We start from the raw sequence: 69,461 nt of genomic DNA, 5'->3' as shown, positions 1-69,461 counted from the left end.
GGAGAGGTGACAACAGTGAGAGGCCCGCGTACCGCAAAAGAAAAAAAAAAAAAAAGAAGATGAAGCTGCCAGAGCATCAAAAATAAAAAATCTTCGAGATAAATCTGACAAGAGATGTACCAATACTTGTACACTGGAAACTACAAATCACTGCTGAGAGGAATTTAGAGGATCTTAATAAATGCAGAGGTATACTGTGTTCATGAGTTTGAAGACTCAATAATAAGACGTCAGTTGCCCTCATAATGGGTCTGTAGATTCAATGCAATCCTAGTCAAAATTCTAGCAGCCTTTTTAAAAGAAATTGACAAGCTGATTCTAAAATCCATGTGGAAGTGCAAATAGCCAAAAGATTTTGTAAAGTAGCCAGAACAATTTAGTAAAAAGATTATAAAGTTGGAGTACTCATGTATCCAATTCCAAGCCTGTAAAGCTACGGCAGTCAAGACAGTGTGATAATAGCAAAAGGATAGACATATAAATCAGTGGAATTGAGAGTCTTGAAATAGGCCCACATATTTACAGTCAACTGATTTTCCACAAAGGTGCAAAGGCAATTTACTAAAGAACACATAGTCTTCAACAAGTGATTCTGTAACAACTGAACACCCACATTAAAAAAAAAACAGCGTGCATGAGAGAACGTCAGTCCCTACCTCGCACCATGCACAAAAATTAACTCAAAATGGATCATAGATCTAAATGTAAAACCTAAAACTCCAAAACTTATAAAGGAAAACAAAGGAGAAATTTTTTATGACCTTAGGTTAGGCAAAAATTTCTTAGATACAACATCAAAAGCACAATCTGTAACAGCAAGAAATTGATAATTGGGCTTCATTGAAATTAAGAACTTCTTTTTTTTTTAGCTTATTTTTTATTGAAGTATAGTTGGTTTACAATGTTGTGTTAGTTTCTGGTGTACAGCAAAGTGATTCAGATATATATAACATCTTAATGGAAAACCCTGAACTTTTTGGCCAACTATATATATATATATATATATATATATATATATATATATATATATACACACACACACACACACACACACACACAGGGTATATACGCATATATACACATATGTATGTATTCTTTTTCATACTCTTTTCCATCTTATAAAGAACTTGTATCTGGACTTCCCTGGCGGTCCGGTGGTTAACACTCTGTGTTTCCAATGCAGGAGGCATGGGTTCGATCCTCCTCGGGGAAGATCCCACATGCTGCTTGGTGTAGCCAAAACAAACAACAACAACAAAAAAACCCTGCATCTAGAATATCTAAGGAATTCTCACAATTCAATAATAAGAAAACAACCTTATTTTTTAAAAGGGGTAAAAGATTTGAACAGATAGTTCATCAAAGAAGACATACGGATAGCAAATAAACACATGAGAAGAGGCTCAACATCATTAGCCTCTAGGGAAATGCAAAGTACAACCACAGTGAGATAATACTACATTCCTATTAGAATGTCTAAAAAAAAAACCTGACCATACCAAGAGCTGGTGAGGAAGTAGGGTACCAAAACTTTCATACATTGCTGATGGGAATATAAAATTATATGATCACTTTGTAAAACAATTTGACATTTTCTTAAAAAGTTAAACATAACTCCATATGTCCTAGTCTTTCTACTCCTAGGCATTTACACAAGAGAAATGAAAGTACACATTCACATAAAGACTTGTACACCAGTGTTCACAGCAGCTTTATTTGAAGTAGCTTAAAATGGGAAACAACTCAAATGGATAACCTAATTTTCTATCAACAAGTGAATGGAGGAATAAATTGTGGTATATTCATACAATGGAAGGGTACTCAACAATTAAAAGGAATGGATTACTGCTATGTGCAACAGCAAGCATGGAGGAAAGAGCCCCGATGGCTGCCAGGCCATGGTTGTCCCTTCCCGTTTGCCTCACTGAAGCATCTGTTCCTCCTCCATCTGTTCAACATTCCAGGTCCATCTACAGTGCAGCCAAGTCCTGCCTGTCCCAGCCTCCAATCCTAGCAGTGTGCTCCTCTGAAACAGGACAGCCTCATTGCTGACTCCATTTGCTCTGGGCCAGGTTCACTCTAGAGTGTCCCACACTGGGCATCCCAGGCTGTGGCTCTGAGCATCCTAGCCCTTCTGTCTTCTAAGGCCCCCTACAGGAAAGGGAGGTTTCCATTTCAGATGTCAGGTATTCACCTTCCTGAGAAAGGAATGGGACAGATGCCTCCCCATGCACATGGATGAGCAGAGGCTCTTTCCAGGGCCACTGTTCTAAAACCAAACAGAGTTTAAGTCTTCAGTAATGGGCACTGCTAGTCAATTTCTTGGTGGGATACCCTGCTATACTCTATACTAACATTGGTATCTGACTACAACTTACAGTGTCTAGCCTCAGAATGAGGCTTTGGCAATGCATGAAAATCTTTTTACATGTCCCTGATCAGCTTGATCTTTCATACATTCGTCCAAAATGCATTTCCTGGGCATCTGGTAAGTGACAGGCACCATGCAGCCCTGGGATACACAAGGTGATTAAGACATTGCTCCTGCCCTCAAAGAGCTCACTCTTAGTAAAGGCAGCATAAACAATACTTGTAAATACGGCATGAAAGGTACTATACTAAAGATTTAATAGAGAGTTCCAAGGTACTACAAAGGAAGAGGTGTTTAGCTTTACCTGGGATAGTCACAGAGATGAGTTTTGTACTAAGCCTTGAAATATCAGTAGATGCTTGTCCAGGGAAAGGGCATTTCAGGTGATGGGGAACAGTATGATCAAAGACTTGGGGGCATGCAACTGCATGCAGAATCTGGGGAAATGCAAATGTTTCAGCATGGTTGGCACAATAGTGTGTGTACCAAGGAAAAGACCAGGAAAGATGGGTGGGGGAGGCAATAATGAGGTTATGGAGGACCTTAGGCCAGGCAGAGAAGCTTAGATTCTATCCTGTAGAATAAGAAGCCACTAAAAGCTTTTAATCTAAACAGTGACAGAATCAGATTTATTTTTTTAAATTATCTATCGACAATGTGAAAGACCATTCAAGGAGGCTGAGAATGGTAGGAGAAGAAATATCAATTAGGAGGCTTTTGTAAACAGGGGCTGGGATAGTTAGGAAGTAGAGGAGGGAAGAAATATGGATTATGTTTAGGAAATAGAATCAAGTGACTGGGGATGTAAAGAGCAGGGAGGAATTAAGAATGACCACCGGGCTTCCCTGGTGGCGCAGTGGTTGAGGGTCCGCCTGCCGATGCAGGGGACGCGAGTTCATGCCCCGGTCCGGGAAGATCCCACATGACGCGGAGCGGCTGGGCCCGTGAGCCATGGCCGCTGAGCCTGTGCGTCCGGAGCCTGTGCTCCGCAACGGGAGAGGCCACAACAGTGAGAGGCCCGCGTACCGCAAAAAACAACAAAAAACAAACAAAACAAAAAAGAATGACCACCAGTGTATAAGCTTGGGGAATTAAGTATATGGCGAGTACATGAATGGATGGCTGGATCGATGTATAGCAGATGTATAGCATTGGCTTTAGAAAATACAGGAGGAAAAGGAGGTTGGAAAATTTGTGAACATTTGGGTATAGTGATCCAACATGCAGTTGACTACATGGTCTGGAAAGAGACCTGGTCTTGAAGATCTAGACTTCGAAGGTTTCAGTGGAAAGTTGTTATGGGAAAGCTAATAGAAGGAAAGGTCCAGTAGCTTTGTGACCATGTTGGTTGCTTTCATAGCATCCATGTCCCCCTCTTCCTTTCTAAAGAACCTAATTCTGTTCCAGTACCCCTAATTCTGTTTCAGTATCCATTCCTCAAGAGCCCAGATGACTTGGAGAAAGCTAACTCCATCTCCAGCTCTAGGAGTGGATCCTGATTAGTTTAAGCCCATCACAATATAACCATCCTCTTGACAATAATTGGTTCAAGAGTCAAGGATTAAGCCAATCAACACGTGACATTATCCTGGTAAGTGTTATTAGTCCACAGGTTGGTCCAATCAGACTGAGGTGGGGGAAGGATTTTTTTTTTTTTTTTTTTTTTGCGGTACGCAGGCCTCTCACTGTTGCGGCCTCTCCCGTTGCGGAGCACAGGCTCCGGACGCACAGGCTCAGCGGCCATGGCTCACGGGCCCAGCTGCTCCGCGGCATGTGGGATCTTCCCGGACCGGGGCACGAACCCGTGTCCCCGGCATCGGCAGGTGGACTCTCAACCACTGCGCCACCAGGGAAGCCCCGGGGGAAGGATTTTTATTCTAGAAGTGGCAGAGAGGATTCCTTTCTCTTGCTGGACCTAAACATAGAAACATGTGCCCCAGTTGGTGTTGGCCATCATCTTGTCAGCATGAAGGAAGCCAGTCTAAGGACAAAGCCTTCCCATGGAGGCAGGCAGAGCAGAGAAGCTGAGCGTACACCATCTATGGACTTGTAGCTATGAGACAGAATACATTTATTATTGTTCAAGACATTTTGAGTTAGGTTTTCTGTTATTTGTTATGAGAAGCACCCTGGTTCAAGCAGAAGGGAATGCAAGATAGATCAGTAAATCGTATTTTTTATGGCAGAAGGAACCAGAATGTTCACTAAATTTATTGCTTACTACAGTAAGAGAGAGACATGTTAGTCAGACATTATCTCTATGGGCAGAGCAGACTGTAAATCTTCTAGCTACAAGATTTGGGGAAGCTGGAGTTCAGGAACTGGTGGATTTTCAGAGGTATAACTAGATAGATATCATCCATAGCAGATGATTACTCTTATGAGACTGCTGTTGATTGAAGATTGTCTGACTTTGAGAAATGAGGGCCTGACACTGGACGGTGTTCACTAAGGTGAGTTGTTCATTGATTCAACAGATTTAAAATAGGTTCTGATGGCTACAGAATAATCAAATCAGTTTTTCTTTGAGCTTGTGAGAATTTTTTTAATTCCCAGGAAGAAGTATTCCTCTTCCTGTCCAAGAGCAATCTCTGTATCTGTGTTCTTAAATCCTTCTCTTTCCAGATCCTGCTCCATCAGTCATTCTCTTCCTCTTGGGTTTTCTACAGTTCCTCTTTTATTGCAAGGAACAGAAACCCCCTTGAGTTACTTCTACTGCTGAAACCTGTACTGAAGGACAGGTTGATGTTTATTATACCAGAGTTCTTCAAACATCCTCACCGCCTTGCCTACCTATCCCTGCCTTCTCTTTCCTATCTTCACTGCAACAGGTGGGCATATTGGCATGAACGAGCAGAGCCAAGAATGCATTTTTAGACTTTCAGTAGATCTGAGTGGATTCAGGTGAGATACTGGGAAGACAATACAGTACAGCCCTCAGGAAGCAAGTTTTATTCCTTTTGCTCTTCATTTGGTTCGTGTTTCTGCTTCTCTCAGCACACCTGCTCCAGTCTCCTGCTTCTCTTTGCAGACTAGCTCCATCTTACACCTTTTAGAAAATAAGCAGCCAGACATCTGATGTACATTACTCGAGGAAAACACAATTACAAAAAATTTCTTAATTAAAAGGGCGAAAATACAATGTATCCCCCAGCTTATCAGCACCATATATTGGTCAAATCCTCAGAGTTATTTTACATCCCTCAGCTCAGCACACCAGCGTTGTAGGGCAAGCATTCCATTGATACTGTAGGGGTACCCACGGGTGGGTGACAGTGTGTTTGAGGACATGAGTGAATTCCCAGCACCAGTTTGCTGACTCACATCCTTAGATGTGGAGGGAGTTCCTTAGTCAAAACATTTGATTACATCATTTTTGCTTATTGGGAAGTTTTCCTTTCACCTCTGATCTTTAGATCATCCCTGAGATTGTCACTGATAAAAAATTTCCCCCCAAGGAGCAGAGCTCCTAAAATATTTCTTTTCTGCTATTATCCTTTGTACTTGGGATTAAGAATCTCTGGAGAGGTTGAGATGCCTTGCCATGTTGATCCGAGTCAAACACAGGACCCAACAGTTCAGGCTTAGTGTTTTTCTGGCAATTCAGTTCTTACAGAACTTTAGTGGGTTGCCTCTCCTTTTTGCTTCTAAGGGTGCCATGTTGTTGTTCCTATTGTTTTACTGTTGTGATAACCTTCTTTTTCCTCCTTTTTTTTACTTTTGGTATTTTTTTCTTTTGACATAATTACAGATTTAGAGAAAGCTACAAGAATAGTACAAAGAATTTCTGTATCCCCTTTACTCAGATTCCCCAAATGTTAACATTTTTTTCACATTTGCTTTTTTTTAATAAGTTTTTGTTTTTAAATTTCATTTATTTATTTATTTATTTTTGGCTGTGTTGGGTCTTCGTTGCTACACGTGGGCTTTCTCTAGTTGCAGCGAGTGGGGGCTACTGTTCATTTCGGTGCGTGGGCTTCTCATTGCGGTGGCTTTTCTCATTGTGGAGCACAGGCTCTAGGTGTGTGGGCTCCAGAGCGCAGGCTCAGTAGTTGTGGCACGTGGGCTCTAGAGTGCAGGCTCAGTAGTTATGGCACACGGGCTTAGTTGCTCCGCGGCATGTGGGATCTTCCCGGACCAGGGCTCAAACCCGTGTCCCCTGCATTGACAGGCACATTCTTAACCACCGCGCCACCAGGGAAGTCCATATGGATTTTATTTGAACTCCAAGTTGTCACTGCCTTGGAGTTGGTAGATGGCCTAATACTACCTAAATGAGCACCAGGAAATGCACAGTCACTGGGATTCATATGTCAATTTTTTTTGGCCATGCACCAAACAGGAAGAAAAAATGACCTCAGCCTAACCTCTCTTACTTTAGAGAGACTTTTTTCAATTAGCAATATAAGGAAGTGCTATTGAATGGAGTTTACAAAATCAGACTTGGTTGAACCCTTAGAGAAATTTTGTTGGGGAAATTCTGGGAGAACTTGAAAATAAATGAACTAGGACTTCCCTGGTGGCGCAGTGGTTAGGAATCTGCCTGCCAATGCAGGAGACACGGGTTCGAGCCCTGGTCCAGGAAGATCCCACATGCCGCGGAGCGACTAAACCCGTGTGCCGCAACTACTGAGCCTGTGCTCTACAGCCCGCGAGCCACAACTACTGAGCCCATGTGCCATAACTACTGAAGCCCGTGTGCCTAGATCCTGTGCTCTGCAACAAGAGAAGTCACCGCAATAAGTCCGCACACTGCAACTAAGAATAGCCCCTGCTCACCACAACTAGAGAAAGCCGGCATGCAGCATCAAAGACCCAGCACAGCCAAATAAGTAAATAAATAAAATAAAATAAATGAACTAAGCATTTGACTTAAGAAACTAGGAAAAACATTAAACAAAATAATACCAAAAGGAGAAGGTAATTAATAAAAACAAAACTTTAATATACTATTGATGAATTGATGAACATGATGATTAAAACTAAATCATGGGTTCTTCAGAAAGGTGAACAGGGCTTCCCTGGTGGTGCAGTGGTTGAGAATTTGCCTGCCAATGCAGGGGACATGGGTTCGAGCCCTGGCCTGGGAGGATCCCGCGTGCCGCGGAGCAACTGGGCCCGTGAGCCACAACTACTGAGACTGCGTGTCTGGAGCTTCTGCTCCACAACAAGAGAGGCCGCGACAGTGAGAGGCCCGAGCACCGCGATGAAGAGTGGCCCCTGCTCGCTGCAACTGGAGAAAGCCCGCGCGCAGAAACAAAGACCCAACACAGCCAAAAATAAATAAATAAAAATAAAAATTAAAAAAAGGTGAACAAATAGACAAGACCCTGGCAAGGCTAAGGAAAATAAAGATAAAAGAAAAGGGCTTCCCTGGTGGCGCAGTGGTTAAGAGTCCGCCTGCCGATGCAGGGGACATGGGTTCGTGCCCCGGTCCGGGAAGATCCCACATGCCGCGGAGCAGCTAGGCCCGTGAGCCATGGCCACTGAGCCTGCGTGTCCGGAGCCTGTGCTCCGCAACGGGAGAGGCCACAGCAGTGAGAGGCCCGCGTACCGCAAAAGAAAAAAAAAAAAAAAAATAAAAGAAAAAAGAGAGAAGAGAAAGAAACAGCCATACAAATGAAATTAAAAGAATAAGAGACCTTTAGTCAAATTTCATGCAAAACATTTTAAACTCTAAGTAAAACGGATGACTTTTAAATGACTAAAACTAACTCAAGGGCTTCCCTAGTGGCCAGTGGTTAAGAATCCGCCTGCCAGTGCCGGGGACACGGGTTCGAGCCCTGGTCCGGGAAGATCCCACATGCTGCGGAGCAACTAAGCCCCTGCGCCACAACGACTGAGCCCGCACTCTAGAGCCCGAGAGCCACAACTACTGAAGCCCGCACGCCTAGAGCCCGTGCTCCACAACAAAGAGAAGCCACCGCGATGAGAAGCCCACGCACCGCAACAAAGAGTAGCCCCCGTTCACCACAACTAGAGAAAGCCCGTGCACAGCAACAAAGACCCAACGCAGCCAAAAATAAATAAATTTAAAAATAATAATAAAAAATAAAATTAACTCAAGAAAAGTAAGAATTCTGAACAGATGAATAACTACGTAAGAAATTTAAAAGATTTTCAAATATCTATCATTAAAAAGCTTCCAGATCCAGATGATTTTATAAGCAAGTTCAGTTCCATGTTCAAAAACAAAAAATCTAAGTTATTCAAAGTATTTTAGAACATAGGAAAAAAAATGAAAGGGCTGCCAACTAGTTTTTCAAAGCTGGAATAAATCTACAACTTGATTTTTTAAAGTACCAAGACGTCACCTATGAACACAGATGCAAAACTCATAAACAGAATAGCTGTTACGGGTTCGGGACACACTACCACAAAATTTGGCAACTTGGCGCACTGAATATTTTCAGCTGAAGGACTTTGAGAAACAACAGGTGTAGGAAGGGCTTTCTGAACTTCCCCTGAAGCAGGTCATCAGACCCTCATGCGAGAGGGGCCCTCCCTATATCCAGAGGAAAGGAGCATCCTTATTTCCAAAATGGAAGGACACTGACAAGAATCTGAACAAACAGGCCTTTCTAAGTTTCCCCCAAACTACCATTGTTAGCTCACATCCCTTTTTGTCCTTTCATATTCTTTCCATGACTTTCCACTCTAAATTAAACCTAGTATAAAAACTCTCAGGTTGGACTTCCCTGGTGGCACAGTGGTTAAGAATCCTCCTGCCAATGCAGGGCACACGGGTTCAATCCCTGGTCCGGGAAGATCACACATGCCACGGAGCAACTAAGCCCGTGAGCCACAACTACTGAGCCTGCCTTCTAGAACCCACAAGCCACAACTACTGAAGCCCGCATGCTTAGAGCCCGTGCTCCGCAACAAGAGAAGCCATGGCAATGAGAAGCCCGTGCATCGCAACAAAGAGTAGCCCCCGCTCGCCACAACTAGAGAAAGCCCACTCACAGCAATGAAGACCCAACGCAGCCAAAAATAACTAAATTAAAACAAAACAAAACTCTCAGGTTTAACCGTTTCTTTGGATCTTCATCTCCTTATGAAGCCTCCAGTGTTACATAAAACTGATACTGTGTTAAATAAATTTGTATTCTCTTCTCTTGTTAATCTGTGTTTTGTTACAGAGACTTAGCCAAGAACCAAAAAGGGCAGGAGGAAGAAATTACTCTTCCTCCCCTACATCAGCAAATGAAATTCAGCAGGTCAAGAAGGGTTTATTCCAAAATGGAGGGAGAGTTCAATCTTAGGAAACCTAGCATCAGAGCTTTACAATATGCATTAAAGAAAAAACTAACCTACCAAAAACAGATTTGCTAAATCTTAACACTCATTCTTCTTTTTTTTCATTGGGTCTTTGTTGCTGCGCGTGGGCTTTCTCTAGTTGTGGCGAGCTAGGGCTACTGTTCGTTGTGGTGTGCGGGCTTGTTGTGGTGGCTTCTCTTGTTGTGGAGCGCAGGCTCTAGGCATGCGGGCTTCAGTAGTTGTGGCATGTGGGATCTTCCTGGACCAGGGATCGAACCCGTGTCCCCTGCATTAGCAGGCAGATTCTTTATCCACTGTGCCACCAGGTAAGTCCTTAACACTCATTATTGATGAAAGTACTTAATAAAATTAAATAGAAGAAAATTTCCCAAACATTTACAAATAATACTTATCAGAAGGAAACATTATATTCAAAAGGGAAAGTGCATTTCTTCAAAGAAGATATACAAAAGGACAGCAAGTATATGAAAAGATCATTTGTCCTTAAGGAAATGCAAATGAAAACCGCAATGAGATACCACTTTGCATTCATTGGGATGGTGATATATATAAAAACAAACCAACAAAAACAGAAAATAATAAGTGTTGGAGAGGATGTGGAGGAATAGGAATGCTTATACATTTCTGGTAGGAATGTAAAATGTTGTAGCCCTTTGTTTTGGTGACTCCACAAAAGTTAAATCTAGAATTACTATATGACCCAGCAACTCTACTCCTAGATATAAAATCTAAAGAGTTAAAAACAGATACTTAAATATTTGTTAATGAATGTTCACAGTAGCACCATTCACAATAGCCAAGAGGTGGAAACCCCAAGTGCTCATCAACAGATGAATAAGCAAATTGTGGTATATACATCTGATAGAATATTATTCAGCCACAAAGAGGAATGAAGTACTGATACACGCTACAATTAGGATGAACCTTGAAAACATGCAAAGTGATAGAAGACAGACACAAAACACCTATACTGTATGATTACATGAAATATCCAAACTAGGTAAATACATAGAGATAGAAAGCCAACTGATGGTTACCAGAGGATGGGAGACAGGGAAGAATGAGAAGTGATTGCTTACTGAGTATGGGGTATTCTTCTGGGGTGATGAAAAAAGTTTTGAAACTAGACGGAGGTGGTGGTTGTGCAACATTGTGAATGCACTAAATGCCACTCAGTTGTACACTTTAAAATGGTTAATTGTATGTTATGTGAATTTCACCTCAATTAAAAAAACATACACAAACAACACTATACTGCATATTGTTTATGTATCTGTACAATGTTGTAACAATATAGAAACATGGACAGGGAGAACAAACAACAAATTCATGATACTGCTGCCTCTGGTACAGGTGATGGGGAGGACAACAGGACTAGAGGAAATAATTAGGGGACCTAAACAGTATTTGTTAAAGTAATCAACAGTATGCCTTTTAATAAAAATAAAGACAATCTGCAGTGAAAAGGAAGTGAAATTAATGTCAGAAACAAGAACATTCAATCACCACCAGTTTTCACTATTTACTTTCATAATAATAAAAAAGAGAAACCCTCAAAATAAGTGGTACAAACATTAGAAATTAAGTAAAGATTAACTTTATTGATACATTCTTTATAAATTGTATCTTATACCTAGAAAATAATTGGAAACACATACTTTTAGTATTCTAACTACTTTTATTATTAACTCACATAGCCCTCACAACAACTCTGTGAGATAAGCACTATTATTATTATATCTCCCTTTTATTTTATTTATTTTCTTTTTTGGCTGCACCACGCGGCTTGCAGGATCTTAGTTCCCCAACCAGGGATTGACCGGGGTCCTCAGCAGAGAAAGTGAGGAGTCCTAACCACTGGACCGCCAAGGAATTCCCTCATTAGCTCCCTTTTAAAGGTAAGGAAGGGACTTCCCTCGTAGCACAGTGGTTAAGAATCCACCTGCCAATGCAGGGGACATGGATTTGATCCCTGGTCCAGGAAGATATCACATGCAGCAGAGCAACTAAGCCCGTGTGCCACAGCTACTGAAGCCTGCATGCCTAGAGCCCATGCTCTGCAACAAGAGAACCACCGCAGTGAGAAGCGCACGCAGCACAATGAAGAGTATCCCCTGCTCACCACAACTAGACAAAGCCCGCAGGCAGCAACAAAGACCCAACGCAGCCAAAAATAAATAAAATTTTAAAAGTAAATAAATAAAATAAAGGTAAGGAAGCTGAGGCTCATAAGTGAAGTAGGTCACAGCTAATTCAATGGCAATTTTGGGAAATAAACATAGGCGGCATGTGCTCTTGTCCATTATACTATCTTATCAATCCAAGAGATTTGGCTATAAAATTATTAGAACTATTCAGAGTTTAGCAAGGTAGCTGGATAATATAAAAATCAATAATTTCTTTTACATCAACAATAAATTGTTTAAAAAGACAATTCAAACATCTTTCAAAATAGCAGTCAAAAATTTTAAATACCTATGAATATATTCAAAAAGAAAGGAACCAAAATCCAGAAGAAAAACACTGTAAGACTTACTGAAGGGCATAACAGAAGACTCCAAAAAATGGAGAATCATACCATATTCCTGGGTGGGAAGAATCTTGTGAACTTGTCAATACTTCCCAAGTTTAAAAATAAAGAAAATGCATAAACAACAAGGATTTACTGTATAGCACAGGGGACTATATTCAATATCTTGTATTAGCCTATAATGCTTCATCAAAATTTAAAAATGTTTATGCTTCAAAGGACACCATCAAGAAAGTGAACAGGGGGACTTCCCTGGAGGTCCAGTGGTTAAGACTCCATGCTGCCAATACAGGGGGTGAGGGTTCGATCTCTGGTCAGGGAACTAAGATCCCACATGCTGTGCGGCCAAAAAACAAAATTAAAAAAAAAAAAAGTGAAAAGACAATCCACAGAATGGGAGAAAATGTTTGCAAGTCATTTATCTGAAGGGGCTTGGATTCATAATAAATAATGAACTCTTACAATTTAAAAATTTATTTATTATTTTATTTAATTTATTTATTGTTTCTGGCTGCATTGGGTCTTTGCTGCTGCGCACAGGCTTTTCCCTCCTTGCGGCTAGTGGAGGCCACTCTTCATTGCGGTGCGCGGGCTTCTCATTGCGGTGGCCTCTCCCGTTGTGGACCACAGGCTCTAGGCGCGCAGGCTTCAGCAGTTGTGGCTCGCGGGCTCTAGAGCGCACGCTCAGCAGTTGTGGCGCATGGGCCTAGTTGCTCCGTGGCATGTGGGACCCTCCCGGACCAGGGCCCGAACCCGTGTCCCCTGCATTGGCAGGCAGATTCTGAACCACTGAGCCAACAAGGAAGCCCGAACTCTTACAATTTAACAATAAAAAGATAAATAACCCAATTTTTAAATGGGCAAAGGATTTGAGTAGGCATTTCTCCAAAGGAGATAAAGAAATGGCGAGTATCTATAAACAGGTGAGTGGATAAACAAATTGTGGTGTATCCATACAATAGATTATTATTCGACCATAAAAAGGAATGAAGTACTGATACTTGCTACAACATGGATGAACCTTGAGAACATTATGTTAAGTGAAAGAAGCCCGACACAAAAGGTGACATATTCTGTGATTCCATTTACATGAACTGTCCAGAATAGGCAAATCCACAGAAACAGAAAGTAGATTAGTGGTTCCTGGTGGCCGGCGGGAGGGGAAAATGGGAAGTGACTGCTAACAAGAGCAGAGTTGCTTTTGGGGTGATGAAAATGACCTGGAAGTAGATCATGGTGATACTTGTACAACTTTGTAAATACACTAAAAACCAATGAACTGTACCTGTAAGATACCCTTTTAAAAAGAGTAAATTTTTACGGTATGTGCATTATATAGCTCAATTTTTTTAAAAAAAGTAAACACAATGTAATTTTTGTCATAATCCCAACAACACTGTAGTTTGGGGAGACAACACAAAGGGAAAACAACGTTTTTTAATCTTAAGTTCATTTGGAAAAATACACCTGTCAGAATAAGCAAAGAAATGTAGGTGTATCCACTTGCCCTAACAGATATTAAAGTAGGTGTAAAATTATTGTTATAAAAGCATTACAGCGGGCTACCCTGGTGGCGCAGTGGTTGAGAGTCCGCCTGCCGATGCAGGGGACACGGGTTCGTGCCCCGGTCCGGGAAGATCCCACATGCCGCGGAGCGGCTGGGCCCGTGAGCCGTGGCCGCTGAGCCTGCGCGTCCGGAGCCTGTGCTCCACAACGGGAGAGGTCACAACAGTGAGAGGCCCGCGTACCGCAAAAAAAAAAAAAAAAAAAAAAAAAGCATTACAGCAAAGGAAAAAGTAGACTCATGCAATAGAAAAGAATGCAGAAATATTATATATATAATTTCATATACGATAAAGGTGGCGTTTGTATGGAAGGGACATTTATTTATAAAATGCTGAAGGGAAAACACTATAAACTTGGCTTTTAAATGAATTTGTATTCTGTTAATCCTATCAGAATGTACTTATTTGAAAAATAGCATTGTATTTTATTTACTCAGTCTAGAGATTCCTTGCTGCTCCAAGATACCCTGCATGTTGGAAATCTCTGGCTTTCAGAATCAACTCAGATTGCATCCAAGGGCATTCCGGATCCCGCCCCACTCTCGGACAGTTCAACCGTTAAGTAGGGAGAAAGCCGGAAAACGGTGTTTCATAATCTACGCTGAATCATTTCTCCAGCCCTCACCCGCACGTTTAACTTCCGTTTCTTTCAAATATCGGCGTATAAGCTCCAAGATGAGCACTATATCTTCTCCACCTCTGCTTATTTTACAACCCTATTCCATGTATTTACCCGCAGGGCTACCCCGCCACATGGTAACTGCCAGAAAGGCAAGACCGCGGCTTGCTCGTCTTTATATGCCCTGCTCTTAAGACAGCGCTAGGCGCATAGAAATGGGAAAAAAAAGAGAGAAATTCTTCGAATGACCTTTGGGACGAATCGTTTCCTTTTTCCTAAACAGGTAACTGAAACGTGAAGTTCGAAAAACTCGTGGGAAAGCCTTCTCCCAAGCAAGAGGCTGGGACCCCACACGAACAGGACTGAAAATTAAACAGGAAAACCTGTTTAATTCTCTGACTCATGCGTATTGTCTTCTAGGCTACCAACTTGCCCACAACAAAGATGGATTCTCCTTGTCCCAATTCCCCCTAAATACCAGATTTAGCAGCCATCTTTTTCAAGGGCAAGGCGCAAGCAGGAAGTCCACCCTGTCTCACAGAATGCCAGACGCTTCGAAATCAACGAGAGTCCAATCGGAATAGACGTTTACACCGGAACCGCTTTGCCTCACGACCGGAAGAGGTTTTGCGTAAGGGCGTTGGGGCGGAAGTGACGGGAAGGTGGTAGCGGAGTAGTTGGCGGGTGGTTGATCAGAGCCGGTCGCCATGTCCGCGGGGAGCGCGACACATCCTGGAGCCGGCGGGTAAAGCTCCGCGGGAGAGGGCATCGCAGCGAGCATGGGGCGTAGGAGAGGCGGAGGGATCATGGGAAGCAGCGTATAGGTGGAGGGGCGCTTAGTTGGGAAGTGTACATATTGGAGGGCCGGACTCTTGAGAAGGGTGGTGAGCAGGCCCGGGGCCCCTGAAAAAGGCCAGCGGGGATCAGAGAGAGGAGGAAAGCACGGACTTCGGAAAGGACTAGACAAGGGGAAGGCGAAAACGAGGGGGTATAGGACGGAGTGGAATCTTTTCATGGGGGCGACGGAATAGAAAGGAAGGAGACCCTGGGAAAATGTTGCAATAGTTTTCTATTTAAGGAGAGATGGTCATTTCAGCTCCTATAGGAGATTCGAAGTTGCAGAGGGAACATGATAGAGGGAAAATGGGATGCTAAGGCGTAGTAAGGGGAGAAAAATATAAATGAAAGCTTTGGTGGAGCCCAGTATTTTCCTTTTACTTCCGTAGGCGCCGCAGCAAATGGGACCAACCAGCTCCAGCTCCCCTTCTCTTTCTGCCACCAGCGGCCCCAGGTGGGGAGGTTACCAGCGGTGGGGGAAGCCCTGGGGGCTCCACCGCTGCTCCCTCTGGAGCTTTGGATGCTGCTGCTGCTGTGGCTGCCAAGATCAATGCCATGCTTATGGCCAAAGGAAAGCTGAAACCAACTCAGAATGCTGCTGAGAAGGTATTTGAAGTTGAGGGGATTCTGCTAATTGCAATTTTAATGGGGGTTATTTTGTAATCTTGTGATTCTGAATAATTTACATTTATGGAAGGAGAAAACAGCGATACAGTAATTTAAAGATTACTTAGTTTTGGAACATATTTGATGATATCTTGTCATTTGTTTTTAGGAGACAATTTTGATTGGGCTGATTACATTTATGGACCAAAAAGCTTGTTTTGTCTATGTTAACGTAGTTCAGCTTAAGTTCTATATAGTCATCTAAAGCAATGATATAATATGTTTTTTGATAACATGCACATTTTCTCTGAAGTCAAAAGAGAAATTCAGGTAAATCATGTGAGCTTTAAAATGTCACATCTAATTAGAAGCTGTAGATTCAGATTTCTAATGACTGCCTAACTGTCTAACTAAAGCGCAGTTAAACATAAACTAAAAATGAGTAATTTATATATGGGTTGTTTTGCTGTTTTCGTACAAATTGAGGAAATTATTTGGTCATTTTATAAAATTCCTGTTATAATTAGAATCTTACAACTACAGTGGATCTGAACTTTGAAGCCTTTAATATACCTTGCCATAGAATGCAAGAATCTTCCTACAGGATAAATAGTACAGTTCCATTTGTATTACTAGAATGCATGCTTTGCGCTTAAAAAATCCTTACAACAATTTTATGGAATGCAGTATTGTCACCACTTTATAGATAAGGAAAATTAGGTTCATGAATAGAAAGTAACTGTCCTAGATCTGTAAATGGTAGGCACAGATGTCTGACTTCAGAGTCACCTTGGACAATTGGGTGTTTAGCTTTTGTTTGAAAGCCTCTGGAGTTGGAGAATTAAGTGTGTTCCAAGACAGCCCATTCCACTGTAGTTATACTTCGAAAAAAATTATTTTGGCTTAAATTAAAATTGCCTTCCATGGGACCTGGGAAGAGATGAGTTCTGTGTTTGAAAATGCAATTCATGTGAAGTGATGGATATGTTAATTAGTATGTTTGTGGTGATTATTTCACATTGTATACATATATCAAGACATAAAGTTGTACACTTTAAACGTATATTTTTGTCAGTTGTACCTCAGTAAAGCTGGGGGGAAAAAAGAAAGAAAATGCAATTCGTCGGCCTTCCAGTTTATCAGTAGATAACATCAACATCGTTTATCTGTAGGCACCTGTCTGGATGCTTTAATGTTCAAGTTCTGTGGATTTGGTGAAAACTTTTAGTGAATTGGACGTTTGTTTTTCATTGTATTTTTATGGTTTGAAAACATCGTATGAGTCAGTTGTCTCTTTCTAAGGTCTAGAAGGAAATACTAAAAGCACACTGACAGAATGGATACTTGAATGTTAAAATTCTTAATACAGATGTTAATCATTTAGACTCATTTTTTCTCTAAAAAGTAATCTCTAAAATGGTAATTGAACTCAACAGGAGGCAGCATGGTGCATAAATATTGGATTTAGAATCAGAATTCCTAGGTTTGAAACCCAGAATCCCCAGTTACTGGTTGTAAATTTTAAGATTTAGTTCCTTGGTCACGTTAGCCACATTTTCAAGTGCTCGATAGACATGTGGGTAGTGGCACCCATATCAGACTGGCAAGTAGAAAACAGAAAGTTCTGTTGGACAACACTGATATGTACCTTTAAAGGTGGCCATAAGGATTCAGTGAGATAAGATGTGTAAATGCATTCTGAAAGGGGCTAAACAAATGAAAAGAGATATTGTTGAGTTTGTTTAGTTTGCCTCCACCTTTAGAAAATGTACCTAATGAACAAATAAATAACCTGTTTTTTACCTTCCTTGTGCTGTCCAGGGTAACTAAAGGTTGGGGAAGGCCATCTTGAGGTTAAAATTTTTTCAGATAACACTCAGATCCAGCTATCTGGAGTTGCCTGTAGTTTATTTTATTATTATTTTTTTGGTGTGCTGCACAGCTTTTGGGATCTTAGTTCCCCAACCAGGGATTGAACCCGGGCCCTCATCGGTGAGAGCACAGAGTCCTAATCACTGGACCACCAGGGGATTCCCTATAGTTTCTTTTTCTTTTTTTTTCTATTTTTTTAAAATTGAAGTATAGTTGATTTACAATGTTGTGCTAATTTCTGCTGTACAGCATTTTTTTTCCATTTTATTATTTTTTATTGAAGCATAGTTGATTTACAATATTGTGGATTTGTCTGTAGTTTAAAGTGAGAGAAAACGATCAGGTTTTAGGATCTTACTCGGCTTTTCATTCATTCTCTTTTGTTCTTCCTTAATAGAGAGTAAAGGGATGTGAATTAGATACAATTTGAGGTCACTGTAAGGATGGAATTAGTTGAATTTGTTGTGTTGTGACTCTACTGTTGGCACAAAGGCAACTTCCCATTATACAAATGAGATGTATGAGTTGTTGGACTCATGTTGTGCATGGACTCTACCCTACCCTATATTTTACTACACGTGTAGCTATCTAACTGAGCAGTAAAGCATCATAACTTGGCCCTTTAATTTTCCTTTTGGAGATTGCAGCTTCTATTCCATAACGTTTCTGTAATTACATGGTCATAAAAATGCACACACGGCCAAGGTTACAGAGAAATCTGATGATGGCCTTCAAGTAAATTGACTGTACTTGATGTCATTTTTGTGAGGTTTTGTTTGCTTTTTATTTCATTTATGAAGAATGACCAAGGAGTATTTCCAGGTGTGTTTGCAGGCAGGCAAGGGAATGGTAAGGAGGTGATGGCACTTGGGCAAGGGTAGTTTCAAATTGGACAACAAAGAGATATTTATTTCATCATATAAACTTTTTAATCTAATTTCTCTTTTTGTAGCTTCAAGCCCCTGGCAAAGGCCTAACTAGTAATAAAAGCAAGGATGACCTGGTGGTGGCTGAAGTGGAGATCAATGATGTGCCTCTCACGTGTAGGAACTTGCTGACCCGAGGACAGACTCAAGATGAGGTGTGGAGATGTCAGGCCTCTTTGGGGAAGGTGGTGGGTGGATGTAGTTTCGGAAAAACAAGGCCTTTAAACACAAACAGGAGTCAGATTTTTATTAGTGGATTTGGGTCGTCGTCTGCGAAGTCAGGATTGGGTTTAACTGTGGAAGAACTTCTTAGTGAAGTTAAGGAAACAGATATGGGTGAATTCCTTGAGTTAGTTTGAGTACAAAACAATGGAATCAAAGTTTCAGATAATAGGAGAGAACTTATTCCTGCCTATTGGAGGAGTGAATTAATGGGGAAAATCTATCCTGCTACCTATCATTGAACTCGGTTGCCACATCATCTTTTTAATAGAATGTTTCCTTTTTAGATCAGCCGACTTAGTGGGGCTGCAGTGTCAACTCGAGGGAGGTTCATGACAACTGAGGAGAAGGCCAAAGTAGGACCAGGGTGTGTATGCATATCCTGTACTTTGGGGAAAGGTTGGACATAGGACTCACATTAGCTTCATATTTTTCATTTGTAGGGAATATGTGTATATGTTTGGTTAGTAGCTATACACACACACATGCTTTATAGCAAAATTTGGGACGTCTCAAACAGATGTTAAGCGTTAGCAGCTATTTTCTTTCCTCTTGCTCTTTGGTTTTTTACTTCACAATTAATGCTTTTATTGGAGGAAATAAGTTACAGTAAAGTGTAAAAGGAAATAATAATTGTTAATGTTTAATGTATACGTTTCTAAACTTTTTCCCTATGGAAGTATTTCCCCCAACAAATGGGTTCCTACTTTGTCATAATCTCCCTTTTAGAAAAATCCTTTTATCAAATTCCTTATTGCCTCTATGATGATTATAGGTTGTAGGTTATCCATGTAAAGGCTTCATCTCAGTTTAGTTTCATTACTTCCATTATTCAGTTTTTGAGGGCAGGTATTCAGGCAGTGCAACATTTTTCACTTTGGTTTAAACTAAATATAATTAGGAGGCAAAATTTGCTCCCCACTCCAAACCAAGACTATATTTAACTTTGCATATGGAGGGTTGCTGTTTTGAACTTTTTTGTCTTTAAACACGGTTATATTTTACCTACTGCTTTTTATTAACTCTGGTTAGTGGATCACTTTCTTCGTTATTATAATCACAATCTGAATCTAAGCCACTTTATGTTTAGAATCTAAAGAGTCTTCTCAGTTGGGTGTGGGCCTTTATTTTAATTTTATTTATTTATTTTATAAATTGATTGATTGATTGATTGATTGATTGGCTGTGTTGGGTCTTTGTTGCTGCGCGTGGGCTTTCTCTAGTTGCGGTGAGCGGGGGCTACTCTTCGTTGTGGTGCATGGACTTCTCATCGTGGTGGCTTCTCTTGTTGCAGAGCACGGGCTCTAGGCGCACGGCCCTCAGTAGTTGTGGCACACGGGCTCAGTAGTTGTGGCTCGCGGGCTCTAGAACACAGGCTCAGTGGTGCATGGGCTTAGTTGCTCCGTGGCCTGTGAGATCTTCCTGGACCAGGGCTCGAACCTATGTCCCCTGCATTGGCAGGCAGATTCTTAACCACTGTGCCATCAGGGAAGTCCCGGGTGCGAGCTTTTAAAGAAATGTATCTGTATGCCACCATCACTCTTGTCTCATTAGTTTGGATAGCCAAGAGCATGTTTGTTTGTAACTTATTAGACAGCCAACAAAAAAGAATTGTCTTCTCAAACATTGGGTTATCCAGTTGACTGGAGACTAATGTTCATGAGCCCATAAGAGCATATTTGATCCCTGTGTGGGCCCATTAACTTTAAGCAACCAACAAAGTTTATTCATTCCCCAGCTGTAAAACCATGTTCTTAGAAATTAACTAGCAACAGCCATTTTTAAGTATATAGTCTCTTTTACTTATTTGGAAACTCTGTGAAACATTACAAATTAGATTTGGTGACCCATTTGGCTCCTTTGTTTGTGACCAGTTTGGGATCATCATTTTATATTTCTTTTTATAGGGATCGTCCATTATATCTTCATGTTCAGGGCCAGACACGGGAATTAGTGGACAGTAAGTAATGTTTTTGGCTCACCTACTGTTTTTTGTGAAGGGTAGAGTATTATACGTAATAAGTTGGCAAACTATTTGTTCCTGATGGCTGTTCTAACTCTTCTTTATGAACTAGTCATGAATGTGCTTGGGGAATCTATAAAACGGATTAAAACATGAGTAATTGAGCATTGGCCTGTGTTTACCATTGGATACTAGTCAGTTCGTTCATTTCTTTAGTATAGTATCTTACTATCTGTGTTTTTCCCTAGGAGCTGTAAACCGAATCAAAGAAATTATTACCAATGGGGTGGTCAAAGCTGCAACAGGGACGAGTCCAACTTTTAACGGTGCGACAGTCACTGTCTATCACCAGCCAGCGCCCATTGCACAGCTGTCTCCAGCTGTTAGCCAGAAGCCTCCCTTCCAGTCAGGGGTATGTTTTGTGGAGAGATCATTAACAGCGTTATCATTTCTGTAAAAATGATACATGCCAAATACTACAGAAAGTATGAAGAAAAACCTGAAATTCCAATCTGAAAGTTACCGCCATTGATATCCTATTAATGGACCATTTAGGTTTCTGAGGGGTAGTGAACTTCTGAACACACATCTCTTTATACTGACACATTCTAGAAAAGGGATTGATAGATCAAAGAGTACACACGCTGTACATTTTGAAGTTAGTGGTTTGATTTAAATTTGTAAACTTGATGGCAACTGGAGGACTAAGAAGGCTGAGTCTGATGAAGCAAGACTCTGCTGATACAATCCTCCTAGAAAAAAGGGTTGGAGAGAGCAGCCCTTATTGGAGAACATCCCAGGGCTGACTGTACTACCCAACATTTTCGTCCAGTTTTACAGTAGACTGTCTTTGCTGTTTCTTGTTAACTTACATCAGTTGGGGTAAATAGGTATGCTTACTCAGTATTGAATCTTGGGTTTTCACCTCTTAAATAGATTTCACTGAACAGAGTAAGGTGTTAATGTTGTAGGTATACCCATGGAATATGTAGTTTGCATTTAAATTAAGCTACTTGATAGGGTTTATTTTTTAGGCTCATGGTAGAAATTATAGGGGGGTGTTTATTCTGGAAGTGATTGAAAGTATCTGGAGGATTAAAGTATTTTGCATAATAATTTTCAAGATTAGATTTTTTTGTTTTTTTTAATTCTTTTTTTTTTTTTTTTAATTAATTTATTTATGGCTGTGCTGGGTCTTCGTTTCTGTGCTAGGGCTTTCTCCACTTGTGGGAAGCGGGGGCCACTCTTCATCGCGGTGCGCGGGCCTCTCACTATCGTGGCCTCTCTTGTTGCGGAGCACAGGCTCCAGATGCGCAGGCTCAGTAGTTGTGGCTCACGGGCCTAGTTGCTCTGCGGCATGTGGGATCTTCCCAGACCAGGGCTCGAACCCATGTCCCCTGCATTGGCAGGCAGGTTCTCAACCACTGTGCCACCAGGGAAGCCCCAAGATTAGGTTTTAATTATGTATTCTCTGTTTAATTTGAGGTATTCTATTCTTCTACAGATGCATTATGTTCAAGATAAATTATTCGTGGGTCTAGAACATGCTGTGCCCACTTTTAACGTCAAGGAGAAAGTGGAAGGTCCAGGCTGCTCCTATTTGCAGCACATTCAGATTGAAACGGGTGCCAAAGTCTTCCTGCGAGGGAAAGGTTCAGGCTGCATTGAGCCAGCATCTGGCCGAGAAGCTTTTGAACCTATGTACATTTACATCAGGTATGGATGGATGGGGCTGAAGATTTTTGGATACTTGTCAGCTGATCAGTACAGGCAGGAATGATTCAAAAGGAGCAAGAGAAAATGGGCTTAATCAGTAATAACATAAGGGACTTAAGTAAATATAGCAGTAATCACTTTGTAATTAGTTAATAAAAACTGAATTAAGAGGTGGAATTGGTTTTTTTAGTATTCAAATCCTTGGGTTTTATAAGGGTCTGTGATCATAAAATGAGCTGTGATAAGCCTAAAATAACTTTCATTTAAACCTATGAGAGTATTAATACATCTTATAGTAATTTTAGTGACCTTCAAATATCTTTTCTTTATATCAAGAAGTACCATAACTCAGAGAAGGAGACCAATAACATTTGGGTAACGATATTAGTTATATCTTGAAGGGCTTAAATGACTTAATTTTTGTGTTCCTATTTCGTGATTTTCAGAAACTTAGATTTGTGCTATATTGAATATATTACATTTATAAAACAGCATACAAAGTGGAAGCAGAATTCTCTGTATCTTTTCTTTTTCTCCCCTTCAAATTTCTTGGTTCTTATGTCTTTGCAGTCATCCCAAACCAGAAGGCCTGGCTGCTGCCAAGAAGCTCTGTGAGAATCTCTTGCAAACAGTGAGTTGTATTTATCTGTCTGAAACTCATCTAGGAGATCTACTGCCATTTTGGACTGTGTGTCTTAGCTATTTTTCTACCTGTATTAGTTTCCTAGGCCTGCCATATCAAATTACCACAAACTGGGTGACTTAAAACAACAGACATTTATTCTCTCGTAGTTCAGGAAGCCAGAAGTCCAAAATCAAGGTGTGGGCAGGGTGGTTCCTTCTGAATGCTCTGAGGGAGAATCCATCCCATTCCTCTCAGCTAGCTTCTTATGATTACCTGCAGTCCTTGGCATTCTTTGCCTTGTGTCAGCATAACTCTGCCTCCATCTTCACCTGGCCTTCTTCCCTGTATCTCTGTGTCTATCTCTTCTTGTAAGGATAGCCGTCATTGGTTTTAGGGCCCACCCTAATCCAGTGTGACTGCATCTTAATGATCTCCATCTGCAAAACCTTGTTTCCAATTGAGGTCATATTCCCAGGTTCTGGGCAGACAAGAATTTGGTGGTGGGTGGGAACAACACTATTCAAACTTCTACTTTATTCTGGCAACTAATATTCCCTATAAGGAAGTCAAACTCCCTTAGCCAGGGTCACAGTTGGCTTGCATTTCTTCTTCAGGAGCTATTTCAGTATGAAATTTCTAGTATATAGAGTCATAAAATCTCATTGTTGTCAGTTATTTAAATACTACTATTAATCCCGGTCAAGTTGTTTATGATGCACATTCCAAATTTAATAGTAGCTTTAGCTAAAGTAAGGGTGGAGCTATAATAATTTAAAACCAATTAGCAGTGCCTTTGGGATAATTGGTTTAATTATCCATTCTTTTTATTCTATAATCAAATAACCAGAAGTTAAACCATAGGGCTGTTTTTATAGCACCTAAAGGAAATCAGGTTTGGTGGTTGAATATGTTCAACCATGTGTTATTTGGTTAAGGTATTTGGCGTTAAGCTTTTTGGGAAGAATCTATTGTTTTCTTTGCTTTTGTGGGGTAACCTGATTTACCTCCCTTGTACCATATAACTTCCTTGACCATTCCCCTTCTTTTTCTTTGTTGCCACTTGAAGTTGGACTTAGATGCTTATAATAAAGAACTGGACAGGGGAAGTACTAAATCTTCATTAAACCATGAGCTCCTTGAGGGCAAATTACCCAGTAAATAAAAGAATGAATGACTTCTCTACAGTTATACAGACAACTTAGAAATTTCCTAACTGCCTAATTTCTGTGGCTCTCTGAATGATTTTGTACCCCAGAATTGGGTCAGTTTGTGGGAGGGGCGGAGTTAGGTTGCTCCTGATGTCCATGCCCCTGGTTCCCAAAACCTGGCCTAATAATTTATAGGTGTGCCTTATTAAAATTTAGATTAAACAAGTCTAAATTTGATTGAAACATCAGTGGAAATGTTTTAATTCCTAATTACTTTGATTTTAGAATTATATATCCTTATACATACTCAGTGAATTGGGTCTGTTCCATATTGATTTGTTTCCCCTTCACTTTCAGGTTCATGCTGAGTACTCTAGATTTGTGAATCAGATTAATACTGCTGTACCTTTACCAGGTGTGTATGTCTTGAAGTGTTCAACTAAAAAATATTTTGCTAGTGATATTGATGTATAAAATATGATACTTGAGGCTAGATTAACTGTGCCAGGGCACTAATAATGTTCCCTTTAACTTAGGGTAATTTGGAAAGCCATTTGTGCCTCAGTAGTTTTCTTCCCTAGAGATTAAGTTTAATATTCAGCAAAAATGTCTCATTCTGCTGCAGCTGATTAAACACTTTTTTTCTTCCCCCTCAGGCTATACACAACCCTCTGCTATAAGTAGTGTCCCTCCTCAGCCACCATATTATCCATCCAATGGCTATCAGTCTGGTTACCCTGTTGTTCCCCCTCCTCAGCAGCCAGTTCAACCTCCCTACGGAGTACCAAGCATAGTGCCACCAGCTGTTTCTTTGGCACCTGGAGTCTTGCCAGCATTACCTACTGGAGTTCCACCTGTGCCAACACAATACCCGATAACACAAGTGCAGCCTCCAGCTAGCACTGGACAGGTAGGATGCCAGGATATGATACATTAGAATTGTTGAATTTGGAAAAATTGGGGCAGGGAACGGGTGGAAAGCTGGTGGTATTATTTAGAAGTAATATGGAATGTGACGTATTTTTTTTACCTGTTGTCTTTTTCCTGTGTTCCTACCACCAAACTACCTGAATACTTTGGAGTAGTGTGTACATGTGTGTATTCATCCTAAAGTTTGCAGTCAGTTTCATAACTCTTGCCACCAAATACAACTTTAGAGCAAGAGATGCCAAGCTTTCTATGAAGGGCTGGATGGTAAATATTTTAGGCTTTGTGGGCCATACAGTCTCTGTCATAACTACTGCACTCTTGTTGCTGTAGTGCAAAAGCTGCCGCAGACAATACCAAATGAACGAGCATGGCTGGGTTCCAGTAAAACTTGATTTACAAAAATAGGTAGGCCAGAACCATAGTTTGCCTGTCCCTGGCCTTGCAGTGTTAGGAAAGTTCTCATGGAGAAAGGCTGGCGTACTGCACTCATCTAAATGATTGGAACTGATTTACTAATCTTAGAAGAAATATTATACCATATACAGGTGTTCCTAGGCCAAGAGATAATGTACTTTCCAAACTCAAGGATTATAAATGCTGGTATATATTTCTGAAGCTAGGTAAGAAACTAGAATTTTAGGAAAAGAGTCAGTAGCCAGCTCATCTAGATTATGTACAGTCCTTCTTAGAGGCAGGGGAGAGACTAATGGAAGCATGGTGATGGATTTATGGCGGGTCCTCTGTGGGCCTCTCATAGTGTACCCATGCCAGAGTAAATTGCAGCCTCGAACCATTGCCCAGCCTCCTTACCAGTGGGCTGTGAGCACTGAAGGGGGTTGTACAGTGTGAAACCAAAAATGGGCTTCTGAACTCACTTCTGTTTGTGGTCCCCTAGTCATGATTATTTTATGACTTTTATATTTAGGCATAGCTATAGTTCTGCAGCTTTGAGCCACATCCTTTTGTAATTAGGAAGCAGTATGGCAAAGTGGGTAAGAGTTGGGGTTTAGAGGTAAACTTGCAGGGTCCGTGATGCTTCGCCATTCTTGAGCTATGTGATCTTGGGATAGAACTTAGTCTATCCAGGCTTTGGTTTTCCTTATATGCAAAATGGACATAATGATCATATCTCAAAGAGTTGCAAGGGTTAAGTAAGCAGTCAGTAAATACTAGCTGTTACTAATGAGAGTTTTCCTTTTAGAAGTGCTTGTTTTCTCTAATATATCTATCTTTTCCTTTTGGGAACAACCTCTTAAAACATTAGACTTGCTCTTGACATAACAACTTACCCATGGAAGTGATAGATGAAGTTGCCTTTGCCACAAGCATTAGCAGCATTTATGATCCAGAAAGAGCTAATCACATTGATTAAAGGGCTTTAAATAAGAGAATGTTCTTGTTTGAGAACTTCTGAACTAAGTAAGTGGCTGGAGTATCTATTGTTTGTTAATGATCATGTTTGCTCCTAATGGCCGAAATGTGCATCAGGTTTTTCCTGAGAGTTCAAAGCGCTATCGAGTTTGTCAATTTCATGTTTTCCTACCATGAAGGTAGGAAGACTAGGTGATACTGTTACCACATTAGGTGATACTGTTACCACATTATACATGAAGGAAACTTAGGACCAGAAGATGAAGGATTCATATGAAACATACTGATCATTAAAGTATATTTTAATCATCCTTTAGTTACTTGTTAGTTGGACATTCTCACACTTTTCTCCTCCTTGGTTTGTTTTGGTCCCAGAGTCCGATGAGTGGGCCTTTTATTCCTGCTGCTCCTGTCAAAACTGCCTTGCCTGCTGGCCCCCCGCCCCCGCCCCCACTCCCAAGTCAACCTCAGGCACAGAAGAGGCGATTCACAGAGGAGCTACCAGATGAACGAGAATCTGGACTTCTTGGATACCAGGTTAAATAAAATATCCTGTCTTACTTTCCTCATCTTATCTTACTGTATTCTCCCTTTAAAGAAAGATAAATTCACATCTGTATCCACTGTCCTCCCAGTACTGGGATTTCTGCTTTCTGGAATCCATTTAGATTAGGTATTTATCCTTGGGGATTAATTTAAAGCAAGAGTGATTCCCTTTGGGTGGGTTTTGTCTTTGGGGTCAGTGTGATAAGAGAGTACAAAGCTCTCCGCCTAGAGAGAAGTCTCCTATGACTAGCATCTGGAAGTTCTGTAGAATTCTGCACTTCCTCTTTATACAGCAGACTCTTGAAAGCCTCTGATAGCTTGTAGTGAAATGTGTAGGGAAGAACTGTTATTCTACCAGTATATGGTTTGTATTTAAAACCTTGGCTTTCAACTTAGTGTTCTGTTTTTCCCTCCTAAAAAAGAGGATGATGTCTTTCTCTAATTCCTACACCCCTAAAAAAAGATAGCCAGAAATGCAGTGATTCTGTGCATGTACGTAGTCATTCACTAATGAGTTTTTTTAAGATTATTAAAATATATAATTTCGGTGCAGTTTTGTTTTATCAGGAGAAGCACCTTTTTTGCCAGGATCCTTGAAGCATTCTTTGAAACAAACTTTGGAGCATTTTTGTAGTTTATAACTAGATTTATACAAACCAGTTAAGTCATAGATAGTTGAACACAGACATAGCATAGTGAGTCACAACATCCCTAACCAAGTCCTACAGAGAAAAATAACAGTCTCTACTCAAACTATAGTTACACTCCAAATGCCAAAGAACTATGTAGTGCAGCTTACTGCAATTTATCAGAAAGATGAAGCACTTGACAGTTACATTAAGGAGCTAAAGTCAATACAGCAGTTGTAGATTTGCTAATGCCACTGTATTTTTCTGCTCATAGCATGGACCCATTCATATGACTAATTTAGGTACAGGCTTCTCCGGTCAGAATGAGATTGAAGGTGCAGGATCGAAGCCGGCAAGTTCCTCAGGCAAAGAGCGAGAGAGGGACAGGTAAGTTGGTTGTAACATAATTATATATGAATACATTCAGATGTCATTTTTTTGTACTATTAATGTGCATAATGATTGTTGCTATGAGCTTCCATGTTCTGAAACTGGAATGAAATCATTTGGATCAAACAAGCTCCTGTTTGTTGTAATTGATGCAGTAATGGAAAATATGATATCCCTTACACAGTCTTAGAAGCAGTTATACTCAGCCTTGAATAATTCAGTATTTGATTATTCACCTATCTTCCTTTACTTTTATTGTCTGAGTCTTAGACACTCTCCTAAGGATAGACAGTAAAAGAAGTGTTACACCATTTTTGCTACTAAGAATCATAGAATATCACTGATGCAGGTGCTTGGATGGGAGTCCAGCCTGCCATCCAGTGCTTGAATTCTCCTTTCCTATATTATGTTAGCCTTCATAAGATGGAGCTGACTTATCACAACAGTTCATTCTGTCTTATTCATTCATTCTGTTATATCTATTTTTTTTCATTTCTTAAGTGAGAATATCATACTTTAATTCTTGGTGCATCATTTTATAAACTGCCTAGAAATATGTAATGTGACTGGCAAATTCCATTAATGGACAGACCATGTTTTACATGTAATTGAAAGTATACAAAGGCATATCCATACAAATCAAACAGTTAACACAATTACTTTCAGGTCATGACAGAGATAATTTGCATTGGAAAGATCTCATTTTTTTTTTCTTCTTTATTTTGACTTTTTTGGTTTTTTTGAAGTGTAGTTGATTTACAATGTGTTAATTTTCAAGTGTACAGCAAAGTGATTCAGTTGTGTATACCTACATACCTATTTTTTTTCAGATTCTTTTTCCTTATAGGTTATTACATAATATTAAATATAGTTCTCTATTGTATCTATTTCATTCATATAATTCATTCTATTACATCCTTATAATCTTACTTTTTTTCTTTTTTTTTTTTGGCCGCACTGCTTGGCTTGCGGGATCTTAGTTCCCTGACTAGGGATGGAACCCGGGCCCCTGGCAGTGGAAGTGTGGAGTCCTAACCACTGGACTGCCAGGGAATTTCCTAATCTTACAACTTGATAACAGCTTGAAGAGTAGGGGAGTCAGGTGGAAAGGGTTGAAGTTAAACTGAACTTGAAAGATTATCTGCAGACTATATTGTTATTCTACTTCTTATCTACTGGAGATGTTGAAATTGTTTGAATTTGTCTGAAAAATTATTTTTTTTCTTTTAACAGGCAGTTGATGCCTCCACCAGCCTTTCCAGTGACTGGAATAAAAACAGAATCTGATGAAAGGAATGGGTCTGGGACTTTAACAGGGAGTCATGGTGAGTAAGGTGTAGCTGGGGGAGCAAGGGAATGGCTAAGACTGGTCTTAAACTATTGGTTTTCTAACCTGATGTTCATTCAGGTGTGACTCATTCAGATATTTAATCCAACCTCTGTAATCTACTGGCTAATGAGAATACTTTTTTTTTTTATTTATAAGGACAGCATATAGTTACACAGCCTTTTATTTTCAACCGACGTGTGTCTAGAAAAGAGTCAGTCGACTTATATTTTATACATAGCATCAGTGACATTAAAACCCTAGGAAAAAGTAATGATTGGTAGGTCATTTCAAAATTTTGTTGCCTTTGTTGTTTTGAATACCTGGAGATAATCTGATACAGACTTAAAGATTTTTCTTTGTGTTGGGAGCTGAGCCACATCTCCCCTTATAACTCTGTTTATTGGTTGGGAATGGTCAGCCAGTGGCTGCTTTTAAAAATGTTGCTTCTTAGTATCCCAGAACTCTAAATCCTGGAGAGGTCCATAAATGGGATTATTTTTGTTCTTTGCCTGTAGTCATAATAAAAATGAACAGAAGAAAATACATTTTTTTTCTTTTCTTCTTTTCTTTTAACTCTTTAAAAGGTGAAATATCAGCCTCCAGAGACTCACTTGCTAACTTTCCTTTTTTTTTCTTTTTTCTTTTTTTTTTTTTTTTGTGTGTGTGTGTGTGTGTTTCTTTTTTCTTTCTCTGCTTTCTTACATGGTTCTGGTGGATTCACATTTGCTGATGCTGGTGCTGTTTTTCGTGTGATCTTCAACGTTTTTGGGTGACCGTTGACCCTGTGACCTCAAAATGGTGTCCAATTAACCACTTACAATTAACATCTTTTTTTTAATTAACGAATTTATGGTATTATCTTTTTTTTTTTTTTTTTCCTTGGTGGGGAATGGGGTTGGGGTTGTTTTTCTCTCTCCTAGATTATCCAGTCAAGAAGATGAAAACTACAGAGAAGGGATTTGGCTTGGTGGCTTATGCTGCAGATTCATCTGACGAAGAGGAGGAACACGGAGGTCATAAAAATGCAAGTAGTTTTCCACAGGGCTGGAGTTTGGGATATCAGTACCCTTCATCACAACCACGAGCTAAACAACAGATGCCATTCTGGATGGCTCCATAGGCAACAGTGGAGCAGAGTTTTGAGCCTCGGTGACTCTTTAGCAATAATGCATGCATTTGATTTAACAAGACTCTGGGGCCTGTACTGGGAACCATCTTGGACCTTTGCAGAAGTCAGAGATGAGTGTCCCCTTTCTTAAAGGGGTTGCATTCTTTTTAAAACATCCTTATTTCTGCCGTGGCATAGCATCTGTTAAAATTTACTTAGAATCACAAATTTGTCTCAGAAGCTTTTTAACAGTTGGTGAAATGTGCTTGTTCAACAGGGTCATTCCAGTATACCCTTTACCTGGTCCAGCCTTTTCCAAATGAATAGCCCCTATTCTGATGTAAAGCAAGTTTTATTTGTATTTTACTACTGTTTTGTGAATTTTGATAATAACTGGTTACATACAAAGCCTTACTATTTATTAGTGGGGAGATGATTTTAAGACCATCCATCCTTTCAGTGCTTAAATCTAAGAACCTCCTCATCCCTGTTTCATTTTTGGATTCTTTGTTTTGGAAAATGTGGTTTTACTAATTTGAAACTGTTGGATATAGCTGGATCCTGGGATAGTGAAGGTTTTTTTTTCCATTGGGATGATCCAAAGCTGGCACCTTCAGGCATTCTTGTCTCAGATAGCCGTTGCTGTTTTTATTGCCCGTCTAAGCTCATTGTCTTCAGCTGGGTCAGAGACAACTACTTGATCAAAAGCTGGTCAGAACTCATCACAGAAATGAAACCCAGTGGTCTGTCTCTCTCAGAACTGATTGCAGCTAAAATAGAGAGATTTGACTGCTTGCAATAGAATGGTGGACTTAGTGACTGAAATTGCAACTTGTCCTTTTTCTTGGCATTACAGGTTTTGCCAAAAGAACTTTTTTGTATCAAATATTGATGTGTGAAAGTGAAGGAGCTAGTCTGCTGAACCAGGAGTAGTTTGAGATACCGAACTGTCATTTTTGCACATTTGAATACTTTGCAGGCTGGCTTTGTATAAACGTATCCTCTGGTTTCCTATATGTTGTAAATATTTAGACCATAATTTCATTATAAATAAATGTATAAATATTCTGCTTGTGGTTTCTCTGTTCTTTCTTCTACAACCCATCCATACGCTAAAATTCGTAAACTTTTTACTCATAGCATAATGATATCATAACCCCATCAGAAGAATACATACGTGGACCCAAAAGTTTGCATGTAGTTCCAAGAGTTTTATGACTTTCCAAAGTAAACCCTTGAAAGTCAAAATGAAAATGTAAAGGATTTTTGTGATGGATGTTTTCCACTTTGATATTCTAGCCCCCCCTTTATTGAACATGGTTTGTAAAGGGACTGAGTGAAGGAAATATTTTTAAAGGAAATACAAGTTATTCTTGGGAAAACATGCTTAAATAGGAAGAAGGGTGAGCAGAAGTTGCAACAGAAAAACTTTCCTGTGTGAAGTTCCTTCTGGTATTTATGTGTGCTACCTAGAGGTGAATATAGTTGATAGTGCCTTCATTTATTGCTGTATTTAATTTAAGGACCCCTGAAAACTCTTGAATTATCATTTCCTGCCGGAGGGTAGTATCAATACATTTGTTAAAAACAAAACCAAAAACACCCTAATTTTTAAATATCTTTCGTTTACATTTGTTTAAAATATGTGCAGAAATCTGATTAGTCTAACTAGAACATTATCTTTGAGACCTGATTCTGTTTTTAAGAGCCCAAGTCATTGTCCTTGTCCCTTTGGGGAAATTTGCTTTTTCTGCTGTTAAGCCTTAAACTTGATCTTGGTCCTGTTTTGGGGGAGGATTTGGTGGGTGCCCGTTTCCTGTTTCCACATTCATTTGGCCAAATTTTTTTTTTTTTAATCTTCAACAGTACTGGGTAAGTTGTTATTCTAGAGGCCCCTTGTGTCGCTTATCACATACTTATTTGACTTCTGTGTTAATAATTGTTTTAACGCCTTTGTGGGCACGTCCTGAATATGCTACTCTCCCAAGGCCCTTGGCGGTGAGTCGCGGAACGGGGTTTGAGGACCTGCCGGGGAGATGGCCCTCCCCCGGGGGGGCGGGGCCAGTTGCAGGCGTCACTGGGCAGCTCCGCCCCTCCCTCCCCCCCCCACCCCAGATGCGGGCGCTGGTGGCGCCATCTTTCCCGGCTGCGGGAGGGGTCACAGGTCAGTGCCGATCCTAGCAGCGAGTGAGGAGGGCGAGGTGAGTGACCAAATCCGGCCGACGTCTTCAAGTCCCGAGGGGTACGAGCAGCAGGAGTGGGTTGGCTCGTGAAAGGGAAGGGTGGGGGGGGGGGGTGCCTGATGGCGGGCCGGAGATGCAGCTGGGGGAGGGGAGCTGTCGAGGGGAATGGGGAGGGGGCGGAACCTCCGGGTACCGCTGGTGTGAGAGGGCCCCTGCGGCCTAAGGGGCGGTGTTTCTTTGGTCCCCAAACCTCATCTTTCTCACTGGGCTCCTTCATGCTGTGCCGGCGCTCCAGTTTGAAAAGAAATTCAAAATTTCTTTGTCTCTTTATTCTTTCTGGAAAGTGTAATAATACGAAAAACCTGTGATATTTCATAGGGGTGAGCTGTCCCGGAGGGAAGGTGAGGATGTAGGGTTTCTTAGGGCAGCCAGAAAGGGAGCAGGAGTAATAGGTCAGAGTATGGGAAGGTAGGGCACTGGCTCTAGGACTGTCGTCACGGTGTCTGAATCCTGGTTTAAATATTTTCTTTATTTCCAGGTGCCTTTTCCTCGGGGCAGCCCAGGATTCTCCAAGAGGACAATGGATTCTGGAACTCGCCCAGTTGGTAGCTGTAGCAGCCCTGCAGGGCTGTCACGGGAATACAAACTAGTGATGCTGGGTGCTGGCGGTGTAGGGAAAAGCGGTAGGTGATGTATTTCTTACATTTTAAAAGAAGTTAGAATGAAAAATTCTTAGAACAAATGCCCTCCACGCAAACCAACTGGGAGACTGGCTATCATGCAATATTGATACTTACAGTTCTTTCTGTGGGTGACCTTTGTGTGGATTTTAACTTTCCTTTATTGCTTTAAAGCCATGACCATGCAGTTCATCAGCCACCGGTTTCCAGAAGATCATGATCCCACCATTGGTAAGTCAGATTATCACTTTGGTTTTCCAAATAAACCCCATAAAAGTGTCTTGGTGTCAATTTTTTCAAACAATTTTCAACCATTTATATTTTGAGCCTTTTTTGGTGTCTAATTCAGATTTATTTAATAAGAATATCACAGCAGTTGGTAAGCAAATGGATTTTTTTTCCCCTAGCTTAACTGTATATGTATATCAGCCATCTTAGTCTGTCTTTTATTGAGCATTAGTGGGACACTTTCTTTGTTATATTTTTATGGTTGGTATATTGTATTGCCAGGTTAAGGGAAAAATTTTAAAGCCACTTAACGAAGCCTTTTGCTATTATTTTTTCTAAGGGTCTGACTTGAGACTGACTCTGTAACTATGAGTCAGCTGGTTTGAACTTCCACAGAAGGAAGCAGAAAAACAAGTAGAGCCAGCCTGCTGAACTCTTACAACCCAGACATGCAGAGCCTGGACTTGTTCCACTAGAAGCCTTTAATTTACTTCCTTATACCTCAAGTTCATTACATAGCAAGGTCTTTCTTCGTGTCTTTTATAATCCTTAATGCTCTATTGTTAGTAAAACAGTGTTAGAGAGTAAAAAGTAATTTTGTTCTGCCTTTTTTTTTAAACTACTGTTCTATGTAAACACCAAGAACAAGAATGTTACTATCATTCCCGAACCATAAGGAGGCAGGTTTGATTTTTAGGAGTTATATCCCAGGATAAAAGAAAAATGGTGATGGGGATAGAGGAGGGCACAGAATACCTGCCATATTATTTGTATTTTCAGGATGTGACACTTTGTCATGATCCTGGGTCTCTAGGAAGGATTTCCATTGGGTCAGTCCTCTGCTGCTCTTTTTTCCACAGAGCCAATGAGTGTTCTGTGCTAACCCATCTTTGGATGTGGTCATTTTATATAGTAGATGTTTCTGTGGCTTGGGGAAAATAGAAACAGTGCTTATTTTTTCATGTACTATATTAAATTTAGAACATTGTTCAGGAATTCACACTATGGTGGGAATTCTGGGGATAAAATTAATGTAAGACCTAGGATAATTTACTTAGAACTCCAGAAATATCTTTTCCTGGGACTTCCCTGGTGGCCAGTGGTTAAGACTCTGTGCTTCCACTGCAGGGGGCACGGGTTCAATCTTTGGTCAGGGAACTAAGATCCCGCATGCCATGCAGTGCGGCCAAAAAAAAAAAAAAATATATCTTTTCCTTTCTTCAAAGTAAAACCTGCGAATTCCCTGGTGGTCCAGTGGTTAGGACTCAGTGCTTTCACTGCCAGGGGCCTGGGTTCAATCCCTGGTCAGGAAACTAAGATCCCACAAGCCACATGGGGTGGCCAAAATAAAAAAAAAATTTTTTTAATAAAATTAAAAAAAATAGTAAAGTAAAACCCATAACCTTGTCCCCTGAAAAGTTACTTTTTTTAATCTGTTGATTTTTTTTTTTCCCCAGTCAGCTGCTCTTCTGACAATATTATCTGATTTCAACACAAATACTTTCATCTCTTGAGTTCCTGTTATGTGCCAAGCACTGTGTTAGGCCCTGGGGATACAGTAGTGAGCAAAAAGATACGGGGTCTGCTGTCATTGAGTTTACAGTTTAGTGCAATTTTGTTTCAGACTTTGGCTGCTAACTCTAAGAAAAACTTTATATTGTAACCAGTATACATATAAGTATATGTTTGCACATATAATTAAAATATCATGAAACTATATTTACCTCACTAAGTTTGGTGCACTCTTGTATTTCCTCTTTCATTTTAGATTTCTGCTTGTTTACTTTCATGCTGGTCCCAACCTATTAAATTCATCCACAATTCGCAAATTCTAACGGATCATGCGTGACCTGTAGTTTGAGAATCATTGATTTAGTAGGCTCTTCATTTTTGAGGAAGAGTCAGAGGCAGGGGTTCAAGAAAAAATGTTTGAAGGAAATACATAAGGATGTAAGCAGCAGTTGTTTGAATGATGGAAATACTGAGTGAGGTTTTTCTCTTCTTTTTTACTTTGCTGTATTTTCCAAGGTTACCATAAGAATACATAAAGAAATGTGCTCTCATAAAGGAGAAATTATGACAATATGGATTCTTTAGAAAATAGTAAACTCTGGTTTTTGCTTTTCCTATAATGTTAAAAATGAGGAGAACTATAGCATATGGTTAAGTACATAAAGCTTTTGAGTCAAGCAGCCCTTGGATTCAATTCTGGCTATATCATTAATGAACTTTGTAACATGGGGAATACATTTAATGTTTTAGAGTTTAATTTTCTTTACCTGTAAAATGGAGGTAATAATACCTACCTCACTGAATTATTGTCACTGTTGAATGAGCTAACATATATAAATCACTTAGTATAATGCTTGGCGTCTAATAACTATTTAGTAAATGGTAAAGTTACTTTTCTGGCCTAACATTTTTCCAAAAGACAATCTCTCAACTCTTTTAGAATTGTAGGTGAAGTCTAATAAGCTTTAGCTATGAATAAACTTATGTCATGGTTTATGTAGGAAAAAAGAAATTAGTTGAAGACCCAATTTACATGTCTCAATGGAATTAGGAGCTTCCTGAGAACATTTGGGCACTTAAATGTGTAATCTACTTCTCCATAAGATGAATTTCAAAATAAGGTTACATATTTCTGCATTTATGGGTTAATAGTACCACCTTTCTTCCCTTCTGTAGAAGATGCTTATAAAATCCGGATCCGTATTGATGATGAGCCTGCCAATCTGGACATTTTGGATACAGCTGGACAGGTATTAAATCCCAAAATGCTATGAGTAAAGGCCTTTTTGTGCTAGTAAAGGGGAGGGGAAGACTTATGCAGAGAAGATCATTAGTTCATCTCTTTTAATTTTTCATGCACTCTTGACTCAGGATAGCAGGTAACCAACATCTCTCTTTAATCTGAAATAAATAGCTAAAGTGTATATAGTTCCAGGTTGCATCAATACACTAATAATCCTTGTTTCCCTCTAGGCAGAGTTTACAGCCATGCGGGATCAGTATATGAGGGCAGGAGAAGGGTTTATCATCTGTTACTCTATCACCGATCGTCGAAGTTTCCATGAAGTTCGGGAGTTTAAACAGCTTATTTATCGAGTTCGACGTACTGATGATACCCCTGTGGTTCTTGTGGGAAACAAGTCTGACCTAAAGCAGCTAAGACAGGTGAGGATAGAGTAGAAAATTCTGTGTGTAGTCTTGTGGGATTAGTCATTTGTGTTTCTCTGTTTATAAATTTCTTTGCCTTAAAAAGAAAATTTTAAGTTAGCTTCTCCCTAGCCTGGAAAACTTCCCTATATCTAATAATGTGCTCTTATTTTGGGTAAAATCTGGATTTTAGGAATCAGTTTACAGGACAAAACCCACAGGATAATAATCAGATGACAAATAGAATACACATTAAGTGAAGGATCATGGGATTTTCATTTTCTAAAACCTCAGAAGTAAATCTCTTTATGTTGCAAAAAGAGAAACTTAGGCTTCAAGGTATACTTCCTGATGGTGAGGATTATGAGCCGTGGAAAGGGAGAATAAGAGAAATTGTAGAGGATTTTAGAATAAATGATACCCTTCAAGTTAGCAACAATGTTTAAAATTTTGCTGTTTGGTATAGAGTTGAAGGAGTGATGAAAGGGGCATGTTTATCACTACCAGTGAAAGCAACGAATGGTACAAACTTTTTAGAAGTAGTTTGACAGTAGTTAAATTCATAATGCTCAGTTAATTCCTGTTTGAATTAATCTATTCAGGGATTTATATATGAATTGTTCATTGCCAGGCTTTTTATGGTAGCAAAAAATTAGAATAAGTCTAAATGTCCAAAAGTAGGAGAAATTATGGAATATCCATCATTGGATATATTGATTTCAGGTTCCTTATGGTTTTCAGTATTGTAGTTTAAGTATACCTCTCTTTGTCTTGTGATTTACATTCTTGAAATGAAAAGTATGAAGAAAATTAAGATTGTATATTTGATATCTATAACTATTCCCTGTTCCAAAAAGTTATCTTTAAAATAGACTAGAAATAGAATCACATAATTTGAAAGCAGAAGGAATTAGAAATCATGTTATCCAGCCTCCCAGCATTACAAATATCACTCTGCTCTGCTTGGACCTTTCCAGAGTTGAGGTACTCTCTTCCTGTTAAGGTAACCCCTTCACTTTTGGGGGCAGTTGTGATTATTTTCTGCTGTTACCACTATAAATTTTCTCATGTTTACATTTTTAAAGGTCACCAAGGAAGAAGGATTGGCTTTGGCCCGAGAATTCAGCTGCCCCTTTTTTGAGACATCTGCCGCATACCGCTACTACATTGATGATGTGTTCCATGCCCTTGTACGGGAGATACGTAGGAAAGAAAAGGAGGCAGTGCTGGCCATGGAGAAAAAATCTAAACCCAAAAACAGTGTATGGAAGAGGCTAAAATCACCGTTCCGGAAGAAGAAAGATTCAGTAACTTGAAGGGAAGATGTGAATGTTTATCTGTGAACTGCAGTGCTTAATCAGAGCAGTCCAGTAACCTGCGTTAGTGAGCATGGTGCTTGTTCTTTCTCCTATTATGACTGTTATTTTAAAAATAACTGATGAAGGGGACATGCCCACTAGGAGTTTTCAATGATGTGGTATTTAAAATATTGTTCCTTAGCTAATTCTGATTTTATTAACCCAGTGGAGCACTGTCTACTTTTAAATTGTCACATTAGAATTCGATTTACCAATGTTTTGGGTTCTGTTGCTGATATTAATTAATGTAAATTTTTTATACCCCGGGGAATACGAATACCATACGTGTTTGCCCAAGCTCACAAGAGGAATTTTTTGCCATGCACTATTCTGCATTCTCTTTCAACTGCAATTTCCTGGGACTGTCCCAGGTAAGGACTTTAGTCTTTTCTGTTCATGCTGTGCTTCCTGGAGACAGAACAAAAATCATGGGGAAATCAGTTCTAAAGAGATTGGTGCTAAAGTTCAGCAAGTAGCTGTGGAACTGACTCCTGTTGCAGATTATGGAGTGATGATATTGGGGAAATCAGGCTGTATGTTTTTGCAGGAGCTTGGCTAGAAAAAGTTAGGATCAGAACAATGCTCCTCAGAGGAGCCTGTCTTTTCTAACAAGTACACATTTGACCCAAATGCACTGGGATGGATGAGAGCAAAGAGAAACATATAAGATGTAATGAAGCTTTCTCCTACAAGGTTATTTTACTCTTCCTTTCAGGGTTTTGCCCTTCTTTACCTTCACAGGTAAACATTTTGGGAACCATTACTGGGTTACTAAACTGTTGTTTAATCTAAATCCTTGGTTGGGACAGCCATTGCCTTGTACAGGTTTATTTTTTTCCCCAGAGATGCACACACAAATACATTTACATTAATTGCTTCCTAGTGCTTTCTCTTAGCTTCCCTGTGCTCTCTAGAAGAGCTAGGCCTGGCAGAATGTTTTTAGGCCCTTCGTCAGACTGACTGCATTTTCCATACTGAAAAGACATCAGGAGTTAGTAAAATTGTATGTGTGCCTCCTTGACATAGACAATCACTAGACTCAGTGTTCTAAGAAAGCCTGTGGCATTTCTGTGTAATGAGCCAGTCTGAAGCTTTAAAATTCCCATATGTTGTTTCTCATTGAAGATTTCTTTACAAGGACCTTGCCAAGTTCACCTCAGGGTTTTGCCTGAGCCTTGACAAAGCTTAGCCTAAGACAGTACCACTTTGATAACTGCATAGTTGAGAAACTATCCTGTCTTCTTGGGAAGAATCAGCTTTAAATATTGGTGGTGAGGTCTTTTAGAATCAGGATTATTTTGATACCTGAACTTGTTATGTGTGGAGATTAAGCACAAAAGTGCTAAGAGTAATGTAGCATATGTTGAACATTAAATGTCACTGAAGCAGTGTTTGTGACCACTTTAAACTCTAAGAACATGACTGTGTAGCATCTCTTAAAAAGTGCACAGCTCAATTCACTGTTTTCCGTTTTTATTAGTCAAGACAGGGTTGTTGTATTTTTTCTTCCAATCAATGGTATGTGTTCTAGGTCTAAAGGAAAGTGATGGTTGTAACTTTTTTAGCTGAGTAGTAATCGCTTTTGAAACTCCTGAAATGTTTTTGCTACCAAATAAATCATGGTTTATGGTACGCAAGCCATCCAAAACTGAAAGATGCAGAATTTGAATCTATGCAGGACAAAAATCTTACAGGAACCATAGCACTTTGGAAGTGTGAAGTTAGAAAAGTACAGTGCAATTCTATTTTAACAGTATTTCACCACATTTAAACTAGCTTGGAGCCTGTTAGGTTTAATGCCTTAGCTTCTCATTACTAATAACCTAGGGAGTTGTTATTAGCATCAAGCAAGATGTTGACAGCTATGTAATTATATCTATAAGACAGGAGGGAGTTTGTAATGTATATAAGAAAAATAACAAATGGGTGTTTTTAAGACTGTCACTATCATATATTTGATCATTGGATTACTTAGCCTATCAGGTAGTATTGAGAATTCTATTCATGGTGCTAAATAGTTTGAGGGGTATAATATGTGTAAGTCATAGCTCTATTCTTAGTGATTGTATAGTGTAAATAATTTATAAGCTCTAAATAGTCAGCTTTATCTAATTTGAGGGCATTAAAATCAATTAACTGCCTGGAACTTTGAGGAGAGAAAAATTCAGGGACAAGTTGAAAAGCACTGGAACTGTTCATGTCCATACCAGATTGGCAAGTTACAAAATTTGGAAGCTGGTGTCTAGAATTAACTGTTTAGAATTCCAAAAGAGATATATGTTTTAACTTTGTGATATATTAGCAAGAATTGGTCTACTGTAACGTATGGGGAGGAGAGGGGAGAGAAGTTTTTCACTTATGCACTTGTATATGATGACAGTTTGTATGACACAATACAAAACTTTTAAACAACTTACTGGGCGTTTCCTTTACTTACCTATGTATGGGTAGAAATGTCTGGAATCGTTACACAAGGGTCATTTTAAGAAAAACTTAATAACTTGAGATTTTATATGCTGGAAAATATTGATTCAAAAAAATTTGAGTGCCCACCTATATAGAACACCTGTGTCAAGTGCTCGGGAGCATGCCATGGAATGCTCCTTTGTCCAGAGATTACCTCAGTGCTTGCCTAGGTCGAGGGGTGGGTGGGAGGTGGAGGTGCTGCCATCCAACTGTGGAAGAGTCTCCCCTGTGTGACAGTGAGCTGAGGTCCCGGCTCTAGGCATCACCTGGCTCTGATTCCTGACCCTAAAGCACTGCCCACTGTCCTGGAGCCAGCAGATGGATGACACTTGGTATTTGGCCATGCCATTGGAGGACTTAGGTTGCGGAGTGTGAACTGCTGCTTCCAGGGCAGGTGCCGGAGAGACCCCACTGATACCCCAGCATCTGTGGGGAGAGGCGAAGGGACAAGGCAAAATTTTTTAAAAAGAGCCTACCTCTTTGGTGGGCAGATGGGAAAAACATGTTGAAAGTGGTAGTGCATTTGCCCACCTGATAAAGGGTTAACTAAAGTTGTTTCGAGTATGTAAACTAAATGTGAGAGAATGAGGAATAATTTTTTATGTGAAGGTCGTTGCTTTTATCTCCACTACTCTAAATGGGCATCAGTGTTGGTAGAGAGGACTTAGTTTGGACATTGAGGGAATATATTTTTGTGTCCTCATGATTTAACATTTATTGAGTAGGTCAGTAACTGTCAGTGTGTCCACTATTAAAATGGGTAATGGAAGAGGAGCATTCCATGTTCTAATGTAACCTCTGTTAGGATAGACAGTGGAATTAACAGTCAAAGTATTTATGGACACTTATGTGCACTAAGCACTGTTTGCTTGAAGAGCTGTGAGGGATTCAGAGGGCTGTAAAATATCCCTGCTCTGGAGCTTTGATTAAATTTGCATATACAAAACAACTAGAGATCAATCTTAAAGCAACAGATTACGTACTTCCAAGTCAGAGTGTTACAAGGATTCAAAGAAGGAAGGAATTAACATAGCTCGGGCAGATCAGTGGAGCCGACTCTTTAAGAGTGAATGGGAGAGGAGGCAAAACTGAGGAGAGATTGAATTTGACCTGAATAGAATAATGAAGAGATGAGATCAGAGATGTCATTTCTGAAATTCCTCATTCCTCGTATGTATTGCTTATTTTCTTTAAAAAAAAAAATTGCTTATATAAGTTTAGTACGCTGTTGACAAATAATTGGCAGTGTTGCACTTTTTCCAAAGTCAGTCTTGAGAGGGGTGAGACAAATTTGAAGTCTTATTTTTAAAAGTCCTTGTTAACTTGCCAAACACTTGGCTTTAAAAGATGGCTTAGGGGGCTTCCCTGGTGGCACAGTGGTTGAGAGTCCGTCTGCCGATGCAGGAGACACGGGTTCGTGCCCCGGTCCGGGAAGATCCCACATGCCGCGGAGCGGCTGGGCCCGTGAGCCATGGCCGCTGAGCCTGCGCGTCCGGAGCCCGTGCTCCGCAACGGGAGAGGCCGCAACAGTGAGAGGCCTGCGTACCCCCCCAAAAAAGAAAAGATGGCTTAGGGACTTCCCTGGTGGTGCAGTGGTTAAGAATCCTCCTGCCAAAAAAAAAAAAAGAATCCATCTGCCAGTGCAGGGGACACGGGTTCGAGCCCTGGTCCCGTGCATCACAACTAGAGAGCTGTTTTGTTTTTTCTCATTTTCTCACTTTAACCTCCGGAGATTTTGATTTCATAGATTTCTGATAGGACCCGGGAATCTATATTAAAACAAAAACCTCCCAGGTGATTCTGATTGCAGCCATGCAGCCATTCTTGGATTAGGAATCACTGAGCTTGTTGATGTCAGAGTGTCTTGGTAGATCATTGGAGGACTGTTTAAAGCAGTGATGAGTTGTAGTTAACAGATGTGGAAAATTGTGGCTCTATGTAGAATGGTGTGGGGATGGGGAGCAACTGGAAGTAAGCAACAAGAAGTCTGCTCTAGTAGTTCATGAGTAAGGAAACAAGGGCTTTGGCTGTAGGGACAGGCAAGAAATATAAATTCATACCTTGTTATGAAGGAAACCATTGGATAGCACAAAGTGCTGTTAGGTCTTAATGTTTGGGATATTTTGAAATATATATATAAATATATATCAATTTTTTAAACATTAATTATTTTTGGCTGCATTGGGTCTTCGTTGCTGCACATGGGCTTTCTCTAGTTGCGGCGAGCGGGGGCTACACTTCCTTGCAGTGTGCGGGCTTCTCATTGCGGTGGCTTCTCTTGTTGCCGAGCACAGGCTCTAGAGCGCAGGCTCAGTAGTTGTGGCGCACGGGCTTAGTTGCTCCGCGGCATGTGGGATCTTCCCAGACCAGGGCTCGAACCCGCATCTCCTGCATTGGCAGGTGGATTCTGAACCACTGCGCCACCAGGGAAGTCCCCCAATCAACTTTTAAGTGTTAGTTGGCCTTGAGACAAAATTACTGAAATATTTTAGCTTTGTCTGATAGTCCTTTCTTTAAAAAAGAAGAAAAAAACATGATGAGCAGCTTTTGGTTCAGTGTGTACATTCCCCAGCACACATGATTATATCATGAAGTCACCCAGTTTTTTGAACAAAAGCTGCTGGGGTGGGGACATGTGTCATTTCCTGCCCTTCCCAGAGCTGGTTATTACTAGAGTTTATTACAGTTTGCTCTGAGCCAGGAGAAAGTCTTTAGCTCCAGAAATATCCCCCACCAGATACTTTTCTTATTTTCTTTGCAGAGTGCGTAGGTGAGAGAGTGGAGGCAGAGAAACTTATGGTTTATATGAAAGTGAGTGTAACTATGTACTCAAATACGGTGCAATCGACATAAAATCTCTGCTGGCCTGGAAGGCATGCATGCACATACAATTTAGTCAGAAATAACTTGCACAGTCCCACCCAAAACACTGAGGCTATTCTTACTTTCATATCCTTAGACTCCTCAAGAGAGTATGTGGGTCTGGTTGCAGCTAATATACATTCACCGCCACCACCAAAAAACCAACTCTAGACCAAACTTCTTTTGAAACTCTGACTCAGAGTAAATAGGAAGAAGAGGCAAAGGCTTTTTCTGTTTGCTTTAGGTCTGCTTCCTAGACAGTATTTTGTTCACTGCCTGTCTGCCTTTATTTGACAAACCTTTACTAAGTGCCTACTGAATGCCAAGGCTTCGTGTTGGGTGTTGGGAATTCAACAGTGAATGAAAACAAGCATACAGCTCTTGGAGTCTCAGTTCTGTCCTTTGGGTGCCTCTAATTCTAAAGTGCAAAATCTCCTGCGAGATTTGATCAAATCAGATGGTGGGAGAGTGAAAGGGGGTGGAGGACAAGCAGGAGTTTCAACTCCTTGGTAAACAATAATGTTTAAATGTTAACTTGGAAAAATGCCTGAGAAGAGGCTGATTTGGTGTGAGTGAATGTAAATCATGAAAATGTCCAGTTTCATACAATAGCAGATAACCCTCTAAAACATTCTTGAGGACATTGGCATCAAGAACATGAATACATTCTAATTTGCATTAGTTCCCGTAGCCTCTGTTTGCATCTTTCTTTGAAGTCTCCACCAGTAGTGATGGTAGAAAAAAGAGGTTCTGGAGTCGGAGTGCACAGGGTGAATCCGAGCTGCATTGCTTATAAGTGGTGGAACTTGGAACAAGTTGTTTAAACTCCTTGGACTTTTTTTTTTTTTTTTAATAAATTTATTTATTTATTTATTTATTTTTGGCCATGTTGGATCTTTGTTGCTACACGTGGGCTTTCTCTAGTTGCGGCAAGCAGGGGCTATTGTTCGTTGCAGCGCGCAGGCTTCTCATTGCAGTGGCTTCTCTTGTTGCGGAGCACGGGCTGTAGGCGCGCAGGCTTCTGTAGCTGTGGCACACGGTGCTCAGTAGTTGTGGTGCACGGGCTTAGTTGCTCCACGGCATGTGGGATCTTCCCGGACCAGGGCTCAAACCCGTGTCCTCCGTGTTGGCAGGTGGTTTCTTAACCACTACACCACCAGGGAAGTCCCACTCCTTGGACTTCAGTTTTGTCATCTGTTAAATGGGGATAATAATAGCACATATCCAGCAGGGTTGTTGGAAGGATTGAGTTTTAAATTTATAAATTCCTTAAAATAGTGCCCAGCATTGATAAGCATTCAATCGTGTTAGCTATTTTTGCTATTACTATTAAAAAGAAAATGAGTCCCTCCTTACAGCTTGTCAGAGCTTTTCAATTAGATTGAGGTTTACCATGATGTTTGAGGTGAATTACCAGCTCCCCAGACTTGAACACGAGAGCAGCTAATGAATTCCCAGGCTCTTATCGATTTTTCTGTTAGCACATCTATTCCTGGGCCTGCTGAGCTTTAAGACCTCCTCTACGAGTTTGTTCTTGAACGCCAAGCAGAGTTTTGAGCATTTATTAGAGGTGCTCAGAAGGTGTATTTGGCCTAACATGGTATTAGGCAATTGAGATACTCAACAGCTTACTATCTTGTAAAAGTTATACTGAATGAGAATAAATTGTTCTCAGTTTTCTGAAAAATTAATGCCTTATGGCTAAAACTTATGTTGTTCTTGAATTATTTAAAGAACACTTCAAGCACTAGGCTGTTTGTCGTTTCAAACCACAAGGTATGGGGGATGGATGAAATTGGTAGGTGAGGCACTTGGTAGGTTGGCAACTCTTCTCAGAGAGTTTGTTACCAGATCACAGGAGAAAATACCTTGGAGTGAAAGGTACTATAGAAAACTATGTGGGAATTCCCTGGTGGTCCAGTGGTTAGGACTCCACACTTTCACTGCTGAGGGCCCAGGTTCAATCCCTGGTCAGGGATCTAAGATCCCACAAGCTGCATGGGGTGGCCAAAAAAAAAAAAAAACCGACTATGTGATGTTCTTCATTCATTGCCCACCCTGCATCAATTCTTTCTTCCAAAGGAAATGTTTTACTCAAGAATCCACCCATCTCCCATACTCAGTTCCAGGACAGTCCTAAATGGCCTAAAGATAATCCCATCCTCCTTGCCTGTGATTGGCTCAGAAATGACCATGTGACACATTTTGGACCAGCAAGATAAGAGGAAAGAATAGCTAGAGGCTTCTGGGAATGATTGACCTTATCTTTCTAGGAGAGGTCCTTTCCCCTCCGCCCCAGGGGGGTGCTTCTATAAATATAATGGTTAAGCTAGCGTTGAATGTCAGAATGGCCCACAGAAAGAACCTGGGCCCCTCATAGTATTAGTGACCTTTTGCTGAGTCAACTCTGAAGCCCAACCTGCCTCTGGACTTCCAGTTAGGTGAACCGATCCATATTCTTAATGTTTAAGCCAATTTGAATTGGGTTTCCTGTTAATTATAGCCAAAAACATCTTGAGTGCCAAGATACTCTTACCATCATTGTTATTATATTATCATGTTAGAAAAAAGTAATATGCAAAATTATACACATACTATGATTGGAATCATACAGTAGTTCAAAGAGATTGGAAGGAGATATGCCCAAATTAATACTGTTTGCCTGTAGGTGGACTTTTTCCAGTTCCTATGAATTGTACTTTATTTTATGTGTTTTCTACAATGATCCTGAGTAATGTATCAGGGGAATAAATGTACAGGAACTAAGACTAGAAGACAAAATGGTTGTTAAGGTTTTGGAATCTTGATTTTTTTTTTTTGTAGTGTTCTTATCATATGCTTAGGATGTTAGTTTTGCAGTTTAAAAATGTTTTATAGCTCCTTAACTGAAACTTTAAAAAGTTTTAAACCTTTTCTCTTGCTTCCTTTCTCTCTACTACTTGCGTGTACACACAGCGTTCCTTTTCTTTCAGGGCATTTCTCAGTTTGTGATTAAATGGTTATAAGTGTGATTAATTGATTAATGCTTGTTTTCTTCTAAGATCCTCAAATGCAGGACTCTTGCTCATCAATGTCTTGTATCCCCAGTACCTGGCATATGATAGAGACTCGATTAAAAAATATTTCCTGACTAATGAATAAATAAGAGAACAGAATCAGCCAGTCTCAGCATTGCTCTTGGAAATATTTCCAATGAAAAGGGGCAGACTAATTCTCAGCACTAAAAGCCATCCTCTCTCTCTCTGGTGGTTATGATCTTAAATATTACATTTTAAGAGGAAAACAGAAGGACTAGAAAAAGGACTGTCAGTCTGGAGCCTGGAATCTGCATGTTTTAACAAGTGTCCCAGATGATTCTGAATCAGGTGGTCTAAGGCCACGCTTTGGAGAACATGCCCTAGTATATCCTATTGGAGTCTGAATCTTCACATCATTCATAGTCATCCAGCTTCCAAGAAAATCATGCTGATGTCACTGGGCCTATTTAATGTGAATCAGTCTTTATTCTGCACTTGTGTGGTGCATTAACAAATTCAACATACAAGATAGCGTTACATATTGTAGGTTAGCGTTACAGCATTATGCAGTTTCACACAATTCATGTTAGCTTTTTCGTTTTTTTGTTTTTTTTTTTTTTTAATTTGACACGTTTATTTTATTTTTGAGTTTCATTTTTACAAGAGAAGACACAAGGTAAAGAAAGACGACCACATCAGAGAAGGAGCATGGTGAGGGCAATGTCACTATCGTGGCCATAATAAAAGCCTTCCAAGAAAAAGGACTTGCATTATTCCCTCTCCTGAGCAAGCCGCCCCTGTCCCATGAGCCAGTTCTATCTGTTTTCACATCCAGAGCACCGCTCATAAACATGTACATCTTGGCTGTGCTCCACTGAGAAGAACTGAAGGAAGGACTAACTCATAAAAGGGACTTTTGTTATTAAGAAAAACTCTTGTCTTCCCAAAGGAATCAAGATATCAGCAGAGAAGGACTGACTCTTGGAAAATCAGAAGTGACCATTCCCTAACCTATTCCTGACCGTGAGTGCCTTGTGCAAAAGCTAGAATGTGACTCTCTTGTCTTTTAACTGACTCTTAGGAGTAGGCATTCCTCCTCCACCCTTATCCGTTAGCTCTGGGAGGAACAAATGTGAAAGCCAAAGCCAGCTAAGAAACTTTGGGACAGCAAAGTCAAGGGCACGATGGATCAGGCCTGAGGTAGGAGGGAGGAACCCTGTACTGTCCGCCTCTTTGCCATTTTTCTGAGAAAGACACCGAGGCAGCTCCTAGGCTACAGAACTACTGGTTCCTTCCCTGCCACCTCACCACCCACTGCTCAGTAGACCCAAAGAATGCAAGGAATAAAGCTACAAGGAGGTGGGGAAGAGAGGAGTTGGGTGAGGCTGCTTTCCCAGACTTATGTCAGGAGGAGCTACAGAGGCACACACAGCAGGGCAAAGGCCAGACTATCTCCACCTGTTGCTTTGCATTGTTTCTGGGAAGGAAACAAAAGCGGGTTGCTCAGCGATTTCTGATCTTTAGACATTAAGGCGATGAAGAGGAACCATTTAAAATTTTTCCTAATGGGGCTTCAGAGTGCTCCTGTCAGATTTACATGAAACTATCTCAAAATGCATTTTTAGAAAACAAAAATTATTTTCTTCTACATATGATACAGTATTTACATTTCATGGAGTGTTGGATAGAGACTGGTGGTGTGAACCCAACTGATGATGAGATCGTGAGTCAGATTATGGGGGATGTGGGATGACAGGGACAAGAACAGAGAGTGGGCTTTGTGCCTGCTCAGAACTGCTGCTCTGCATTGTCAAGAATCCAGGTTAAAAAAAAAAAAAAAAAAGAATGGGGGGTGGGCGGGGAACAGATTGGTTTTAAATCCACAGAGTTAAGGGAATGTCAAAGGCAACATCACCACTCTCCACAGAGACTCAGCCCTTCAACTCCCTTCTCAGAAGCAAGTCAGATAGTGATGTTCTTGTATGAATGTGGAATTTCAATCTTGGCTAATCTTTCAGGCCTTGGTTCAAGCTGCTGCTTATTTGAGTTCCTTTTCAGGCTGGCAAAAATATCTACTGCCTATCCAGGCTTACTTATTGTCAGTGAAGTCTCTGCCATCTGAAAAGTCTCAACTCTAAGAGACACGGCTGGTCTAGGAATAAGATGTGACTTCTAATCCCAGCAAGATGCTGAATCTCTCTCAACCTCTATTGTCCACTGGAGGATTGAACTCTGTGGTTACGCATACCTTCATAATATCTTGAGATTCAGAAGTCCTAAGAACTAAGCACTTTGTTTTCAGGGAAAGGATGTTCTGAAAAAGTCCAAGTTATCTTTATTACTAATTTAGTCACAGGTACTCATTTAGTTATTTTTAAGAGCCATGATTGAAAAATTTTAAGAGAAAGAATAATTTCTGAAGTCCCTTTTCCTTATAAAGCAAAACCTCATCTAAGCTACTTGAGAAGACTTTAAAGCTTCTCAGTTTTCAGCATTTCTGGAAAAACAAAGGCCAGTTTAATCCTTCAAAACGCTGATGATTTCTAAACCATCAACCAACGAATGGCTGTCCTTCCAGACACAGTTACAAAGGGAGATGGCAGTCATCTCATTTTCCTTTCCTTGTCTTCATACCTACATTTGGGATCAGCTGGATGTATTCATTGGTACTATCCTGTAGCTGAATTTGAAGTCGCCAAAGCTCTTTTTAGACAAGTCATCTAGTTTTGTAAACCCAAATTCTACCTAAAAGTCTGATGTCTTCGTGTACTTGATCACAAATTAATCAAGGACTGCCTTTTACCCATTCATAGCAGGAGAGCTAATAACAAACATACCTCATTTCGCAAGTACTCTTTCTCCTGCAAACCCTGCCTTATCCGTTCCACGTTTGTTTCTTGGCTTACTACAGACCTCTGGACCTTGCGCTCAGTCAAAGAGCAGAAATGTAAGCGGTAACAGGGAGAAAAGATGGGGACGATAAAAACATGAGGTTTTACAAGAGCAAAAGATTCTTCCACAGAGGTGGGGAGTGAAAATAACTAGAGAAGCCCAGTAAAAAGAGACCGATTTCAGGTAGTCAGCAAATACAATTTGGCACAAAACACAATTTTCATGGATTAAAATCTGTACCTTGATGTTGGCAGTTAGGCTAATTTCTTCAGTTTGTATTAGACATGCAAGTATAAGGTTACATTTTTATATATAGACTTGTAGAGGTCTTTCCCTCTCTTTTTTTCCCCCATAAAAAAAGAACAAAAAGGGATTTCCTAGTGCCTTGCAAAGGAGAAAAATCATCATCGCTAAGAACTGATCTGCAGCTGTGGTCATGTGGGGTGTTCTTTGTGGGGTTTGTTTTGTAAGAAATTTTCTTCTACAGCTAAAATGAGGTTTTGAGTCCGCTTCTCTCTGTTTATCTCTCTCCCCACCATGTCCCTGCCCAGCCCGGCCCTGGGGTTAGAGGCAAGGAGAAGAGGATTAGTACTCGCTCAGACTGTGCCACTTGGCCACGGGCTTGCGGGGGCTCTCGCAGACCTCTCTCCAGTGTTCAGCACCGCTGACTGTGACACTGTGCGCCCCCAGGATCAGCCTCCCTACCACCTCGTTCTTGGTGGTGCGATCGAAGTCGATGACAAGGAACTCGATGCTGATGTCGGGCAGGAGGTCAGTGGGGATGTCGTAGATGAAAGACTCGTTGAAGACTGGGTTCAAAGTGCACTTCTTCACATGGGTTTTCTTCTTGGCAATGCGCTTTCTGCCGTAGTAGACGTTCACCTTGACATAAGGATCTGGGGCCCCCAAAGAGATCAGAAAAAGGGAGACAGGCCTATGACACAGTCCTCTCCTATACAATGGTGGCTTCCGGTTGGGGAGGAGGGGCTTCTGCTGTTCATCTCCTTGGTGTCCCATCCCCCACCCCGTGTGGTCTTTAGTGACTGCACACTAAGTGTACACTGACTGTGTACACGTCTGCCCACCTGGACAAGGGGCCAAGGAAACCAGGCAGGCATGGAACAGAACAGCCACCGCGAGTCAGGGCCAAAGAAACCCCACGACATCAGGAAGCATTTTAAAGGGCACAGGGACTAACAAAGCCTGCAGGCTTGTTGCCGAGTCTCACCTGGAGCGAGGGCACAGCACCCAGCATGCATGCATAGCACTGAGGATACCTCGCCAAATGTAGAGACCCCATTTGCTTAACCAAAGCACCTTCCCAGCTACATTCATCAGGAAGAGAATGTAGACAGAGAGAAGAATGGGTGGACAATGAGAGGTGCCAGGGGTCCTGAAAGGTGGAGAGGGGGTGTCTGCGTCACAGGCAAGGGGCAGTGGTGGGTGGGGCGCGGACAGATAGAAATAGGTTGAAGTACAAACACATGAAAAAATGCTCAACATCACAAATTATCAGAGAAATGCAAATCAAAACTACAATGAGATATTACCTCACACCGGTCAGAATGGCCATCATCACAAAATCTACAAACAATAAACGCTGGAAAGGGTGTGGAGAAAAGCGAACCCTCTTGCACTGTTGGTAGGAATGTGAATTGATGCAGCCACTATGGAGAACAGTATGGAGGTTCCTTGGAAAACTAAAAATAGAACTACCATGTGACCCAGCGGTCCCACTACTGGGCATATACCCTGAGAGAACCATAATTCAAAGGGACACATGCACCCCACTGTTCATTGCAGCACTATTTACAATAGCCAGGACATGGAAACAGCCTAAATGTCCATCAACAGAGGAATGGATGAAGAGGATGTGGTACGTATATACAATGGAATGTTAGCCATAAAAAGGAATGAAATTGGGTCATCTGTAGAGACGTGGATGGACCTAGAGACTGTCATGCAGAGTGGGGTGGGTCAGAAAGAGAAAAACAAATATTGTATATTAACGCATATATGTGGAATCTGAAAAAATTGGTATAGACACATCTAGGTCTTATTTGCAAAGCAGAAATAGAGACAAAGACATAGAGAACAGATGTATGGATACCAAGAGGGGAAGGGAGGGGGATGAATTGGGAGACTGGGATTGACATATATACACTATTGATACTATGTATAAAGTAGATAGTTAATGGGGGCCTGCTGTATAGCACAGGGAACTCTACTCAGTGCTCTGTGGTGACCTAAATGGGAAGGAAATCCAAAAAAAGAGGGGATACATGTATACGTATAGCTGATTCACTTTGCTGTGTAGTAGAAACTAACACAACATTGTAAAGCAAATATACTCCAATTAAAACAAAGGTAAAAAAAAAGAGAAAAAAGAAATAGGTTGAAGTAAATAGCTGCTACCTGAGAGACCGGTGATATCCATCTTCGGCAAGTGTCTGGCTTTGAGGACCACCACTGTCATTCTTTGTGCCACAGGCTGATATGACAGAGACACCTGGAGTTCCCCTCTGCTAATGCACTTCTGGGGAGAAGAAAGAGCAGGTGAGAATCCCGGCAGAGGGAGCAGGCCACAGCACAGAAAGCATGCGGAGGAAAAAGGAAATGTTCTCGTCATAATCCTGATACTAAATAAAATCATTTGCAGGGAGAGACAGCATAGCCTAGTATTTAGGAGCGCAGACTCTGAAGCCAGACAGGCCTGGATTCAAATCCTGACTCTACTTCTCATCTGTCTGACCCGGGACAAGCTGCTTCCACTTCCTCATCTGTAAAATGGCGATAAAAATAGTCCCAACTTCCCAGGATTAGTAAGAGGATTCGATAATTTAGAATTTGTAAAACACCACAGTGCCTGGCACACAGTGTGTACCAGAGATGTGCATTCTCTCCTATTCTCTCATTCAGTTCTTTTTAAAAAAAAATTTTTTTTCATACCAGGAGCATATGGAAATGTCTCTCGTAGGGTACTGAATGTGACTGAACTTTAAACTTAGCCATTAGCTTTTGAAATTGAAGTGCAAAAGAAAATAGACTTTAAAAAAGATGTTCATGGTATTCTCTGCTAGATTGAAGCCCCACATCTTTTCCTTACCCCTAACAAATTTATTTATTTATTTTAATTTTTTGCTGTGTTGGGTCTTCGCTGCTGTGCATGGGCTTTCTCTAGTTGCAGCGAGCGGGGGCTACTCTTCATTACGGTGCGCGGGCTTCTCATTGCGGTGGCTTCTCTTGTGGCAGAGCACGGGCTCTAGGCGCGCAGGCTTCAGTAGTTGTGGCACACGGGCTCAGTAGTTGTGGCACGTGGGCTCTAGAGCGCAGGCTCAGTAGTTGTGGCGCACGGGCTTTGTTGCTCCATGGCATGTGGGATCTTCCCGGACCAGGGATAGAACCCATGTCCCCTGCATTGGCAGGCGGATTCTTAACCACTGCACGTCCATGGAAGTCCCTCATTCGGTTCTTGCCATAAAAAAAGTTTTGAAGACTGTATAGTGGGAGACAGGAAACTTAAGTTTGAGTAACTTGGCCAATTACTCACAAGCTGGCCCTGGGCAAGTCCCTGAACTTTCTGAAGCCTGTGCCTCCATTTCGCAAGGTGAATATCCACACCTGCTCCGCCTGCCCCAGTGTATGACCTTCAGAGTGTCTTCTCCAGCCACCTCGGATGCCTATAACTTTGTTTCCCCACTTTGAAATTTTATGCTAGGCTCTATTTTGAGCTTGAAAAAAGAAAAACCTCCAGTCCTCCAAGAACATTTTAAATAATATTTGGAGGACTTCCCTGGTGGCACAGTGGTTAAGAATCTGCCCGCCAATGCAGGGGATATGGGTTCGATCCCTGGTCCGGGAAGATCCCACATGCCACGGAGCAATTAAGCCCGTGTGTCACAACTACTGAGCCTGTGCTCTATAGCCCGTGAGCCATAACTACTGAGCCCACGTGCCACAACTATTGAAGCTCACACGCCTAGAGCCTGTGCTCCGCCACAAGAGAAGCCACCGCAATGAGAAGCCTGCGCACTGCAATGAAGAGTACCCCCCCTCGCTGCAACTAGAGAGAGCCCACGCGCAGCTATGAAGACCCAACACAGCCAAAAACAAATAAATTTATATATATATTAAAAAAAACATTTGGATACTAATTACATGCCAGGTGCTGGGGATTCAGAACTGATAGGACTCAGTTCTTGCTCCCAAGGAGCTTATCACGCACTAGAAGAGACAGAGATGTTTACTTGTCAGAAAAGTGAGAAGCCTGGAAATTCCCTGGCGGTCCAGTGGGTAGGTCTGCACTCTCACTGCTGAGGGCCTGGGTTCAATCCCTGGTCATGGAACTAACATCCTACAGGTCACGTGGCGCAGCCAAAAAAAAAACTCCTCAGTGCTGTTGAGGGATTCAGGTGGAGGCTTTGCCAGCTGACGTCTGGGCTGAGTTGATGGTGGGTGAGTAAGAGACACAGGCAACGGGCAGAGAGAAGATCCCGTGGGGCAGGGCGGCAGAATGGCCAGTACAAAGTCTTTGGGTGCTGAAAGGGTAGGCTGTGTTCAGAGAATGCTGAGAGGAGAGACTGTGCCTGATGTTGGGGTGCTGGCAGGAGGGACGGGCCAGGAACCCAGAGAGGTGGCTCAGGTGAAGGTGAAGGGCAGTGGGGGTGAGCTAACCAAACAGCAGAGCCAGCCGCAGCACCCAGGCAAGAGGAGGTCTGTAGGCATAGGTGCGACAGTTATTGTTGTTGTTAGTATATTAATAATAATATGAGCGAAAGCTAGAGAAGGAACTAAAGTAGAGAAAGACCAAAGTCAGAAAGCTCAGTTAAGAGGCTGCTGCAACAGGCTAGGGAAGAAATGATGACGCCTGGAACCAGGGCTGTGGCAGAGGAGATGGACCTGGGGTAGGATATGTCTCAGGAAGAATTGTCAGGATTTTCTGGGTTGGGGCAGCTAACTGGATGAAAATATAGGGGAGAGGGAAGAGATGGAGGGCTATTTCTTGTGTTTCTAGCTTAGGAAGTAGGGATGAGGCTGGGATAAAGAAAACAAAAGGAGGTGGGATAGGAGGACTTTAGGACATAATAAATTAAATTTGAGACAAAAAAAAAAAATTTCGAGACCAAATCATTCCTCCACTATCAACTCCTATTCCTTGTATTCTTCATAGCCCCAAAGGAATGTCACCTACTTGGGGAATTCTTAGATTGAACAAAAATAGACCAAACTGACCACCAGCCTTACATACGCCACATACCCACCAAAATGACTTGCTGTGCACTCACTAAGTGCCGGGCACTCTGCTAGCAGCTAGGGCTGAAATGATGCACAAAGAAGACCCCTACCCTCCAGAAGCTCATGGGCTAGTGCACTGCCTGCTCAGGTGTGTCTGGTGCAGTAAAGAACAACAGCAGTAAATAATTTAATTAGCTCATCAGTGAAAAACAAGTGGAAAACCCTAATAGTTGATGCTCTGATTATAAGTCTTAAGTCACCTCGAGGAATGAACTGTGATAATATTTCCATTTGGCTTAAAAAAGTTCTTGAGGCTATATTTCATACCAGGAGCATGTGGAAATGTCTCTCGTAGGGTACTAAATGTGACTGAATGTTAAACTTAGCCATTAGCTTTTGAAATTGAAGTACAAAAGAAAATAGACTTTAAAAAAGATGTCCATGGTATTCTCTGCTAGATTGAAGCCCCACATCTTTTCCTTACCCCTAACATATAGCCGGCTCTTGACTATATCCACGGGAAGTACCCTCAGCCAGTGTAAAATCACAGGCTGGTTGCCCTTGCCAGCCAGTATACTTCTGGGCTGCTTCCTTTTGACGAGTCAGAATGCAGTCAGAGAAGGTAAACTCATTTTTACTATCAGCCACGTCCAAATGGCATCGGGAAAGTAATCCCTCACGAAAAAGAAAATTAAATGCCTTCTAAAACATTCACAACTGGCCTGCCCAATACAGTAGGCGCTAGCTACATGTGTCTATTTAAACTTTAATTCATTAAAATGAAATAAAATTAAAATTTTAGTTTCTCAATCACGCTGGCCATATTTCAAGTGCTCAGTATCCACATGTGGCCAGTGGCTACCATACTGGACAGTGCAGATATAGAACATCTCCACCATCATAGCATCCAGTACATAGTGCTGATATAGAAAGAACTTCTGGATTATTTGGGCCACTGCTCCCCTCCATTTCCATGAATAATGAAATGTTAACCAGTTTTGATATCTATCTCTGGGACCATCCTTGAATATTGGTATCTAAATGTTAAATATGCAATCTTGGGGACTTCCCTGGTGGTCCAGTGGGTACGACTCTGTGCTCCCAATGCAGGGGGACTACACCCCACATACATGCCACAACTAAGAGCCTGCATGCTGTACCTAAAAGATCCTGCGTGCCCCAGCTAAGACCCTGTGCAGCTAAACTACATAAATATTAAAAAAAAAAAGAAAGTTTAAAAAAAAGAGATTTATTTGTAAAAATAACATTGAGTATAAGATTATACTTAGGTTTTCTGGTTATTTATTTAAAACTCTGTTTCAAAAAAAAAAAAAAACTGTTTCCTAAATCATCCACTGTAGCAAAATCATCCTAATTTAAATCCCGTGCCCCTTCCTTAGTTCGTTGGGAAGGTGGACAACTTCCGGTTACCTTCACAATAATTTCCTCCCCTAAAATCACTCCTCAGACAACTGTTCTCCATCTGATCCCCCCCTCCCTTCATCTTTGGCCATTTTACATGGGCAGAACGCCCATCCCCATTCAGCTGCCCCTTTGTGATGCCCAAGTCTGCAGCCACAACACCACCTGAATGCCATTCCATTCTGCATTGAAGGCCTGGAGTTTCAAGTCTCCCCCTCCCCCCTCCCCTTCTCTTTCCACCCAATTGCCATTCCAAGCGGCATTGTCAATGACTCTTTGTCAAGGGCTCTTTGTCAAGGGCTGGGAGCGAACTCTGTTTCCCAGCCCCTTGGCCTAGTGAGGTAAAGACCCTGTTGGGGGGCAGGCAAGCAGAAGGACAAGGGGGAGAAAGGGTTTTATCCATGCCTGACAGAGCTGGGAGGCTTTGCTCTCAGAGAGCGGGATCCTTTCTCACTCCGTGGAAAAGAGGAACAAGAGCAGTGGTCCTAAAGAAGACGTTCAGCTGAAGGAAATACTTAGGCGAGGGATAAGTCTATTTCTTATAATTAGCAGGGCCCCGCCCACAGTGATTTTCTAGCCACAGCATCTTTGCAAAGAGGAGGACTCATGCGTCCTCAATAAACCTTCATTGGGGCTAGAAGTTCTCAGGGCTACCTCCACATAAATCACAGTCATGAGAAAACAAAAGAAACAAAACCCTCAACATTCAATCACATCCCTCCTTGTCTTCTCCCCAATACACAAATATAGCATCTTTCTTTTTTGTGTGTGTGGTTTTATTTATTTACTTATTTTACAAAGCAATTTTCTTTATTGTTCCTGGATAACTGACATTCCTTTTTCTTTCTTTCCTTTCAGTCCCTTTTGACTAGACTGGATGAACTCCAAGGTCTCTTGTAAATCTGAGATTCTAAGAATCCTATCATTCCCATGACCATTGTCCCAGGTCATGAACACCAATCTGGTGGTAGAAAGACAGGAAATGGTTTGGGAAACAGTGACCTGAAGAAATTAGGAGTCTAACAACTCTCTATTATCCACCTTGTAAATCACTTCTTTCCCACTGTCTCTTCTTTAACCCCAGCCCTCGCTGAACCACCTCCCTTCTCCTTGTGGGGGATGTATTATGGGAATGTAAATTCACTTTTATTTCTATCTGAATAAAATACTAGGAAAAAAAAAAAGCTGCCACTAAAAAAAAAATCCAGTTCCAAAGTCCAACTCAGAGAGTTTTGGGCATTGTAGAGTTTATACTGTGAACTTTTTTCATTAATAATTGAGTGTTAATTTTTAATGCTTCTTATATCTTTCTGTATATTCCTAAGAGCTGAGTACTCTCACAGAGTCAATCCATTAGCCTTCGTGATCCAGCCTAGAGGGAGACTGAGGCCGAGTAGGTAACTGCTTGCCCAGAATTAGTCAGTGAAATGGACAGAATCAGAAATCATGACCAGTCCAGGGCTTCTTCAACTGGACTGCAGTGGACTGTAATAACGGAAAGGACAAGAGCTGAATTTTCTGCTAAAGGTCAGGAAATGCAGTTAGGGTTGGGTGGTTGTCTAGAGAAATGCAGTTCTCACCAGTCTCCGCCCAGGAACATTTGGCTCCATTATTGTAAGGGGGTACCTTACCCAGACCAGAAAGAGCTCTTTACAGACAGTGTGGAATAGTCCAAAGCAGCTCTAACTGATGAGCCATATGGGGAGATCCAGAAAGGGCAGGTTCTTGGCTACAGTAGGGAGGGTTTAGGGTGGACATTTGGAGGCTGTACTGCTAGGGAATCAGGGGGACGAGTGACTAGAGAGATGACAGCCACGACCCAGGATGGAACACAGCTCTGCCCACTGGCACTGGTTGGGGAAAACAGGCTTAGGACACCTGGGAGGCTGCAAGGCTCTGGGGTGGTGCTGCAGGGGCTCTGGGTGTCCTGTCTGGAGCCTCTTCCAGGGCATTGGCTCAGGATTGGCTCAGGGTGTTGCTCAGGATCCCAGCCCCGGCTTATCCCTCCTGAAGGGTGTTAATAAAGTGGAAAGAAGCTTGGCTCTCCCCAAGAGCCCCTGGCAGTTTAGCAAATGCCATTGTCTGTGCTCCCTGCCCAGTGTCCTGGATTTGAGGCTGTTTTGTTCCCAGCCCAAATCAGTCCCTTTCCTTGCCGGTGTCTTCCCAGCTGCAGCTTGGTACAGAGCCATCCTCCACAGTCAGCCGTGGGCTGCGACTGCATGAGCTGTCTGAAGGAGTCCAGCTAGTTGGTGGATTTACCAGGCTGGTGCTCCAGCGAAGGCTGTGCTGGGAAAGAACCACCCTGCAAGGAGAGCTAGATGAAGGCAGGAAGTAGAGCACCGGAGCTGCTGTAAAGGGGAGTCAGGAATCAGGGGAGCGGGTTGGCAGAATCTGGAGGAAAAGAAATGGAAGGAGAGGGGAAGGGATGCAGGGAGATGAGACAGGTCACTACTGCAGCTTCTGTCCAGGCCTTCTGAGTCCAACCTCAGAGGATATAAGAACTCTTGCTGTCTTGGACTCGGGGATGTCTCATTGTATCCTGGCAACAGACCAGTGTTTATGCCCTGACCAAATGCCTCTAATGGTCTTTGAAATGTTTGGACTCCTCCGGCCCCTGTGAGGTAGAGCTGAGTGGACCATGTGGCAGCAGTGGTTCTCTGGGCAATGGCATGGCTGGGCTGGCTGCAGTGGGACAGGCGCCTACACAGCAGAGGGGGTAAGAACACACGTTCAGAGGGAGCCACTTCCTGCCTCCCCTCCCCTCCCCAGCCTGGCACTGCACAGTGCCCTTCAGCAGTGGCCAAACCTTGTTTCTGGGAGCTCACTGCACACTCAGCCCTGCTGGCCTGGAAGCCTCCTTCCAGTCCTGAGCCTCCTGCCTCCCCACTGAGTCTGGCGTGGGATGGCAGCTGAAGAAGGCAGTAAGAGATCAGTAAGGCATCTACAGGCAGAGCTCTTTCTGGGAAAAGTGCAGTTGATTTTAGTGGCCCTGATATCCTTTCTGAACCTTCTACCCTCTTCTCCACTGATCCAGGCCTCCCTTGTCTTCCTCCTTCACTTTGTCAAAACAAAATATAAATACCTACAAATCATATATCTCTCCCAGGGATCAAACTTTATTAATAATAGAAATAATAATAGTAATAATAATCATGGTTCCCATTTATTGAAGGTTTACTATGGGCTAGGGATTATGTAAATTCATCATCTTAATTCCTGTAAGAAACTGAGACTTAGAGAATTTAAGCAGCTTGCTCAAGGTCACTTAACGGTTAGAATTTAGATTCAAACTCAGGTTTGACTTCAAAGTCCTTGCTATTAACTCCTTATGGTAAATCCTGAAAAAGGAATGAAACTCTCAGTGTAAAATTTCAACAACTTCTTTCATAGCACCTACCATACTCACTGTGTGATAATTGCCAAGATTTTTTTGTATTTCTCCTCCACTGAAGTAAAAGCTCCATAAGGGCAATGGTATGCCAGGTATATTATCTTATTGGATCCTCATAACCCATAAGGAAGGCAATATTATCAGCTCCATTTTACAGATGGGGAAATAGAAGCTTAGAAGAGTTAAGTAACTCATCCACATCACACAGTTGCAAAGTGGTGAGCTGGAAGGTGAAGCCAGGCAGTCTGAATCAAGAGCCCTCGTGCTGAACCGCAGAGCTACACTGCCTCCCAGACTGAGGAGGAAATGAACTAGTGGGGCTGGGGGTTACAGTTCTTGCATCCCTGAAATAACTCAAGAGCCAATGCTGGCCCAGTAGAGAGGAGGCAGGATGGAGGGCTCTCATCCCCCTTCTAATGCAAACAAGGAGAGGAGGAACGGGGAGAGAAGTATCTGTGGCAAAGGTTTGGGCCTGGGTAAGGGGCCCAAAGGGTGGAGCAGTTAAGTTTCATTTATAAAATGGTTAAAAGTCATACAGATGATACTACTTACCTCTCTATATTTGGGTTGGGAAAGGGAAGCTGAAGGGAAAATTACTGATTTCACAGTTTCTCAGCTGTGAGAAATAAGTTCACTAGAGGAAGATCACACATTTTGGATTAGAAATTAGCCCCCTTATCCCTGAAGTGATGGGTCTGTGACTGGTGAGCCAGCCTGCTCCAAGCAAGCTGGAGGCAGCATCAGGATGCCAACCGCTAAGTGAAATTTCAGAAGCTACCTGCCCTTCTCTCCTCGTGAAGTTGCTTCTTGGAGGAGACCTAACCTGCCAGGTTCTCTGTCTTACTTTGACCACTGCTTATCCTTGACAGCCAAGAGCTTCCTCTCTATAGCCCCTCTTTGCCATCCATCTCATCCCTCCCCTCCCACTTGTCCCCTTCTCTCCCCCAACCTACCATCCCTCCCCAACACACTCTTCCTCCTCACCTGGATGTTCCTTTTGATGATGTCCCTGGTCAGCTGTACCTTGCCTGTGCTGGGGTCTACTCCAGCCAACGGCACCATGACCTCCCCAATGACGTCATCCCGGGAGAAGCGGTCAAAGCTGAGGACGAGGAAGTGCAGTACCAGGTCCTGAAGCTGGCTGTATGGGATGCCATAGAAGGTGAAGGTCTCGTCAAACACAGGGTCCAGGGTCTTCCGCAGCACTCTGGTCTTCACCCGATGCCGCTTGTCGGGAAGGATGGTCATTTTGATGTAGGGGTCAGAGCCCTGGGTTTGGTCATCCATCACTGGCAGCCCGTGAGCCTCCTGGATTGTCACCACCAGGGCTTTTTTTGGGAAGTTATAGTCCACTGAGAAGGTGAGGGATCCTAGCATGACATCCTCTTCTGGAGAGGATGGAGAAGTGGTTTTGCTCTCCCCGGGGGTCAGGCTCGCAATGGGGCTCCTCAGTTCTTCCCCATAGTCCACTTTGATGGGTAATTGGTCTATACAAGATCCAGAGCTAGGACCCTTGTCTTGGCCCAGCAGGCCAGCCTCTGCTGCGTCCACCAACATGTTCCCGCGTCCACCTTCCCTCGCAGGGCCATCTTTGTCTCTCCGCACTTTAATGATTTTCTTCTTGTTGCTGAGGGTCTCTGGGTATATGCTGATGCCTTTGAGCATATGAATAAACTTGTATGGTGGGTTCTTGTGCTTCTTCTCTGCCTGCTGGTGGCAGCATGTCCAGACAAAGACGGTCACCGAGACACACACCACCAGCACAGAGGCCCCAATGAGGCCAGCGACCACTGGCGACACATCTGAAGGTGGAGACCAGAGACGTGTCAAGGCAGGTGGACCTCAACCCCTGCCCAGAGCACCCCTGCTTAGTGCTTCTGGCTGGAGCCAAGCTAATCTGTAACCTAGCCTCCAAAGCAAAACTTGCTCATCTGGGCTTACGAACTTCTCCCCTCTCTTGGAGATTCCCTCACCCAGCCTCTCCAACCAATCCATGGCTCTTCCTTTCCACCAAACGTGGATGAAATACTTATCTTCTCTGGAAAGCCTCCCCTGAAGTGCCCCACCTGACTGCCTGTTCTTTTCTTGGCCTTCCCTCAGCACTTATGGTTTGCTCATATTGATTTGTGTTTCACATAAAGCCGCCCTATAGGTCGGCTGAGGTGTTATAGGTCACGTTTTTACAGGAGAACCCATTCACCTCAACTGTTACACAAGGGTATGAACTGTGTCTGGTTTCAGGAGGATAGTCCACAGCATCCAGCACAGGGTTTGCAACAGTGGGCTTGTGTGGACTGACTGACTGACAGGTAGGGTAGAGGGATGTGGGGCTGATTTTGGATGGTTTTGATAGGGTGCCCAAGGGTGATAAAAGTAGGTGGGTGGTAAAAAAAAAAAAAAAAAAAAAAAAAAAGTAGGTGGGTGGTAAGAAGTAGAAGAACTCTGCGTCTAAGTACTTGAAATATGTTCCAAATTTCAGCTCCCAGGTATTTAAAATACTTGTATTTTAAGATAAAATAATGAAATAAAATAAATAAAACAATTAAATTAAAAGACTTGTGTTTTAAGATAAAATAATAAAATCTTTTAGTATGAAATACAAGTATTTTAAATAGGGAGAAATAGGGACTGTGGAAAATGTCAGACCTTGTCATCTTCTTAGTAAGGTTTTCCCTGACCACCCTATTTAAAAGTGTAAACTTTTCCACCCCTGAGACCCACACTTCCTGGCCCTGCTTAATTTTCTCTACATGTCTTGTCATGCTTCTCTCTCTCTCTCTCTCTCTCACACATACACACACACACACACACACACACACAAACATACACAGGCACACACATATACATAAGAATATATATACACACACACATATAATTTTACTATTTATTGTCTGTCTTCACTAGAATGTAAGTTTCATAAGGACAAGGATTTTGTCTGTTTAGCTCATTTCTGTATCCTCAGCACTAAAAACACCTAACAGGTACTTAATATATATTTGTTAAGTAAACAAATAACAAACAGAAACAGATTTTTTTCCTTCCCCTCCTCTAGTCTTGTCTTTTCTTGCACAAATCGGGCCCCTGACTTAGATAATTAGGTTTGGGGATTTCCTCCCCCTTAAGTTCACTGAAGCCAAATTGGGTTTAGGCCTTAAAGATCTAGATAAGGCCTATAGTTATCCATACTACTCATTAGGGTAAGTCTTGGGTAGGGCAAGGGAAATAAGGAAATAAATGTGATTCTAGCATATTCCAGATTCTTCCTAGAACATCCTTCCACCATGTATATGCCTGGCTCATGGCCTCACTCACTGAAGGCCTCTGTTCCAAACTTCATCTTATCAGAGAAGCATTTCCTGACTGCTCCAAGTAAGATGATATCCCGTTTACCCTGCTTTATTTTTCTTCATAGCACTTATTACCCCTGACATATATTTGTCTGTCTTCCCTCACTAGGTAAGTGTAACAAGAATAGTGACTGTTTTGTTCACTGCTGTATTCCCAGGTCCTAGAACCATGTGGCACATAGTAAGTGTTCAAATGAATTAGTCAATTCAAAACAGCTTCCACTTTAGGAGTTTGGGATTAGCAGATACAAACTACTCTATGTAAAAGAGATAAACAACAAGATTCTACTATATAGCACAGGAAACTATATTCAATATCCTGTAAGAAACCATAATAGAAAAGAATATGAAAAAGAACATTCTTTTATATAGAAAATATATAATCAAATCACTATTCTGTACATCAGAAACTAACACAATATTGTAAATCAACTATACCTCAATAAAAAATAAAAAACAGCTTCCACAGATTGGAAAAACAGGATGAGGTCAATATTATTACACATAACAGGGATAAATGTAAAATTCTATTTGCCCTTCAAAACCTATCGATAGGCAATGGGAGACCTTACTTGATGAATGTGAGTAAAAATAACTTAGTTTAGATGACAAAAAGCTTGGAGTATAATTAGGCTGATTCTAAGTTATATTATCAGTGCAATGTCCAGATCACAGGAGGGGTAGTATAATTTCATCTGCACTGGTCACGACACATATGGAGTATTCTATCTAGTACTGACAAGAATAAAAATTGGTATTTTTTGTGTACCTTTGTGATATCCCTGCCAGGCATCATGTTAGAGATTTTTCTCTCCGAAACAAATAACTCATTGAATAGGTACCATTAATATCCCCACTTTACAACTGAGGAAGCTGGGGACTCAGATCTACACTAGGCCACATAGTAGCAAATGGTAGTGATGGGATTTAAACCCTGGTCTATCTGACACCAGAATGTCTCTACATTATGGATAAGCAGGATAGTAGAGGGCCTGGAAACCATATCAAGTGAGGAGAAATTGAAGGAACTGGAGCTGAGGGGTCTGGGAATAATAACGATCTTCAATTATTTAAGGCATTTTGCTGGAAGAAGGTCTGATGTGATTTTACTTTGGAGGGCAGGTCTAACATGAGCACGTACAGGCTACAGGAAGACAGATTCTGACTCAATGAAAAGAATCAAATTATTGTTAGAACTGCCTCTCAGTGGCCCAGATGGCTTCAGGAGGCAGTGAATCTCCATTTGAAAACTTTCAGAGATTGGATCACCTTAGTCAGGCATATTCTTTTTTTTTTTTTTTTTTGCGGTACACGGGCCTCTCACTGTTGTGGCCTCTCCCGTTGCGGAGCACAGGCTCTGGACGCGCAGGTTCAGCGGCCATGGCTCACGGGCCCAGCCGCTCCGCGGCATGTGGGATCTTCCCGGACCGGGGCACGAACCCGTGTCTCCTGCATCGGCAGGCGGACTCTCAACCACTGCGCCACCAGGGAAGCCCAGGCATATTCTAAAAAAGATTTCTTTAATGAGGATTGGAATAAACGTCTCTGAAATTCTTTCTACCTCAGACATTCCAAGGTTCTATGAAAGTTGGGACCAGGTAAGAAAAGAAGTGGTTACATTTTGAAATATTAATGTAGATTAGGAGTAAAGCCATTTAACAAAGTAAACCAAGGTGACTGTGTCCATGGCCATACTGAATAATAACAGCATTTATTTTCAGAGTATCAAGTGAAATAAAAGCTGTTAGGGAGAGGTTTCACAAAATGGGAGCAGCCTTAGCTGTAAGCACCTTGAGAGTGGGCAGAAACAACACCCTGTTCATTTTTGAATCCCTGAGTCTCTTGCATCTAACAGGAGCTCAGTAAATATTTGCTTGAACAATTGATTGGGTTCAGTTGTCAATCGGAATAGGCACAATTTGAAAAAGTGGCTCTCCATTCACCCATGAGGGACTTCCTGAAAATTGCTTGCTACCGATTAGTAAAACTGAATATTGATTGTCTCTATGAGAAGAGAAAAGCAGGGAACTACCAAGACAAGTATATTTTTGAGAATGATTTGAAAGGGAGTCTAAAGGCCTGGGATGGGAGACATCTGAGTGATCCTTTTGGCTCTACCATAGATTTACTCTGTGATCTTGAGAGATCCCCACTGTTGCTTACAGTCCCTCAACTTTTATTGCTAGAAAATAGAGGTGGAGCAGGTAAAAGAGAAGAAGAAGGATTTTCATCTTTCAGGAGGATAGAGAAGAAAAAAAAGAGAAATGGATGAATCCACTTGTGAATTACCTAGGCGATCTCCTCCACCTTGTTTCCCACTTTTGTCCTACTGTCTTCTTCATTTTAGTATTTGTTAACCCCTGCCTCTCTCCCCCCACCCCCAAGACGGTGAACTAGAAAAATCAGAGATATTGTCTAGCTTTAGTCAAAAGCTTGGTGGGAAAAGGAAGTTGGAACTAAAAGCTGAAGTGAGTGTTTTCAAGTAGTAGTAAATTGCAGTGACCCATGCTGCTTGCTCCTTTTGTCCTCCAAGGTCATGGATAATTGAGTGTTGGCTTGGTGAATCTCTCAAGGGCTAGGGAGTTTGAAATGAAGTGCTCTGTGAGATGTGAAAAAGTCAGAAGTGGCAGTTCTCTGTAGAGGGGATCCTCTGTATGGATTTAAAGATCTGCAAGACACATCTGGGCGTTGTCCAATTCTCTCAGTCTCTGACCAGCCCTGCTTATTGACACTTCCTTTGCTAAAATAGCTTTTCCCTGTCAAGTAGGCCAGCGTGACACAGTAAAATGAGAATGAACTTTGGCATCAACTGGAAATTGGTTTAAATCCTAGCACTACCCTAACTAGTTTGTTTTACTTTGGCCAAGTTATTTTATCTCCCTTAGCCTCAGTTTCCTCATCTAGCAAATATATATAATAATGAATACACTTGAGGATATTTGTAAGGATTAAATAAAATGTAGTATGTAAGGGCCTGATAATTTCTTTTTCCACTAACATTTCCTCTACAGCATCTAACTTTCCAAGGACTCTGGAACTGCAATTAAAAGAAAAGAATATGTTGGAAAGAAGGCATAAGAAGAAAAAGAAAGAGCAAGAAGAAAAATCATGAGGTGCTCATGTGATGACAAAAGGGACATCTATTTTGGAAATTTAGGACTCAAAGAATAAAAATGCAGAAGGTGAAGTGGAAGAAAGAAATATAATCAAGATTTAGCCTTAGGGAATCAGTGCAAACAAGTAGTAAATGGGTGTGATCTGTCGTCTGTATGCTTTCTCTGATCTGATGTCTTCTTCCTGGCATTGAGGGGATAGAGCACACTGGGTTCTGTTCATTTCCATAAACCTTTTACTCGGGAGTGAGAAAAGCCATTTCCTAGTTGGATTGTGGCCCCACCCTAAACACTGGAGTCTGGATGCTCAAACCTTCTGGATTGTCTGAGGGATAGAATCTCTTAAGGGAAAAGGAGGAACCCTAGGCTGATAGCAACTCTCACTGACTTCTCCCATACAAACTGGGATAGAACTGAGGGAGAAACAAGGCAATTCTTTTTTATTTTGGGGCCAGCAAAGCATAGCACAGGAAGTTTGCTACCCTAGCACATTTTGGAGGAATCCCCCAGAGGAAAAACTCGCTTCTCGAGCTTTTCTTTCCCATCTGCTTTCCTATTTTCTACCCCACTCTGTTCCAGGGAGTGTAACTGATCTTGGAGCCCGTAGGGTTGGGTCGGGGACCAGCAGCTCCGAGATGACGTAATGCTTTCTCTGGTACACAAAGCGGCCTCCCCGGGCTCTGCCTTTTTCGCCCCTCCCCCTCCGGCCTGGATCGGGCCCCCGCCAGCACCAGCGCGGGTGAGTCCCCCTTTTTGAAAAGCCAGCCTAGGGAAACAGGGAACAAAGGCCTGGGAAGAAGAGCCTAGGCGCTGCCAGGAGGCCCAGAAATAGACATCACGTCATCCCCCAGCCCAGCAGCGCCAAGCGCCATTTGGTAGCTACGGACGGATCCCATCATTACGATGCAGAATAGAAATTGCAGGGTTCACATTTCCTCCTAGCCCCAGCATCCAGCTGACCGGCTTAAGGAGTGGCTTCCTTTTTGCTCCCCACCCCCGCACCCCTCTTTCCCCAGAGGCCGCTGCCTCCCCTGGCTGCCAGCCACACAGCCCACAGTCCCCAAGCTGCCATCTTGATGCCCCATCTCCCTTGCCACCTCCCTCCCCCGCAGGCCTGAGGAGTGGGAGGGGGAGGAAGGGGCACCGCCCTGCGTGCCCCAAGGGGGAGGGCTCGGGCTACCTCACCTCTCCTCCCCCAGAAGGTGGGGTTCACATCCTCCTCAAGCTCTCTGCTTCTCACCTCCAGCAGTGCTGACAGCGCACCATACAAGGTTTTAGCATCCTGGACCTCCCCACCCTCGGTGTGGCTCTGGCCTTCTCAGCCCGTGCAGCCCATAGCTTAAGTTCGGGTGCCGTACACTGCCTGCTACCCACCACAGTAGGCCCGATTCTACCCGCCACCACAGGCCTGATTCTAGAGGGGCTGGCACTTGAAGGCCCTGGTCTGGGCTTCACGCTCTGCCCCGCTGCTGGGCTCCCTTGGCTTTGCAACGGTTTCACCTACCCCAGGCTTAGTTTGCCAGATTCTACTTACCAAAGCTAGGTCGGATATTGGTGATCTCAGCCATGTCGTAATCAGAGGCTATTGCTATAAATGCTTTTGCAATGGTCAGACAACTCTGGGACCTCCGGTCAGTACGGAGGCCGCCGCTGCAGAGCGCTAGGTCAGGAGAAGGGGAAGGTATCTGGCGGACGCCTCCTGCGACGGTCTGGTCTCTGGTTGCCAGCTGCGGTCGCCTCTTAAGATGCTCCAGGGATGCTCTGAGCTAAGGAAGCAGGTGCAGCCAGACTGGTCCTGATGCGAGGTAGGCCCCGCCTTCCTCCGAACGGCCCTCGGCAGAAGACTCCGCCTCTGTCCGAAAAGTTCCGGAAGGGAAGCCCCGCCCTTTTCCGGAAGATCTCTGGGCGGGCACCTCTCCCATCGCCAAGATTTCCAGAGAATGAGACCCCGCCTACTGATGGGCTGTGGGTCTGTAAGGCGAAAACCCCGAGGCCTAAGGACAAGAGTAGGTACTTTACCGTATGAGATTCCCTAGATCTTGTGATTCCGGTTCCCTTGGCTTAATATAGCAGCAGAATGTTCTGGCAGGGTTTTGGAAAAATAAAATTCTATATTGCCTGCATTTCAGTATTAGTTGCCTTTATTGTTATGCGTTTCTGAGACCACTAAAGGTTATTATGGAAACTTTCTTAAACTTCAGAAGTTCTGATTAAAGACCAAACCTGGTGTTGGTTTCACAACTCTGAAAATTTACTGAAAATAATTTAATTGTATAAGTAAAACGGATCGATTCTGTAATGTGTAAATTGAAGCTGTTTTTAAAAAAGACTAAAAAAGAGTGCTAAAGTTAATCAGTGTTGGATATTTCTCTTCCAAAAGCTTCAAGTGCTTAGAACTGCTTAGGGAAGTGAGTGAGAGAGAGAGAGAGAGAGAGAGAGAGAGAGAGAGAGAGCGCCAGCGAGCAAACCAACAGATCTGTGTATTCTGTAGTTTCAAAAGCAGGACACAAGTGAAACTCCAAGCTTCTAGAGATTTCCTTGACATTTGGAAGAGTTAGAATGATTTACGTAAGAGTCAGACTACTGGCGGTTATCTCCATGATTACATCAAGTTCATCATTTTTGGCTGTGGATACTTTCATCCTGTCGGATTCTGTTTACAGACAGAATCACGTCAAATAAATTATTTAAATGCATAAATATTTGTTGATGGTTCACCTGTAAAGTGAGAGAGTTGAATGTATTTTTTCAGCTTTGACGTTCTGTCCTTGTAGAAGAGAGGAAAGAACAGTTCCAGGAGTTACTCATTCATTCAAAACATATGTATTGAATTTATTGGACATCGACTATTCCCCAGGCACCTTCCTGGACACTGGATTAATGCATTAGAAGCTAGAGTCAGGATACCTGATTCCTTCTGATAGCTGTGTATCTTTGTGAAATCACTTACCCAGCTTAGCCAAAAATTTGTCCTGTGTAAATTGGAAGGTATAATAATACCATTGTCCCATAGGATTTATTGTGAAGATTAAAAAAAAGAATCACCTTTGATAACGTAGGTGAAAGCATTTTGTAAGCAGAGTATTATACAGATATGAATAATTACTATGGATTGAGTCCAAGACTGCCTTAGCTTTATTCAGGAAACTGCACTATTTGTAACCTAGTGATTCCTCTTTCTGGAATTTTATGAATTCTCCATTTCCTTGGTCCTGAATTCCAAGTGTCTAGAGGCGAGAAGGATTAATTGTCAACTTAAACCACTGAACCTTAACCCCCAGTTTTGTTTTGTGTAGGATAGCTCCATGGACAGAGAAAGCGAGGTATTGCCTTTAAATTTTTTTGCCAACAACGGACATACTAGCCCTTTGGCTTCTTTCTGCCCTAAAATAAGATGGCACCTGTGGTTGGCGCATGCTCCTTGATGCCCTGACTCCGCGCACCGCGACTCGGGGGCGCGCACGTCAGTCACTGACGTTGGCTGACTTCCGGTGGTACCGAAGCTGAGTTTCCGCGGGATCGG

At 41.8% G+C, this 69,461-nt stretch overlaps 3 protein-coding genes and 2 non-coding genes across 5 annotated transcripts; 4 read left to right on the top strand and 1 right to left on the bottom strand.

The window, feature by feature from the left end:
- The first annotated feature begins 15,073 nt into the window (after nucleotides 1-15,073).
- KHDC4 (KH domain containing 4, pre-mRNA splicing factor) lies at nucleotides 15,074-30,597 on the top strand. Its single transcript, XM_065890682.1, has 14 exons — nucleotides 15,074-15,111; nucleotides 15,593-15,809; nucleotides 18,634-18,762; nucleotides 19,117-19,196; nucleotides 20,737-20,789; nucleotides 21,041-21,204; nucleotides 22,297-22,508; nucleotides 23,079-23,139; nucleotides 24,639-24,696; nucleotides 24,938-25,191; nucleotides 26,958-27,119; nucleotides 28,032-28,144; nucleotides 29,381-29,472; nucleotides 30,398-30,597. The coding sequence occupies exons 1-14, from the start codon at nucleotides 15,074-15,076 to the stop codon at nucleotides 30,595-30,597; spliced, it is 1,833 nt and encodes a 610-aa protein (XP_065746754.1).
- LOC136140980 (small Cajal body-specific RNA 4) lies at nucleotides 21,488-21,616 on the top strand. The gene has a single exon (XR_010657690.1). It is a non-coding gene; the product is annotated as a small Cajal body-specific RNA 4 (non-coding RNA).
- LOC136140958 (small nucleolar RNA SNORA42/SNORA80 family) lies at nucleotides 25,924-26,057 on the top strand. Its single transcript, XR_010657687.1, has one exon. It is a non-coding gene; the product is annotated as a small nucleolar RNA SNORA42/SNORA80 family (small nucleolar RNA).
- A 2,101-nt stretch (nucleotides 30,598-32,698) lies between the features above and the next one.
- On the top strand, nucleotides 32,699-40,609 carry RIT1 (Ras like without CAAX 1). Its single transcript, XM_065879016.1, has 6 exons — nucleotides 32,699-32,827; nucleotides 33,307-33,451; nucleotides 33,623-33,679; nucleotides 36,365-36,438; nucleotides 36,662-36,853; nucleotides 37,921-40,609. The coding sequence occupies exons 2-6, from the start codon at nucleotides 33,349-33,351 to the stop codon at nucleotides 38,149-38,151; spliced, it is 657 nt and encodes a 218-aa protein (XP_065735088.1). The 5' UTR covers nucleotides 32,699-32,827; nucleotides 33,307-33,348; the 3' UTR covers nucleotides 38,152-40,609.
- A 6,390-nt stretch (nucleotides 40,610-46,999) lies between these two features.
- SYT11 (synaptotagmin 11) lies at nucleotides 47,000-67,690 on the bottom strand. The gene is made up of 4 exons (XM_065883259.1): nucleotides 67,473-67,690; nucleotides 60,463-61,280; nucleotides 51,843-51,966; nucleotides 47,000-50,326 (listed from the first exon to the last, which is right to left on the bottom strand). Exons 1-4 carry the CDS (start codon nucleotides 67,504-67,506, stop codon nucleotides 50,016-50,018), a joined length of 1,287 nt encoding a protein of 428 aa, XP_065739331.1. The 5' UTR covers nucleotides 67,507-67,690; the 3' UTR covers nucleotides 47,000-50,015.
- Nucleotides 67,691-69,461: the final 1,771 nt, after the last annotated feature.

This window comes from Phocoena phocoena, chromosome 1 (assembly GCF_963924675.1).
Source record: "Phocoena phocoena chromosome 1, mPhoPho1.1, whole genome shotgun sequence".
Lineage (NCBI taxonomy): Eukaryota > Metazoa > Chordata > Mammalia > Artiodactyla > Phocoenidae > Phocoena > Phocoena phocoena.
This window is presented reverse-complemented; position numbering and strand designations above follow the sequence as displayed.

Excerpts from the sequence above, each read along its gene's own strand:
- KHDC4 (XM_065890682.1), top strand. The coding sequence starts at position 15,074 with ATGTCCGCGGGGAGCGCGACACATCCTGGAGCCGGCGG. Across the intron at positions 15,112-15,592 it reads ACACATCCTGGAGCCGGCGG|GCGCCGCAGCAAATGGGACC; the intron begins GTAAAGCTCCGC and ends TTACTTCCGTAG. Across the intron at positions 29,473-30,397 it reads GACTTTAACAGGGAGTCATG|ATTATCCAGTCAAGAAGATG; the intron begins GTGAGTAAGGTG and ends TCTCTCTCCTAG.
- RIT1 (XM_065879016.1), top strand. The coding sequence starts at position 33,349 with ATGGATTCTGGAACTCGCCCAGTTGGTAGCTGTAGCAGCCCTGCAGGG. Across the intron at positions 33,680-36,364 it reads AGATCATGATCCCACCATTG|AAGATGCTTATAAAATCCGG; the intron begins GTAAGTCAGATT and ends TCCCTTCTGTAG. Across the intron at positions 36,439-36,661 it reads TTTTGGATACAGCTGGACAG|GCAGAGTTTACAGCCATGCG; the intron begins GTATTAAATCCC and ends GTTTCCCTCTAG.
- SYT11 (XM_065883259.1), bottom strand. The coding sequence starts at position 67,506 with ATGGCTGAGATCACCAATATCCGACCTAGCTTTG. Across the intron at positions 51,967-60,462 it reads TCATCAAAAGGAACATCCAG|AAGTGCATTAGCAGAGGGGA; the intron begins GTGAGGAGGAAG and ends TCTTCTCCCCAG. Across the intron at positions 50,327-51,842 it reads TATCACCGGTCTCTCAGGTA|ATCCTTATGTCAAGGTGAAC; the intron begins GCAGCTATTTAC and ends TGGGGGCCCCAG.